At 49.5% G+C, this 60,948-nt stretch overlaps 1 protein-coding gene across 1 annotated transcript; it reads right to left on the bottom strand.

Annotated features, from left to right (window-relative positions):
• Nucleotides 1-633: 633 nt before the first annotated feature.
• On the bottom strand, nucleotides 634-42,218 carry FGF16 (fibroblast growth factor 16). The gene is made up of 3 exons (XM_038748357.1): nucleotides 41,939-42,218; nucleotides 27,627-27,730; nucleotides 634-1,092 (listed from the first exon to the last, which is right to left on the bottom strand). Exons 1-3 carry the CDS (start codon nucleotides 42,216-42,218, stop codon nucleotides 847-849), a joined length of 630 nt encoding a protein of 209 aa, XP_038604285.1. The 3' UTR covers nucleotides 634-846.
• Between the last annotated feature and the right edge of the window lie 18,730 nt (nucleotides 42,219-60,948).

Here is a 60,948-nt window from a genome sequence, read left to right as displayed (position 1 = left end):
GGTAAGTAAGGCCCAGAGAAGTAAAGTGACTTGCCCGAGGCCACACAGCAGACAAGTGGCGGAGCCCGGCTTGGAACTCAGGTCCTTCCGATTCCCGGGTCGGCGCTCTATCCGCAAAAGATACATAAAGGCTCTGAGAGAAAAAGATGGGAGAGAAAGCGGATCAAGGAACCGGGTCGGAGGAAGGATGGGGAAGAGGGGAAACACCGTGATGTGACCAAGTTAGAGCCGCGGGTGAGACATCTTTGTACCCACCAGGCCGCCGGGGCCAACTGGAGTCCCTGGTTTCCTGGGGGGGGGGATGGAAGGGGCGTCTCCCCCAGCCCCCCAAAACACACACAAACACACACACACTCTCTGTGTCACCCACCCAGCAGGTCCACCCCTTGTTCCCAGCCCCTGCCCTCCCCCGGGGACGGCAACCAGCCCACACGCTCACCGTCTAAAGGACAATTTTATTGCCGCCAACGCCCTTAAAACTCATTTTCCCGCTTCTCCCGGGCCTCCCCTCCTCCCCGACGACGACCCGGGCAGAGCATCTCGCGTTAAAAATAAAGTTACTTCTCGAAATAAATAAATATATAGAAAATAAATAGCCTATGCACTCCATAAATAGTTCCTCGGTCCTCGGCCCGACGGCCTGGGTCCGTCAGGGGCTCGCCGGCCTCGTCGTTTTTCCCCTCCGTCGCGTGGTTGGGGAGGGGGATGTCGCCCGTCAGGTGGCCGAGCGTGCCCAGGTGGGCCCAGCCGCGGGGAGAGGTTATAGGGGGGTCTCCCCGTCCTCGCTGGGCCGTGCGGAGGGGACGGCCTCGAACCAAGAGTCAAGTCAGGCGGGAAGGGTGGGCGTCACCTATAGTGGAACAGATCCCTGAACACGGAGGGCATCTTGGCCGGGTCCACGGGGCGAGGCAGGAAATGGGTGAACTTCTGGTGCCGCTTGGTCCGGTAGCCTTCGCGGGGCGAGCCGTCCTTGTTCAGGGCCACGTAGTACTGCCGCTCCGAATCCGAGTGCTTGTACAGGGTGGAGGCGTACGTGTTGTACCAGTTTTCCTCAAACTGCTCCCGGAAAACGCACTCGCGGGTCAGCTTCTTCTGCGTGGGCACACAGAGGAGGGAGAGGGGGGGATGGACTCCTCGGAGAGACCCCCCCCGCCGCCACGCGTCCGCCCTTGGGCTTCAATGAACCGGAACCACGTTACGCGCCTACGCGGTTCTAAGCACTGGGTAGATCCAAGTTAATCAGGCCGGACACGGTCATCATCATCATCAATCGTATTTATTGAGCGCTTACTGTGTGCAGAGCACTGTACTGAGCGCTCGGGAAGCACAAACTGGCAACATATAGAGACAGTCCCTGTCCCACCTGGGGCTCGCCCTCTTACCCCCATTTGACGGACGAAGTCAGAGAAGCAGCGTGGCCCAGTGGAAATCAATCAATCAATCGTATTTATTGAGCGCTTACTATGTGCAGAGCACTGTACTAAGCGCTTGGGAAGTACAAATTGGCAACACACAGAGGCAGTCCCTACCCAACAGTGGGCTCACAGTCTAAAAGGGGGAGACAGAGAACAAAAGCAAACATACCAACAAAATAAAATAAATAGGATAGAAATGTACAAGTAAAATAAATAGAGTAATAAATATGTACAACCATATAATAATAACAATAATAATAATGGCATTTGTTAAGCGCTTATTATGTGCAAAGCACTGTTCTAAGCGCTGGAGGGATACATGGTAATCAGGTTGTCCCAAGTGGGGCTCACAGTCTTAATCCTCATTTTACAGATGAGGTAACTGAGGCTCAGAGAAGTTAATAATAATAATGGTATTTATTAAGCGCAAAGCACTGTTCTAAGCTCTGGGTAGGTTACAAGGTGACCAGGTTGTCCCATGGGGGGCTCACAGTCTTCATCCCCATTTTACAGATGAGGTAACTGAGGCACAGAGAAGTTAAGTGATTGCCCAAAGTCACACAGCTGACAATTGGTGGAGCCCGGGATTTGAACCCACGACCTCTGACTCCAAAGCCCGGGCTCTTTCCACTGAGCCACGCTGCTTCTCTCTATATATACATATATATATATAACCATATATACATATATACAGGTGCTGTGGGGAAGGGAAGGAGGTAAGATGGGGGAAAGCCCACTGTTGGGTAGGGACTGTCTCTATGTGATGCCAATTTGTACTTCCCAAGCGCTTAGTACAGTGCTCTGCACATAGTAAGCGCTCAATAAATACGATTGATTGATTGATAGTAAGCGCTTAATAAATGCCATCATTATTATTATTATTATTATTGTGAAGTAACTGAGGCTAAGAGAGGGGAAGTGACTCACCCTAGGCCACACAGCAGATGCCAGGATTAGAACCCACTCCTCCTGACGGCCGGGCCCGCGCCCTAGACACTAAGTCGCGCTGCTTTTCTTAAGAGTAAGCAGGGCATGGGGATTGGGCCTAAGGTGAAAATGTTAGTTAGGGGAAATAGGCACGGGGAAAGCCAGCGTCCATTTCTGGCTGTCACCTAATGAGGACTGCCACTTTTCAGTTCAAAGTCAGGTAGGATTGCCGGACCAGGGGCTGGGGCTAAGTGGGGTTGGGATGAAGACTGTAAGCCCCCGTGGCATGAATGAATGAATGAATGAATGAATGAACTAATCAAGCGCTTAGTACAGTGCTCTGCACACAGTAAGAACTCAATAAATACGATTGATGATGATGAATGAACCTGATCAGTTTGTAACCTCCGCAGCGCTTTGAACAGTGCCTGGCACACAGTAAGTGCTGAATAAATGCTATCATTATTATTATTACTATTATTATTATAGTAAGCACTTAAATACCAACATCATATTATTATCCATGCAATGAGTTGCCCTACTGAGAGCTCACCTCCTCCAGGAGGCCTTCCCAGACTGAGCCCCTTCCTTCCTCTCCCCCTCGTCCCCCTCTCCATCCCCCCGCCTTACCTCCTTCCCCTCCCCACAGCACCTGTATATATGTATATACGTTTGTACATATTTAATACTCTATTTTACTTATACATATTTATTCTGTTTATTTTATTTTGTTACTATGTTTGGTTTTGTTCTCTGTCTCCCCCTTCTAAACTGTGAGCCCGCTGTTGGGTAGGGACCGTCTCTAGATGTTACCAACTTGTACTTCCCGAGCGCTTAGTACAGTGCTCTGCACACAGTAAGCACTCAATAAATATGAATGAATGAATGAGGAGCGGGGAAGGGGGATATGTGCATGGGGTGGGGGGGGTGTCCTGCTGACAGGTCTGCCCATTATCAGAAAAGCTCATTGTGGGCAGGGAATGTGTCTGTTTATTGTCCTATTGTACTCTCCCAAGTGCTTAGTACAGGGCGCTGCACCCGGTAAGCGCTCAGTAAATACGACTGGATGAATGAATGAACAGCAGGATGGGCGGGGCCGGGAGAAGGGCCGGTTCCAGGCAGAGCCAAGGGGGCCTCCAATAATAATAATAATAATGTTGGCATTTATTAAGCGCTTACTATGTGCCAAGCACTGTTCTAAGCACTGGGGAGGTTACAAGGTGATCAGGTTGTCCCACGGGGGGCTCACAGTCTTAATCCCCATTTTACAGGTGAGGTCACTGAGGCCCAGAGAAGTGAAGTGACTTGCCCAAGGTCACCCAGCTGACAAGTGGCGGAGCCGGGATTTGAACCCATGACCCCCGACTCCAAAGCCCGGGCTCTTTCCACTGAGCCACGCTGCTTCTCTACAGTCAATCCCGAGTACCTACTGAGCGTCTACTGTGTGCCCAGCACTGCCCTAAGAGCTGGGGAGAGTAAAGCAGTATTAGTTGACGTGATCCCTGACCTCAAAGTGGGGGAGAGGGACACACAAGAAAGTTGACACACAGAAGAAAGAAGGGCTTAAAAGCAGTGTGGCTCAGTGGAAAGAGCCCGGGCTTTGGAGTCAGAGATCACAGGTTTGAATCCCGGCTCCGCCACAGGTCTGCTGTGGGACCTTGGGTAAGTCACTTAACTTCTCTGCGCTTAGAACAGTGCTTTGCACATAGTAAGCGCTTAATAAATGCCATCACTATTATTATTATTATTCTCTGAGCCTAAGTTACCTCATCTGTAAAATGGGGATTAAGACTGTGAGCCCCCCATGGGACAACCTGATCACCTTGTTTCCCCTCTCCAGTGCTCAGAACAGTGCTTTGCACATAGTAAGCACTTAACAAATGCCATCATTATTATTATTATTATTATAAGGTGTATTAATCCAGCTGTATAATGAGCAAAGATGTGGGGGGCAAAGTGCTGCGGGGGGCCAAGGGAGTCACAGTCTTCTAGGCTCTATATGTTGCCAACTTGTGCTTCCCAAGCGCTTAGTACAGTGCTCCGCACACAGTAAGCGCTCAATAAATACGATTGAATGAATGAATAAATGAATAAATGAATGAATGAATGAATGACGAGGCCTTGGGAGAAGGAAAACTCATCTGGGAAGGGAAGGAGTTCCACGCAGAAGAAAGAGAGCAAGATGGAGTGTAAAGGGAGAAGGGAGGGGAAGCAGTGTGGCCTAGTGGAAAGAGCCCAGGCGTGGGAGTTAGAGGACCTGGGTTCTAATCCCAGCTCTGCCACCTACCTGCTGTGTGATCTTGGGCAAGTCACTTAACTTCTCTGGGCTACCGTTCCCTCATCTGCAAAAGGGGAACTCAGTACCAGTTCTCATCATCATCAATCGTATTTATTGAGCACTTACTGTGTGCAGGGCACTGTACTAAGCGCTTGGGAAGTACAAGTGGGCAACATCTCCTTCCTACTTAGGACACGAGCCCCACCTGAGACCTGATTAGAGAAGTGGCTTGGCATAGTGGGAAGAGCCCAGGCCACGGGTTCCAATCCCAGCTCTGCCACTTGTCAGCTGGGTGACCTTGGGCAAGTCACTTCATTTCTCTGTGCCTCAGTTACCTCATCTGGAAAATGGGGATGAAGATTGTGAGCCCCACATGGGACAACCTGATCACCTTGTAGCCTCCCCAGCGCTTAGAACACTGCTTTGCACATAGTAAGTGCTTAACAAATGCCAAAATTATTATTATTATTATTACCTCATCTATCAAATGGGGATTGAGACTGTGAACCCCATGCGGGACAGGGACTGTGTCCAACCCGATTTGCTTGTATCCACCCCAGTGCTTACTATAGTGTCTGGCACATAGTAAGCACTTAAATACCTCCATTATTATTATCTTAATAATAATAAAAATAATAGTAATGATGGTATTTACTAAGCACTTCCTATGTGCCAAGCACTGTTCAAAGTGCTGGAGCAGATACAAGGTGATCAGGTTGTCCCACGGGGGGCTCCCAATCTTAATCCCCATTTTACAGATGAGGTAACAGGCACAGAGAAGTTAAGCCACTTGCCCAAGGTCACACAGCTGACAAGTGGCAGAGCCAGGATTAGAACCCACATCCCCCACTAGTCTCTACGCTCCTTGGAGGGCGGGGATCGGGTCCACCAACGGTTCGCTTAGACTCTCCCGAGCGTTCAGTACGGTGCTCTGCCCCCAGTAAGTGTCCGCGTGGCTCAATGGAACGAGCCCGGGCTTTGGAGTCAGAGGTCATGGGTTCAAATCCTGGCTCCGCCAATTAGCTGTGTGACTTTGGGCGGGTCACTTCGCTTCTCTGGGCCTCAGTGATCTCATCTGTAAAATGGGGATGAAGACTGGGAGCCCCCCGTGGGACAACCGGATCACCTTGCAACCTCCCCAGCGCTTAGAACAGTGCTTTGCACAGAGTAAGCGCTTAACAAAAGCCATTATTATTATTATTATCATCATCCACTGACTCCCAAGCTCGTGCTCTTTCCACTAAGCCACACTGCTTCCTATCGACCTCAGCCCTTAATACAGTGCTTGGCATATAGTAAGCGCTTAAATACCACAATTATTACTATTATTATTATTCTTAGTAGTAAGAGAGTCAATAAGATATGAAAAAGAGAGCTAATGGAGCACTTTAGAGCCAATAGTTAGGAGTTTCTATTTGAAATAGAGACAGTCTTGGAGGACTTTGAGGATGGGGGAGACGCGGGCATCTGTGATCCAAGCAATGGAGTGTGATATGGACCAGGGGAGGGGAGAGATTGGAGACGGAGGCCAGGGAGGAGCCTGCTACAGTAGCCAAACTAAGAATGGCACAGCCCTAGGAGCAGCAGCATCATCATCATCAATCGTATTTATTGAGCGCTTACTGTGTGCAGAGCACTGTACGAAGCACTTGGGAAGTCCAAGTTGGCAACATCTAGAGACAGTCCCTACCCAACAGTGGGCTCACAGTCTAAAAGGGGGAGACAGAGAACAAAACCAAACATACTAACAAAATAAAATAAATAGAATAGATATGTACAAGTAAAATAAATAAATAAATAAATAACTAGAATAAATAAATAAATCATCATCATCATCAATCATATTTATTGAGTGCTTACTGCGTGCAGAGCACTGTACTAAGCGCTTGGGAAGTCCAAGTTGGCAACATAGAGAGACGGTCCCTACCCAACAGTGGGCTCACAGTCTAAAAGGGGGAGACAGAGAACGAAACCAAGCATACTAACAAAATAAAATAAATAGAATAGATATGTACAAGTAAAATAAATAAATAAATAAATAAATAGAATAAATAAATAAATCATCATCATCATCAATCGTATTTATTGAGCGCTTACTGCGTGCAGAGCACTGTACTAAGCGCTTGGGAAGTCCAAGTTGGCAACATAGAGAGACGGTCCCTACCCAACAGTGGGCTCACAGTCTAAAACGGGGAGACAGAGAACGAAACCAAACATACTAACAAAATAAAATAAATAGAATAGATATGTACTAGTAAAATAAATAAATAGAATAAATAAATAAATAAATAAATCATAATCATCATCAATCGTATTTATTGAGCGCTTACTGTGTGCAGAGCACTGTACTAAGCGCTTGGGAAGTCCAAGTTGGCAACATAGAGAGACAGTCCCTACCCAACAGTGGGCTCACAGTCTAAAAGGGGGAGACAGAGAACAAAACCAAACATACTAACGAAATAAAATAAATAGAATAGATATGTACAAGTAAAATAAATAAATAAATAGAATAAATAAATAAATAAGTAGAATAAATAAATAAATAAATAGAATAAATAAATAGAATAAATAGAATAAATAAATAAAGAATAGGAGCAGAGTGATGGCCATTAGACTGAAGCGCCCATCTTCCCAAGTCATTGTGCCCCATTAATCAATCATATTTACTGAGCGTTTACTGTGTGCAGAGCACTGTACTAAGCCTTTGGGAGAGTCCAACAGAACAATATAGCCGACACATTCCCAGTCCACAGTGAGCTTCAGTCTTGATACCAAATATCCGTTCTCTTGATGCACAAATCCACAACTTCAACTCCACCCTCTCCGCTGAACGCCACTCCCTCGCTCCCCTGTCCCTCTGACCACTGACCCGCTGCCCTGGATCGCCTCGACTACCCGCTTCCTCCGCCCTTGTGCATGAGCGATTTCTGATGCAGAAATCCAATCAATCAATCAATCAATCGTATTTATTGAGCGCTTACTATGTGCAGAGCACTGTACTAAGCGCTTGGGAAGTACAAATTGGCAACACATAGAGACAGTCCCTACCCAACAGTGGGCTCACAGTCTAAAAGGGGGAGACAGAGAACAGAACCAAACATACCAACAAAATAAAATAAATAGGATAGAAATGTACAAGTAAAATAGAGTAATAAATATGTACAACCATATATACATAAATCCAGCCATCAGACCTCCCTCTCCCACCTCAAACATCCTCCCCTGCTCTATAACATCCCCCTCCTCCAGCTGACGATACTTCATCTCATTGCCCACAGTGGACTTTTCACTCCCTGTCCCCATCTTCTGCCCCTGATGACCAGGCCACATACTTTTTCTATAAAATAGAAACTATCAATTGTGCTCTGCACACAGTACACACTCAATAAATACGACAATGAATGACTATATCTCCCTAAAATCTCCCCTGCTCCTTTCCAATCCCTCCCTCATCCTACTCCTCCTTCAAACCTCCCATCTTTCCTAGCAGCATCTCTAGAGATCTCCCAAATCCTCTCCAATTCCACCCCCTCTTACCTATGCTTCCGACCCCATCCCGGCACACCTTATTGAAACACTCAGCCCACCGACCTTTTCATTCATTCATTCAATCGTATTTATTGAGCGCTTACTGTGTGCGCAGAGCACTGTACAAAGCGCTTGGGAAGTCCAAGATGGCAACATATAGAGATGGTCCTACCCAACAGTGGGCTCACAGTCGAGAACTTCAAAAGACTCACTCTCCAGTGGATCCTTCCCCGTTGCTTTCAAATGTGCCCTTGCAAACCCTATCTTAAAAAAAACCCTCCCCGGCTCCCTCCAACTATCTCCCCACCCCGGTAATTTATTTCCAAACTCCCTGGGCGAATTTACATGTGATGCCTCCATTTCTTCTCTTCCATCCCCTGCAATCTGGCTTCCACCCCCTGCACTCTGCAGAAATAGCCCTCTCCAAGGACATCTTTTTTGCCAATTCCAGTGACCTCCACTTCTCCCTTATCCTCCTCGACCTCTAAATTGCTTTCAACACTGCGGACCATCCCCTTCTCCTGGAAACTATCCAACCTTGGCATCGCTGACCCCGTCCTCTCCTGGTTCTCCTCCTATCTCTCTGGTGGGCTCCCTCCTCCTCTGCCTCGCAACTACTATCTGTGAGAATCCCTCAAGATTCAGTTCTGGGTCCCCCTTTCTTTTTTCCATCTTCACCCACTTCCTCAGAGAACTCCTCTGCTCCCACAGTTAAAAACTCCCCTCCCCTGTTCCCAAATCTACTTCGCTGACCCTGACCTCTCTCCTTCTCTGCAAGTCTTGCATTTCCTCCTGCCTTTAGGACATCCCTACTTAGATGGCCTGCTGACACCTCAAACTTAACATGTCCAAAACAAAGCTGGATGAGGATCTTCCAAAAAAAAAAAAAAAAAAACCCTTTCCTCCCCATGCCTTTCCCATCACTGTAGACAGCACTACCATCCTCCGTCTCACAATCTAGTAAAGTTGACATTATCCTCAACTCATCTCTCTCATTCATCTCCTCCTGCCTTCAGGACATCTCCATCTGGATTTCTGCCCGCCACCTAAAACTCAGTATGTCCATGACTGAACTCCTTATCTTCTCTCCCAAACCCTGTCCTCTCCCTGACTTTCCCATCACTGTAGACATCACTACCATCCTTCCCGTCTCACAAGCCCACAACCTTGGTGTCATCCTCTACTCCGCTCTCTCATTCACCCCTCACATCCAAGCCGTCACCAAAACCTGCCGGTCTCAGCTCTGCAACATCGCCAAGATCCGCCCTTTCCTCTCCATCCATACATACCGTTACCCTGCTCATTCAAGCTCTCATCCTATCCCGTCTGGACTGCTGCATCAGCCTTCTCTCTGATCTCCCAACCTCGTGTCTCTCCCCACTTCAATCCATACTTCATGCCGCTGCCCGGATTATCTTAGTCCAGAAACGCTCTGGGCATATTACTCCCCTCCTCAGAAATCTCCAGTGGCTACCAATCAATCTGCGCATCAGGCAGAAACTCCTCACCCTGGGCTTCCAGGCTGTCCATCTCCTCGCCCCCTCCTACCTCACCTCCCTTCTGTCCTTCTCCAGCCCAGCCCGCACCCTCCGCTCCTCCGCCGCTAATCTCCTCACCGTACCTCGTTCTCGCCTGTCCCGCCATCGACCCCCGGCCCACGTCCTCCCCCGGGCCTGGAATTCCTTCCCTCTGCCCATCCACCAAGCTAGCTCTCTTCCTCCCTTCAAAGCCCTACTGAGAGCTCACCTCCTCCAGGAGGCCTTCCCAGACTGAGCCCCCTTTTTCCTCTCCTCCTCCCCATCCCCGCCACCCTACCTCCTTCCCCTCCCCACAGCACTTGTATATATCTGTACAGATTTATTAGTCTATTTATTTCACTTGTACATGTTTACTATTCTACTTATTTTGTTAAATATTATAGCTATAATTCTATTTGTTCGGAGGATTTTGACACCGATCCACATGTTTTGTTGTCTGTCTCCCCGTTCTAGACTGCGAGCCCTTTGTTGCATAGGGACTGTCTCTATATGTTGCCGACTTGTACTTCCCAAGCTCTTAGTACAATGCTCTGCACACAGTAAGTGCTCAATAAATACGACTGAATGAAATGAATGAATTCGACCTGCCTATTCAGTCTGTCACCAAATCCTGTCGATTTTCCCTTCACTACATTTTTTTAATGGCATGTGCCAGGCACTGTACTACACACTGGGGTAGATACAAGCTAGTCAGGTTGGATACAGTCCCCATCCCACATGGGGCTCACCGTCTTAATTCCCATTATATAAATGAGGGAACTGAGGCCTAGAGACGTTAAGCGAGTTGCCCAAGGTCACACAGCAGACAAGTGGTGGAGTCAGGATTAGAACCCAGGTCCTCCTAACTCCGAGCCCGTGCTCTATCCACTAGTCCAGGCTGCTTCTCTAGAATCCACCCTTTCCTCTCCAAACTGCCACCACACTGATCCAAGTGCTTACCATATTCCCAACTTGATTACACCATAATAATAATAATAATACTTATGGTATTTAAGTGACTACTATGTGCCAGAGGTCATGGGTTCAAATTCCGCCTCTGCCAATTAGCTGTGTGACTTTGGGCAAGTCACTTAACTTCTCTGGGCCTCAGTTCCCTCATCTGTAAAATGGGGATGAAGACTGTGAGCCCCCCCGTGGGACAACCTGATCATGTTGTAACCTCTCCAGCGCTTAGAACAGTGCTTTGCACATAGTAAGCGCTTAATAAATGCCATCATTATTATTATTATTATTACTAAGCACTGGGGTGGATCAAAGCAAATCAGGTTGGACAAAGTCCCTGTCCCACATGGGGCTCCCAGTCTCAATCCCCATGTTACAGATTGAGGGAACTGAGGCACAGAGAAGCGAAGTGACTCACCCAAGGTCACACAGCGGACCAGTGGCGGGGCTGGGATTAGAACCCGTGACCTTCCAACTCCCAGGCCTGTTCTCTATCCACTAAGCCAGCCTCTTTGGTGACCTCCCTGCCTCAGGTCACTCCCCACTCCAGCCCATACTTCGCTTTGCTGCCCAAATCATCCACATTTTCCGAATCCTCCAAAACCTCCGCAACAGAAACTCTTTACCCCGGGCTTTAAAGTGTTCAATCAGCTCTCCCCGTCCTTCCTCACCTCATCATCAATCGTATTTATTGAGCGCTTACTGTGTGCAGAGCACTGTACTAAGCGCTTGGGAAGTACAAATTGGCAACATATAGAGACAGTCCCTACCCAACAGTGGGCTTACAGTCTAAAAGGGGAAGACAGAGAACAAAACCTTACCTCACCTCCTCCTACAACCCAGGCTGCACACTTGGCATTCTCGGGCTCACCTACCTCACTGCCAAACCCCTTGGCCCGCATCCTCCCGCAGGCCTCAACTCCCTCCCCCTTAATATCCGACAGACCACTGCTCTCCTTGCTTCAAAGGCCTCCTAAAATCACATCCTAGACCGTGAGCCCACTGTTGGGTAGGGACTGTCTCTCTATGTTGCCAACTTGTACTTCCCAAGCGCTTAGTCCAGTGCTCTGCACACAGTAAGCGCTCAATAAATACAATTGATTGATCCTACTGAGAGCTCACCTCCTCCAAGAGGCCTTCCCAGACTTTTTTCCTCTCCTTCCCCTCCCCACAGCACCTGTATAGATGTTTGTAGAGATTTATTACTCTATTTTACTTGTACATATTTACTATTTATTTTGTTAATGATGTGCATCTAGCTTTATTTCTATTTGTTCTGACGACTGTCCACATGGTTTGTTTTGTTGTCTGTCTCCCCCTTCTAGACTGTGAGCCCGCTGTTGGGTAGGGACCGTCCCTATATCTTGCCAACTTTTGCTTCCCAGTCGCTTAGTACACTGCTCTGCACACAGTAAGCGCTCAATACGATTGATTGATCGATTAGTACAGTGCTCTGCACACAGTAAGCGCTCAATTGAATGAGTGAATGAATGAATCTCCTAGAAGCCCTCCGTGACTTAACCCTCGTTCTGCATCGCTTATGCACTAGCAGCTCAGCGCTTACGTCCAGATCCTTATACTATGCTTTTTCCCTTATCCGTAAATCAATTCAGCGCTTAGAACAGTGCTTGGCACAGAGTGAGCGCTTAACAGATACCATCATTATCATGATTTTAATGCCCGTCTTCCCCACTAGATTGTAAGTTCCTTGTGGGCAGGGGCCATATCCTCCAACTTTACCACACTGTACTCCCCAATTGCTTAGTACAGTGCTCCACATACGATAAGCACTCAATAAATATCATTTGTTGAAGAAGAGCGGGTGCCCACAGCAGAGCCTTATTCGGGAGAAGAGTGTGAGAAAGAACAGAAGAGGTAAGAGGAAAACCAGAAGACGGAATTATCCCCAGTGTCAAAGGCAGATAAGAGGAGGGAGAGGAGGAGCAGGTGGATTAGAGCGTCCATTAGATTTGGTGAGAAATAGGGCACCGACGGAAAGCAGGGCGGCCTAATGGACAGACCACGGGCCTTGGACTCAGAAGGACCTGAGTTCTAATTCCGGCTCCGCCACCTGTCTGCCTTATAACCTTGGCCAAGTCACTTCACTTCTTTGTGCCTCAGTCACCTCGTCTGTAAATTAGGGATTAAGACCGGTGAGCTCCAGGTGGGACCCGGACTTGCGTCCAACCTGATGAGCTTGGATCTACCCCGCGGCTCTTAGAACAGTGCCTGGCACCCAGTGAGCGCCTAACTAGTACCATAAAAAAGGGAAACAAAACTAAAACCCCCCAAAAAGGTGGCCCTGGAAGGAGAGTGGAGTCCGTGGGGTTGAAAGGGGCGGAGACTGTGCCCAACCTGATTAGTTTGTATCGACCCCGTACTTGACACATAGTAAGCACTTCACAAATTACCATTAAGTAAATAAATGTCTCTCCTCCATCTTACCTCCTTCCCTTCTCCACAGCACCTGTATATATGTATATATGGTTGTGCATATTTATTACTCTATTTATTTATTTATTTATTTATTTTACTTGTACATTTCTATCCTATTTATTTTATTTTGTTGATATGTTTGGTTCTGTTCTCTGTCTCCCCCTTTTCGACTGTGAGCCCACTGTTGGGTAGGGACTGTCTCTATGTGTTGCCAATTTGTACTTCCCAAGCGCTTAGTACAGTGCTCTGCACATAGTATGCGCTCAATAAATACGATTGATTGATTGATCCCTTCCCCCACCATCCCAGTACTGCTGTTCAGCTGTATTATCAATGACCTTCCTGTAGATCATTTATTTTAGTGCCTCCCTCTCCTGCTAGATTAGAAACTCCTAAAGGGCAGAGACTACATCTATTTACTCTCACTCTCCCCAGAGCTTAGTACAGTATAAAGCAGGTGCTCAGTACATGCTACTGAGAGCAGGGGACAGCACTGAAGCAGTGTGATTTAGTGGGAAAAGGACAGGTTTGGAAGTCAGGGGACCTGTGTTCTACCCCCTGCTCTGCCTCTTACCTAATGTGAGATCGCAGTCAAGTCACTTAATTTTTCTATACCACGGTTCCTTCATCTGTAAAATGGGATGAAATCCCTGAAATCCAAGCGAGCTCTCTTCCTCCCTTCAAGGCCCTACTGAGAGCTCACCTCCTCCAGGAGGCCTTCCCACACTGAGCCCCCTCCCTCCTCTCCCCCCTCCATCCCCCCCATCTTATCTCCTTCCCTTCCCCACAGCACCTGTATATATGTATAGATGTTTGTACATATTTATTACCCTATTTATTTTACTTGTACATATCTATTCTATTTATTTTATTTTGTTAATATGTTTGGTTTTGTTCTCCGTCTCCCCCTTCTAGACTGTGGGCCCACCGTTGGGTAGGGACCGTCTCTATATGTTGCCAACTTGTACTTCCCAAGCACTTAGTACAGTGCTCTGCACACAGTAAGCGCTCAATACGATTGATTGATTGATCGCTCACTTCCTTAGACTGTGAGCCCCATGTGGGGCAGGGACTGTGTCCAACCTAATTATCTTGAATCTACTTCAGTGCTTGGCATGTAAGTGCTTTAACCTTCCCTCTCTAATCGGTATTTCACTCCACTGTCTCACTGTTTTTCCGAAAAAACCTTCAGGCCGTATTTCCCCACTCCTCAAGAACCTCCAGGGGTTGCCTGTCCACCTCTGCATCAAACAGAAACTCCTCACCATGGGCTATTAGGGCAGTCTATCTGCTCTCCCTCTCCTCCCTGACCTTGCTGATCTCCTATAATAATAATAATAATAATGGCATTTATTAAGTGCTTACTATGTGCAAAGCACTGTTCTAAGCACCGGGGAGGTTACAAAATGATCAGGTTGTCCCCCGGGGTGCTCACAGTCTTCACCCCCATTTTACAGATGAGGTAACTGAGGCATACAGAAGTGATTTGCCCAAGGTCACACAGCTGACAAGCGGCCGAGTCGGGATTTGAACCCATGACCTGGGGCTCTTTCCACTGAGCCACGCTGCTATAACCCAGAGCGGCAGTGTGGCCTACTGGAAAGACTATGTGCCTGGGAGTCGGAGGATCTGGGTTCTAGAGCCCGGTCATGGGTTCTAATCCCAACTCCGCCGCTTGTCTGCTGTGTGACCTTGGGCAAGTCACTTCACTTCTCGGGGCCTCAGTTACTTCACCGGGAAAATGGGGATTTAGACGGCGAGCCCCACTTGGGACAACCTACTCTGTCAAGAACAGTGGTTGGCACACAGTAAGCGCTTAACAAATACCATAATAATAATAATAATAATCCTGGCTTCGCCACTTGTACACTTCTATATTTGTACTTTCCCAAGTGCTTAGTACAGTAGTCTGCATACAGTAAGTGCTCAATAAATGTGACTGTCTGCCGTGTGACCCTGGGCGAGTCGCTTCTCTGTGCCTCAGTTACCTCATCTGTAAAACGGGGATTAAAATTTTGAGCCGCATGTGGGACCTGGACTGAGTTCAACCTGATTATCTTGTATCTACCTCAGTGGTTAGTACAGTGTTATGGTATTCGTTAAACGTTTACCAAGTCACACGTTCCATTCCCCCAACACCAACCTAGTCTCTGCAACCTGATCTCGTCTCCCCCACCATCGACCCCTTGCCCACAAAACTCGTTGAGGGCAGGGAATGTGTCTATCATTATATTGTATTCTCCCAAGTGCTCACTGCAGTGCTTTGCACATAGTAAGCGCTCAATAACTACAACTGAGTGAATGAATGGAACTTTCCCCCAGCCCAGACCCTGTTATCTCTGGAGGAGCCAATGGATCTGTAATTTATCCATATCCATAATTTATTTATTTATATTAATGTCCGTCTCCCCCCCTCTAGATTGTAAGCTCGTTGTGGGCAGGGAATGGGTCTGTTTACTGTTGTACTGTCCACTCCCAAGCGCTTAATACAGTGTTCCGCACACAGTAAGCGCTCAATAAATACAACAATGAATGAACGACCCTCAGGACATTTGATGTTCACCCCACTTCCACCGCACCAGTGTACACCTCTTTCAATTATACATGATCAATTACTGCCTCACTCTCTAGACTGTAAGCTCGTTCTGGGCAGGGAACGTGTCTGCTAATTCTGTTGGACTGTACTCTCCCAAGCGCTCAGTTCAGTAAGTATTGAGTACTTAGTAAGTACATCAATCAATCAATCGTATTTATTGAGCGCTTACTGTGTGCAGAGCACTGTACTAAGTGCTTGGGAAGTACATAGTACAGCACATAGTAAGCGCGCAATAAATACCTTTGATTAATCGATCGTTTGACGCTCCTGGCGGACCCTTGAGGCTGTGGTACAGATTCACAACGAGAGGGATCTTCTCACCCAAACCTGCCCTTCCCCTGACTTTCCCATCACTGTAGACAACACCACGATCCTCCCTGCCTCACAAGCCCAGAACCTTGGCGTTATCCTTCACTCATCTCTCGTTCAGCCCACACATTCTTCGGTGTCACGATTATATCCTGTCAGTGCTGCCTTCACGACATCGCTAAAATCTGCCCTTTCCTCTCCATCCCAACCGCTACCCTGCTCATTCAAGCTCTCATCCTATCCCGTCTGGACTACTGCATCAGCCTTCTCTCTGACCTCCCATCCTCGTGTCTCTCCCCACTTCAATCCAGACTTCATGCTGCTGCCCGGATTGTCTTTGTCCAGAAACGCTCTGGGCACGTTACTCCCCTCCTCAAAAATCTCCAGTGGCTACCGATCAATCTGCGCATCAGGCAGAAACTCCTCACCCTGGGCTTCCAGGCTGTCCATCCCCTCGCCCCCTCCTCCCTCACCTCCCTTCTCTCCTTCTCCAGCCCACCCTGCACCCTCCGCTCCTCCGCCGCTAATCTCCTCACCGTACCTCGTTCTCGCCTGTCCCGCCGTCGACCCCCGGCCCACGTCCTCCCCCGGGCCTGGAATGCCCTCCCTCTGCCCATCCGCCAAGCTAGCTCTCTTCCTCCCTTCAAGGCCCTGCTGAGAGCTCACCTCCTCCAGGAGGCCTTCCCAGACTGAGCTCCTTCCCTCCTCTCCCCCTCGTCCCCCTCTCCATCCCCCCATCTTACCTCCTTCCCTTCCCCACAGCACCTGTATATACGTTTGTACATATTTATTACTCATTTATTTATTTTACTTGTACATATTTATTCTATTTATTTTATTTTGTTAGTATGTTTGGTTTTGTTCTCTGTCTCCCCCTTTTAGACTGTGAGCCCCCTGTTGGGTAGGGACTGTCTCTATATGTTGCCAACTTGTACTTCCCAAGCGCTTAGTACAGTGCTCTGCACACAGTAAGTGCTCAATAAATACTATTGATTGATTGATTGATTGCTTCTCCCCTTAGCCTTTTAGCTCTTCACTGGCAAGGATCGTGCCTGCAAACCCTATTGCGTGGCTTAGTGGAAAGAGCCCGGGCTCGGGAGTCAGAGGTCTTGGGTTCTAATCCTGGCTCAGCCACTTGTCAGCTGTGTGACTTTGGGCAAGTCACTTAGCTTCTCTGGGCCTCAATTCCCTCATCTGTAAAATGGGGATTAAGACTGTGAGCCCCACGTGGGACAACCTGATTATCTTGTATCTACTCCAGCGTTTAGAAAAGTGCTTGGCACATAGTAAGCGCTTAACAAATACCATCATCATCATTATTATTATTGTATTGTACTTTCCTAAGCGCTTAGTACAGTGCTCTGCACACAGTAAGCGCTCAATAAATACGATTGAATGAATGAATCGACTGAATCAAGCCTGTTTGACAGTAACCAGGGGGCAGAGGGCGGACACTGGCGACTGTCTGGGGGCTGTTCTTGTCTGCCTGCAATGGAATTGGTGGAGAACTGCCTGGAGGCAGGGGTACGACCAAGATGCATTCTCCTGTAATGATCGTTTGGTGTTGTTTGGCCCCATGGCTTCAACAACCCCCTTTATGTGGGTGACTCGTAACAACAACAAAAACTGCGGTATTTGGTAAGCTCATACTCTGTGTAAGTGCTGGGGGAGATACAACCAGAACAGTCGGTGTCCCACACAAGGTCCACAGTCTAAGGGAGAGGGAGAATGGGCATTTCATCCCCATTTTTCAAATGAGGAAACTGAGGCCCAGGGAAGTTAAGTCTCTTGCCCAAGGTGACACCACAGGCAAATGGCAAGGCTGGGATTAGAGCTTCCCAGTCCCGGGCACATTCCATTAGGCCTCGCCACTTCCCAAATCTACCAGTCTAGCCCCGGCCCCTCATCTTCTTTCAATCCCACCCTCTCTCTTCATCTGTGACAATTACTCTCCCCACTTTCAAAGCCTTACGCCTCCTCCAAGAGGCCTTCCCCGACTAAGCCCTCCTTTCCTCTTCTCCGACTCCCTTCTGCATCACCTTGGCTTGCTCCCTTTCTTCATCCCCCGCCCCCAAACCCACAGCATTTTACGTCCATATCTGTCATTTTATTTATTCATATTAATGCCTTTCTCCCACTCTAATAATAATAGTAATAATCTTGGCATTTGTTAAGCGCTTACTATGTGCAAAGCACTGTTCTAAGCGCTGGGGGGGGTTCAAAGTGATCAGGTTGTCCCATGTGGGGCTCACAGTCTTAATCCCCATTTTACAGATGAGGTCACTGAGGCTCAGAGAAGTTAAGTAACTTGCCCAAGGTCACACAGCAGACGTGGCGGAGCCAGGATTCAAACCCATGACCTCTGACTCCAAAGCCCGTGCTCCTTCCACTGAGCCACGCTGCTTCTCACTACTCTAGGCCGTAAGCAATATGTTGCCGACTTGTATTTCCCAAGCGCTTAGTACAGTGCTCTGCACACAGTAAGCACTCGATAAATACGATTGAATGAATGATGTGGGCAGGGAATGTGACCTATTGTACTCTCCCTACTATTCAGGACACACGGTAAGCGCTTGATAAATACGATTGACCAACAACTGGGAAGCCCCCTCCCTCACCAGCCCCGGCCCCTCAAGCTCTGAAACAGAACTTCTCACCTTCCTCTGTCGGCCCCCTGTTCCTCCTAACTTTTCCGTCTCCTCTCTTGGCCCGGAAGCCGGCAACCCCGGTGTCACTCTGTACCGCTCGCTCTCCTCCAATTCCCACATTCCACCTTGGGCCGAATCCCGCCAGCCCTCCCTCCCGCAACATTTCTCAGACTCTCCCCTTCCCCTCCACCCACACGGCCGCCGCCCGGGGCCGAGCTCTGCTCAGGTCACAGTTCCTCCGCTGGTCAAGTTCCCGGCTGGACTCTCCCCCTCTAATCCGAGCTACCCGGGGTCGCCCCCATCATCTTCTCCATCGGCCCGCATCTCTCCACTCCACGGCTTTTTCACTCCCCCTTTCTTTTAAAAAAAAATGGTATTTGCTCAGTGCTTTTTATGTGCCAGGCACTGTACTAAGTGTGTGGGAGAGTAGATCCGAGCTAATCAGGTTAGACACAGTCCACGTCCCCACATGGGGCTCACAGTCTTAATCCCCGTTTTACAGGTGAGGGAACTGAGGCCCAGCAACGTGAAGTAAGTTGCCCGAGGTCACCCAGTAGACAGCGGTGGAATCAGGATTAGAACTCAGGTCCTTCTGATCCCCAGAACCGTGCTCTTTCCACTAGACCACACTGCTTCTCTCCCCGTCAAGCAAAAACTTACCGCTATAGCTCTCCTTCAACTCTCCCCATTCTACAGATCTCTCTTCCCCGGCAGCAGGCCAGATCACTCCACTGGCTCCTAACAAGCAAACCTATGTCTTGCTGTCCATTTCCCCATCTCCATCCCCTCATTCACTCCATTTCCCCAAACTCCCTCCCTCCCCCAACGCGAAAGACCCCCATAGCATCATCATCATCATCATCAATCGTATTTATTGAGCGCTTACTATGTGCAGAGCACTGTACTAAGCGCTTGGGAAGTACAAATTGGCAACATATAGAGACAGTCCCTACCCAACAGTGGGCTCACAGTCTAAAAGATGGGAAGAAGGAAGAAGAGGAGATGGGAAGAAGGGGGAAACGGAGGAGGAGGAGGAAGATTGTGGCCAGACAAGAGACCACCCCATTCTCTCTCCTCAAAGGAAGCCCTCCTATTCTCCCTGCCTTTCCCACCCAGCTGAGTGGATTACGGGTTAGAACAGGAGAGAGGGGAAAGAAACAAGTCAGGGCTTGAGAGAGTGGAAGGAAACAAAAGTCAGGACTCTCGAGAGCAACCGTTGAGGAGCAGAATGTAGAAATGAGAAATGCCAGGGAAAGGAATCCTGAAGGAGTGACCAAATGCAAACCGAAGTAGGCCAAGAGGATGAGGAAGAAGGAAGAGGATGAGGAGACACGGTTCCCTCATCTGTAAAATGGGGATTAAGATTGCGAGGCCCGCATGGGATGTGGACTGCATCCTACCTGATTAGCTTGTATCTTCCCCAGAGCTTAGTACGGTGCCTGAAGGCCCTTCGAAAGTCCCACCACCCGTGTGAGACTGATCTCGCTTAGCCACAGAATGAGCGCTTAAAACCCCAATTAACAGAGGATTTGGGAAGGACAGCAGCCTCAGGATGCCGTTTTGTCCCGCTTCAAACAGGCGAGGAGGCTTCAGGTCTCGGGGTCTCAAAGCACAGCCCCAACCCAACCCCTGCCACCCGAGTGAGGGGGAAAGTAACCGTCACCCCACGCACCTGATGCTGAAGGGGTTTGGTTTGGAAAAATCACAGTTCAGGAGCTCTCCCCTCACTCCAGCTCACTGCCACCTAAAAGTGTCTTGTCCTACCCAAGATGGTTTTTTTAATGGCATTTGTTAAGCGCTTACTATGTTGGGGGCAGGGAATGTGTGTTTACTGTTACGCTGCATTCTCCAAAGCACTTAGTACAATGCTTTGCACACAGTAAGCACTTAATAAATATGATTAAATGAATGAATGTGTCAAAAACTGTTCTAAGCTCTGGGGTCGGTACAGGTTAATTAGGACGGACATGGGCCCTGTCCCTCACGGGGCTCACAGTCTAAATGTGAGGGAGAACAGATATTTAATCCCCATTTTTCAGTTGAGGGAATGAGGCACAGAGAAGCAGCATGGCCTAGGGGATAGAGCACGGGCCAGAAGCCAGAAGGACCTCCTCCCGGACTGAGCCCCCTCCTTCCTCTCCCCATCTCCCCTGCCTTACCTCCTTCCCCTCCCCACAGCACCTTTATATATGTATATATGTTTGTACATATTTATTCTATTTATTTTATTTTGTTAATATGTTTTGTTCTCTGTCTCCACCTTCTAGACTGTGAGCCCACTGTTGGGTAGGGACCGTCTATGTTGCCAACTTGTACTTCCCAAGCGCTTAGTCCAGTGCTCTGCACACAGTAAGCGCTCAATAAATACGATTGAATGAATGAATGAAGGACCTGGGTTCTAATTCCAGCCCCACCACCTGTCTGCTGTGTGACCCTGGGCAAGTCACTTCACTTCTCTGTGCCTTGGTTCCCTCATCTGTACAATGGGGATTAAGACTGTGAGCCCCATGGGGGACAGGGACTGTGCCCAACCTAATAAGCTTGCATCTATCCCAGTGCTTAATACAGTGCCCGGCACATAGTAAGCGCTTAACAAATACCATAAAAAAAGTCACTTGTCTAAAGTCACACAGCACGCACTTCGCAGACCTGCGATTAGAACCCAGGTCTTCTGACTCCTAGGCGAGGCTGCTTCTCTTGGATGCGGTACATACACCAACATTTTCCCTCGTGTTTTCATGTGAACTCCACCACTGCCACAGAAATAGTGCTATCAATCCCCAGCGAGGTATAAAGCATTGCCCTAAGTGCTGGGAAGTCAGATGAGGTCAGAATCTGGTCCCCTCCGCACCAAAGGCCTCTTTCACTCTACGGGCCACTCTGAGCTCCTTCTGGGCAGAGATCGTGCCTACTAGAGAAGCCGTGTGGCTCAGTGGAAAGAGCACGGGCTTTGGAGCCAGAGGTCAAGTCACTTAACTTCTCCGGGCCTCAGTTCCTCATCTGTAAAATGGGGATAAAGACTGTGAGCCCCCACCGTGGGACAACCTGATCACCTTGCAACCTCCCCAGCACTTAGAACCGTCCTTTGCACATAGTAAGCGCTTAATAAATGCCATCATTATTATTATTATTATTACTAACTGGACTCTCCCAAGCACTTATTACAGTCCTTGGCACCCTGCAAGCTTTTAATAATAAATATCCCGGAGTAATTCTTTTTGTCCAGTCCCTCCCTTCCCAAATGCTGTTTACACGGTTGCAAAGTAGTCATAAATTTTCCCTTTTCCTCCTGAAGCCCTGTCTTGTTTCCCTACTACCAGGAGGGAATGTTTCCATTCCACAGGTGTTACACCTTGTTCTGTCATGCCTTGCATTTCTCATTTATTAAGCTCCTCTTTTAATTTTTTTCCTTTCCAATGAAGGCTCCATTCCTTCCCGTACGAATTCCCAGAATGTAATCTTTCTACAGCTCAATTCGTAACTGCCCCGCGCCTTCAAATACCTCTGCATATCTGTCTCCGGGGTTCAGACTACCTTCTCCTGGCATCCTCCCCGCTTCTAACTGGCCCAAGAGCGAGAGATGTTTGTAATTCCAAAACGACCACACCATTAGCCGCAATAAATCGTACAATTTCCTCCTCGCGTTTAAATGGAATGAACTAAGATTTCCAGGATGTGATCCGAGCTTTACTTCTGAACATTTGAATTGATTGGGTTTAATTTTTAACCTGCAGTAAATCTTAAGCCGTAAAACATTTTACTTGCGCACCTATGACTCGCAAAAGCCCGCTGTATAATTGTGCGCAAAACATTTTTCTATAAAGATCCTTCAGTCCACGGCTCCCCACTCCTCTAGAACCTGCCACGGCTGCCTACCGAAGAGTAACTCCGGACTGATGGTTTTCGGGCACTCGAATCGGTTTTCCCCGTCCTACGTTCCCTTGTTGACCTCCTGCTGTATAATCCGGCCTCACACTTGGCTCCCCTAACTTCAATAATAATAATAATGGTATTTGTTAAGCGCTTACTATGTGCCAAGCACTCAGTCTCGCCTGACTCATTACCAACCCTTGCTCGTGTCCTCCCTATAGCCCGGAACTCCCTACCTCTTCTTATCCGACGGGCCACCGCTCTCTCCACTTTCAAAGCCATCCTAAAATCACACCTCCTCCAAGAGGTCCTCCCTGATATCCCTCCCTTCTGGGTTGTCTATGTACGTAGGTCTGTCCCTCTTTGATACCATGCCCTTTTACCTTGACATTTCCCCATCCATAATTTGTTTTTTGTCCGTTCCCCAACTAGGCCGTGAGCTCCTCGAGGGAGGAAATCGTATTTATCAACTCTGTTGCGTCGTACTCTCCCAAATGCTTAGTACAACGCTCGGCACATGGTAAGCACTTAATACCACTGTTTGATGGACTGATTTATAACTCTGGTACTTATTAAAAAATTTCTATGTGCCAAGCACCGCACTAAGAACTGGACAACACAACCCGATAGGACACAGTCCCTATCCCAGCGGGGGCTCATAGTCTAAGTAGGAGAGAGATGACAGATTGGTAGATTTGGTAGATAGACTGAATATCTACTTCTGGAGCATAGTAAGCGCTTAAATACCATCATTATTATTACTTTTCAGGTGAGGAAACGGAGGCCTAGAGAAGCAAAGTGACTTGCCCGAAGTTAATAATAAATAATAATAACAGCGGTACTTGTTAAATGCTTACTATTGTCCCAAGCGCTATTCCGAGCCCTGGGGTGGTAGATACAATCATAATAACTTGTTAAGAGCTTACTATGTGCCAGGTACTGTACTAAGCACTGGGATGGATACAAGCAAATCGGGTTGGACCCAGTCCCCGTCCCACGTGGGGCTCATAGCCTTAATCCGCATTTTACAGACGAGGTAAATGAGGCCCAGAGAAACCCGAGGTGACACGGCAGACGGGTGGTGGAGCCGGGATTAGAACTCATGACCTTCTGCCTCAGGTCCGTGCTCTAGCCACTACGCCACGCTGCTTCTCCTCATCGCCCCATTCCGTTCCCCCCAACTCCCTTCCCAGGCCCATTCCCCGCAGGAGAGCCCTTTCTGCCATGAGGAGCCCGTAAGTGCCCCTGAGCAAACAGGGAGGGAGGCAGATGCAGTCGGACGGTGCCTGGGGAGAACCGCCATGGAGAAATTCAGGGCATCTCAGGGGTAAGCGGGAAAATCGGGGCCGGTTTTTGGCACCTCTGAGAACCAAGGAGGGGAGTGGGAGGGAGAGATGGGCTCGGTGGAAACTGGGGTTCCCTTAGCGCAGTGAGGCGGGGAGATGGCGGGAGAGGAGGAGCGCTTAGTACAGTGCTCTGCACACAGTAAGCGCTCAATAAATACGATTGATTGATTGAGGAGGGAGAGGCTGGGGAACGCAGACAGTTGGCGAGGGGCTGGGGCCGGGGCAAACAGTTGGCAAGACCGGGCATCTGAGAGCGGGGTGGGTTTGGGGGCACGTGGTTGATTGATTAGTACAGCGCACGGTGAGCGCACAAAGTCTTCCAGACTGTGAGCCCACTGTTGGGTAGGGACCTAGGTTATCTTGAGAATTACCATCTGCCATTCAGATTTGTTGGGTTGATTAGGGAATTTTCCCAGTGAAGGGTTCGCTGTCACATTCAGGTCCCCCCTCGTCCCCCTCTCCATCCCCCCCATCTTACCTCCTTCCCTTCCCCACAGCACCTGTATATATGTATATATGTTTGTACATATTTTTTACTCTATTTATTTATTTATTTATTTTGCTTGTACATATCTATTCTATTTATTTTATTTTGTTAGTATGTTTGGTTTTGTTCTCTGTCTCCCCCTTTTAGACTGTGAGCCCACTGTTGGGTAGGGACTGTCTCTATATGTTGCCAATTTGTACTTCCCAAGCGCTTAGTACAGTGCTCTGCACATAGTAAGCGCTCAATAAATGCGATTGATGATGATGATGATGATGACCGTCTCTATATGTTGCCAACTTGTACTTCCCAAGCGCTTACTACAGTGCTCTGCACACAGTAAGTGCTCAATAAATACGATTGAATGAATGAATGAATGCCTTCTTGCTTCGTTTCGTTATCTGTCTTCCCCTTCTAGCCTGTGAGCCCGTTGTTGGATAAGGATGGTCTCTGTTGCCAAACTGTACTTCCCAGGCGCTTAGTACATCTTACCTCCTTCCCTTCCCCACAGCACCTGTATATATGTATATATGTTTGTACATATTCATTACTGTATTTATTTATTTATTTTACTTGTACCTATCTATTCTATTTATTTTATTTTGTTAGTACGTTTGGTTTCGTTGTCTGTCTCCCCCTTCTAGACTGTGAGCCCGCTGTTGGGTAGGGACTGTCTCTATATGTTGCCAGCTTGTACTTCCCAAGCGCTTAGTACAGTGCTCTGCACACAGTAAGCGCTCAATAAATAGGATTGATTGAAAATATGATTGATTGATTGAGAGCCCACTGGGCTATATGTTGCCAATTTGTACTTCCCAAGCGCTTAGTACAGTGCTCTGCACATAGTAAGCACTCAATAAATACGATTGATGATGATGATGATGGGCTATGTGAACTTGTGTCACGTCACCTCTCTGGGCCTCCCTTCCCTCTTCTGTAAAATGAGGATTAAGATGGTGTGCCCCACGTGGGACAGGGACTGCAACCCAATTTGCTCGTATCCACCCCAGTGCTTACTACAGTGCCTGGTGCAAAAGAAGCACTTAACAAATGCCACTATTATTATTATTATTATTCTGGAGGGTCTCAGTTACCTCATCTGTAAAATGGGGATTAAGATGGTGTGCCCCACATGGGACAGGGACTGTGTCCGACCTGTTTAGCTTGTGTCTACCCCAGCCTTCCCAAGCGCTTAGTACAGTGCTCTGCACACAGTAAGCGCTCAATAAAGACGATTGAATGACTTTATCAATTGTGATTTGATTTGATTTGATTTTCTGTTCAAGGCTACAAATCGGTTGGGGTGGATGAAAGAAAATGTTAGGTGGGGTGCTCTGGACTGGCCTGTTTATTCTGGTTAGATAATAATGGTGATATTTGTTAAGTGCTTATTATATGTTGAGCACTGATAGAAGCAGGTGAGCTAGGATGAACGCAAGTATTTTGATGAATGCACTATTTATTACTCTATTTATTTTACTTGCACATATTTATTCTATTTATTTTATTCTCTTAATATGTTTTATTTTGTTCTCCGTCTCCCCCCTCTAGACTGTGAGCCCACTGTTGGGTAGGGACTGTCTCTATATGTTGTCAATTTGTACTTCCCAAGCGCTTAGTACAGTGCTCTGCACATAGTAAGCGCTCAATAAATACGATTGATGATGATGATGATGGTGCATAGGAAGCGCTTAACACATACCCCTACTATTATTATTATTATTATTATTATTATTCTTTGGGGGGGGTGGTCTCAGTTACCTCATCTGTAAAATGGGGATTAAGACTGTGTGCCCCACGTGGGACAGGGACTGTGTCTGACCTGTTTAGCTTGTGTCTAACCCAGCCTTTAGTTCAGTGCCCGGTGCATAGGAAGCGCTTAACAAATACCACTATTATATTATTATTCTGGGGGGTCTCAGTTACCTCATCTGGATCATTATTATCTGCAAAATGATGATTATTACCATCATTATTATCTGCAAAATTAAGATTGTGTGCCCCATGTGGGGCAGGGACTGTGTCCGACCTCTTTAGCTCGTGTCTACCCCAGCGCTTAGTTCACGGCACAGTGGAAAGAGCACGGGCCCAGGAGTCAGAAGGTCGTGGGTTCTAATTCTGGCTCTGCCACCTGTCGGCTGCGTAACCCTGGGGAAGTCATTTCACTTCTCTGGGCCTCAGTGACCTCATCTGTCAAATGGGGATTGAGACCGTGAGCCCCGCGTGGGACAGGGACTGTGTCCAACCCAATTGGCTGGAATCCACCCCAGCTCTTAATACAGTTCCCGGCACACAGTAAGAGCTTAACAAATACCACAATTATTTTTATTATTATTGTTCTGCGGGCCTCAGTTACCTCAACTATCAAATAATAATAATCATAATTTTGGTATTTGCTAAGCGCTTACTATGTGCCAAGCACTGTTCTAAGCACTGGGGAGGTTACAGAGTAATCAGGCTGCCCCACGTGGGGCTCACAGTCTTAATCATCATCATCATCAATCGTATTTATTGAGCGCTTACTATGTGCAGAGCACTGTACTAAGCGCTATCCCCAGGATATAAGGGCAGTGAGGCTCAGAGAGGTGAAGTGACTTACCCAAGGTCACAGAGCAGGCAAGTGGGGGAGCCGGGATTAGAACCCATGACCTCAGACTCCCAAGCCCAGGATTTTTCCACTGAGTCACGCTGCGATGAAGACTGTGTGCCCCATTTAGGACAGGGGCTGTGTCCAAGCCGATTAGCTTGGGTCTACCCCAGCGCTTAGCACAGTGCCTGGCACGTAGTAGGCACTTAACGAATGCCATTAAAAGAAAAAATTGCGTGGCCATGCCCGCGGCCTGCTGTAAGAACGTCCATAGACACAGGGCATGTGGGGTGCGTACATTTGATGTGGATGCGTTTGGGGGGTCCCTACCCCAGACCCTTCTAGACTGTGAGCCCGCTGTTGGGTAGGGACTGCCTCTATATGTTGCCAGCTTGGACTTCCCAAGCGCTTAGTACAGTGCTCTGCACATAGTAAGCGCTCAATAAATACGATTGATGATGATGATGATTTGATGTGGATGTGTTTGTGGGGTCCCTACCCCAGACCTTTCTAGACTGTGAGCCCGCTGTTGGGTAGGGACTGCCTCTATATGTTGCCAGCTTGGACTTCCCAAGCGCTTAGTCCAGTGCTCTGCACACCGTAAGCGCTCAATAAATACGATTGATTGATTGATTGATTGATTGATTGATTGACCCTCACGTGGGCGAAGGCGGGGGTTTGTGGCCAGCCCAGGGGAAGGCGCTGGGGCCTCTTTCACTCACCGACCCGTACAGCTCGCCTCGCTCGTTCATCCCGAGGTAGAGGCTGGAATCCACGCCACGGATGCTGATCAGGCCTACCGCCAAGCTGATGAACTCCAGGATTCCTGCAAGCCCAAAGCAGAGCGTCAGCGGCGAGGAAAGGAACTTGAGGAGGAGGGGCTCCCAGCCTGGCCTCCTCTCCCAAGCGCTCAGTACAGTGCCCTCTACACAGGAAGCGCTCAATAGGTACGATGGGGCCAGCGCCATCCGCCGTGGGGAGCCCCACGCGGGCAAACCGGGTGCCGAGAGCCCCCAGGAGTCAGCCGTCCTGAGCCCGGAGTCCAGCGTGTGTGACTGTGGGAAAGTCATTTCCCCTCTCTGGCCCTTTGGATGCAAGGGCCAGAGCCTCGTGCGTTATTGGAGAAGCAGCGTGGCTCGGTGGAAAACAGCCCGGGCATTAGGAGTCATGGGTTCAAATCCCGGCTCTGCCAACTGTCAGCTGTGTGATTCGGGGCGAGTCACTTCACTTCCCTGGGCCTCAGTTCCCTCATCTGTAAAATGGGGATTGACGGTGAGCCCCCCCGTGGGACAACCTGATCACCTTGTATCCCTCCATCATCATCATCAATCGTATTTATTGAGCGCTTACTATGTGCAGAGCACTGGACTAAGCGCTTGGGAAGTACAAATTGGCAACATATAGAGACGGTCCCTGCCCAACAGTGGGCTCACAGTCTAAAAGGGGGAGACGGAGAACAAAACCAAACATACTAACAAAATAAAATAAATAGAATAGATATGTACAAGTAAAATAATAGAGTAATAAATACGTACAAACATATATACAGCGCTTAGAACAGTGCTTTGCACATAGTAAGCGCTTAATAAATGCCATTATCATTATTATTGTGCCCTTCAGGCCCGTCTCTCCCACTGTGCCCACGCCGGAGGGGTGGAGGGGAGCAGTGCCAGCATGGGGAGGGGGCACAACTGATTGACCACTTGTCGGTCCAGAGGCTTGGGGCAGCTGCCTGGCCGAGGATGTTGGCTGTTGCCAACTTGTCCTTCCCAAGCGCTTAGTACAGTGCGCTGCACACAGTAAGCGCTCAATAAATACGATTGATTGATTGATTGATTGAGGATGACCACCGAGCGGAAAAGGGGTGGCCGCCCAAGGGACGGGGGTGATCTGGGCCATCAACTGGGGACGCTGGGACACGCCAGGCAGCTCTCCCGGGCACCGGTGCCCGACCGCCAGCCCCCGCTCTGACCACCGGCTCTCCCGTTGCATCTGCTCTGATCACCAGCCAACCGGACTAGGATTTAGGGGGGAGAGTAATGCCAGCTGCGGGGGTTGGAGGGGCACGGATGTTTGGGAAATGCCCCCCAGCAAGGCTTGAGTAGCCGTGGGAATGAATGACCAGGGCCGGAGTCTCTCCACAGCTCACATCCTTCCCTCGGGACTCTGCCCCTCGGCTCTCTCCCAGAGGCGTTGCCCCCATCCCACCTTCAAAGCCCTCCTAAAAACCACCTCCAAGAGGCCTTCCCCGACTCATCTCCACTTTCATTCATTCAATCGTATTTATTGAGCGCTTACTGTGTGCAGAGCACTGGACTAAGCGCTTGGGAAGTACAAGTTGGCAACAGATAGAGACGGTCCCTACCCAACAGCGGGCTCACAGTCTAGAAGGGGGAGACAGACAACAGAACAAAACATATTAACAAAATGAGATAAACAGAATAAATATGTACAAGTAAAATACAGCTCATTCATTCATTCAATCGTATTTATTGAGCGCTTACTGGGTGCAGAGCACTGGACTAAGCGCTTGGGAAGGACAAACTGGCAACATATAAAGACGGCCCCTACCCGACAGCGGGCTCACAGTCTAGAAGGGGGAGACAGACAACAGAACAAAACATATTAACAAAATGAGATAAACAGAATAAATATGTACAAGTAAAATACAGCTCATTCATTCATTCAATCGTATTTATTGAGCGCTTACTGGGTGCAGAGCACTGGACTAAGCGCTTGGGAAGTACAAACTGGCAACATATAGAGACGGTCCCTACCCAACAGCGGGCTCACAGTCTAGATGGGGGAGACAGACAACAGAACAAAACATATTAACAACCTGTACCCCCCCCCCCCCCTTTTTTTAAATGGTATTTGTACAACGCTCACTATGTTCCAGGCACCGCGCTAAACTCCGGGGTGCCTACGAGCTTAGAACAGTGCTTTGCACATAGTAAGGGCTTAATAAATGCCATCGTTATTATTACGAGCTTGGACGCAGTTCGTGTCCCACATGGGGGGGGCTCAGTCAATCTCCATTTTACAGATGAGGTCACTGAGGCCCAGAGACGTGAAGCGACTTGCCCAAGGTCACCCAGCAGGCAAGTGGCAGAGCCGGGATAAGAACTCAGGGCCTCCTGACTGTCAGGCCCGTGTACTATCCACTAGGCCACACTGCTTCTCTTTTATCCGCTCTCCTCAGGCTGGCACCCGGCTCTTTGCTCCTCCACAACTCACATCTTTTTCTTGGGACTCGGGCCCCTCGGCTCTCTGCCAGAGACGTTGCCCCAACTCACCTTCAAAGCCCTCCTAAAAACCGCCTCCAGGAAGTCTTCCCCGACTCATCTCCGCTTTCCCGGCCCCATCCTCCCGTCGGCCGCCCAACTCATTCCACCTCCTGCTCGTTCTCTCTGTCTTGAACCCCGCAAGTCCCTCCTTTTATCGTAATTACGGTACTCGCGGAGCGCTTACTACGTGCCAAGCACTGTGCTAAGGGCTGGGGTAGATACAGTCAGTCGGGTCGGACGCAGCCCCTGCCCGCCGTGCGGCTCACGGTCTTAATCCCCATTTTACAGACGAGGTAACTGAGGCCCGGAGAAGTGAAGCGTCTTGCCCAGGGTCCCACAGTAGACAAGTGGCAGAGGCAGAATCAGAACCCAGGTCCTTCTGACTCCCAGGACTGTGGTCTATCCACTAGTGGCTGGTGGTGGAGGGCTCGTGGTATTTGTTAAGTGCTTATTCATTCATTCAGTCGTATTTATTGAGCACTTACTGTGTGCAGAGCACTGTGCTAAGCGTTTGGAAAGCACAAGTCGGCAACGTATAGAGACGGTCCCTACCCAACAGCGGGCTTACAGTCTAGTGTGTGTCAGGCACTGTTCTAAGCGCTTGGGTAGGTTCAAGCAGTATGGCGTAATGGATAGAGCACGGGCCCGGGCGTCAGAAGGTCGTGGGTTCTAATCCTGACTTTGCCACTTGTCTGCTGTGTCACCTTGGACAAGTCACTCTGCTTCTCCGGGCCTCAGTTCCCTCATCTGTAAAATGGGGGTCGAGACCGCGAGCCCCACGTGGGACAGGGATTGCGTCCGACCCGATTTGCTTGTATCTACCCCAGCGCTTAATGCAGTGCCCGGCACATGGTAGGCGCCGAATGAAAACCATAATTATCGTTATTACTAGATAATTGGGTCGGGCTCAGTCCCTGTCCCAAACAGGGCTCACGGTCTTAATCCCCATTTTACCGACGAGGGAACTGAGGCAGAAGGAAGCAAAAAGTGACTTGCCCAGGGTCCCACAGCAGGCAACTTAATATGTTTTGTTTGTTAATATGTTTTGTTGTCTGTCTCCCCCTTCTAGACTGTGAGCCCACTGTTGGGTAGCGACCGTCTCTATATGTTGCCAACTTGTACATCCCAAGCGCTTAGTACAGTGCTCTGCACACAGTAAGCGCTCAATATGATTGAATGAATGAATGAATGAACGAGTGGCAGAGCAGGGATTAGAACCCAGATCCCTGTGACTCCCAGGTGTGGCTCTGGGGCCGCGGTGTGAGATAGGTAGCCGGGCACAGGGGGAAGCTGTCGGTGGTAGTTACGGGAGAGGGGGACCGGTGGAAGCTGGTGATGTTTTGACTCAAGGCTATCACTTATTTTGGGGGTGCTGGACTCAGAGACGGGGTGTCACCATGGCAGGGGTGAACCCCACAACCCAGGCGCCATATGGGATGATTGACTCCCGCGGCTTCATAATAATTAATAATCATTGTGGTATCCGTTCGGCGTTTCCTATGTGTGAGGCACTGTACTAAGCTCTGGGGTGGACACAAGGTAATTTTTTTTTGACGGTATTTGTTAAGCGCTTACTATGTGCAAAGCACTGTTCTAAGCGCTGGGGGGATACAAGGTGATCAGGTTGTCCCACGTGGGGCTCACAGTCTTCATCCCCATTTTACAGATGAGGTCACTGAGGCCAGGAGAAGCGAAGTGACTTACCCAAAGTCACACGCTGACAGTTGGTGGGGCCGGGATTAGAACCCATAATAATAATAATAATAATAATAATAATAATAATAATAATAATAATAATAATAATGATAATAATAGCATTTGTTAAGTGCTTACTATGTGCAAAAGCACTGTTCTAAGCGCTGGGGGGATACAAGGTGATCAGGTTGTCCCACGTGGGGCTCACAGTCTTAATCCCCATTTTACAGATGAGGGAACTGAGGCCCAGAGAAGCGAAGTGACTTGCCCAAAGTCACACGCTGACAGTTGGCGGGGCCGGGATTAGAACCCAAAATAATAATAATAATAATAATAATGGCATTTGTTAAGCGCTATGTGCAAAAGCACTGTTCTAAGCGCTGGGGGGATACAAGGTGATCAGGTTGTCCCACGTGGGGCTCACAGTCTTCTTCCCCATTTTACAGATGAGGGAACTGAGGCTCAGAGAAGTTAAGTGACTTGCCCAAGGTCACACAGCAGACATGTGGCGGAGCCGGGGTTCGAACCCATGACTTCTGACTCCAAAGCCCGGGCTCTTTCCACTGAGCCACGCTGCTTCTCTAGGTTGGGTTGGATACGGTCCCTGGCCCACACAGGGCTCACCGTCTTAATCCCCGTTTTACCGATGAGGAAAGTGAGGCCCAGGGCGGTGAAGTGACTTGCCCAAGGTCACACAGCAGCCACGTGGATTGGAACTCGGGTCCTTCCGACTCTTAGGCCTGTGCGCTACCCACTAAGCCACACTGCTTCACCTCGAGCCAATCCCAGAGATTGCCTAGCCCTCGGGGGGGAAGGGGAGGACAGAGAGGAGGGCCTAGGACGGTAAAAATCCACGTGTCTGCTGTGTGACCTCGGGCGAGCCGCTTCACTTCTCTGGGCCTCAATTCCCACATCCGTAAAAGGGGGATTAAGACTGTGAGCCCCGTGCTGAGTCCAACCCGATGAACTTGTATCTACCCCAGCGCTCAGAACAGCGCCGGGCACGTAGTAAGCGCTTAACAAGGACCAGTGGAAAGAGCCCGGGCTTTGGAGTCAGAGGTCATGGGTTCAAATCCCAGCTCTGCCAATTGTCAGCTGTGTGACTTCGGGCAAGTCACTTCTCTGGGCCTCCGTTACCTCACCTGTAAAATGGGGATTAAGACTGTGAGCCCCACGTGGGACAACCTGATCACCTTGTATCCTCCCCAGCGCTTAGAACAGGGCTTTGCACATAGTAAGCGCTTAACAAATGCCATCATTATTATTATTATTATTATTAGGAGCCCGTCCTCAAGCGGCCCAGATTGCGGGAAGGAAGCCGAGAGGTCGGCGACGAGCAGCCTGCCGGCCCCCCTGCCCCTCGGAGGCCCCCAGGATCAGTTTGCCGGTCAGCGGTAGCCCCCTCCCCTTTAGAGAAGCAGCGTGGCTCAGTGGAAAAAGCCCGGGCTTTGGAGTCAGACGTCATGGGTTCAAATCCCGGCTCCGCCAACTGTCAGCTGATAGTTTGGGCAAGTCACTTCTCTGTGCCTCAGTTCCCTCATCTGGAAAATGGGGATGTAGACTGTGAGCCCCCCGTGGGACAACCTGATCACCTTGAATCCCCCCCCACTGCTTTAGAACAGTGCTTTGCACAGAGTAAGCGCTTAACCAATACCATTATTATGATTTTACCGTGCTCGGGTGCACTTTTCCAGCATGACGTAGGCCCTCCTTTGGGTCCGTCTGACCGTCCTGGGTGCACAGGTCTGATCCCACACCCGATTTTCCAGGTTTTCCCTAAAGGGGCTTCCCTGGGAGAGGAGGAGCCCCCTCGCCCCCCAACTCTCTCCCTTTTACGGCCGCTTGGAGAAGGCCTCGCCAACCCGGGCCCGTCTGTCGCCGGGTGCCGGGATTTCGAGGGGGACCGGGAATTTGGGGGGACGCGCCCGGGGCTGCACCTGCATGATGACTTCGCAGCGGGAGAGTAGGAAATTGAAAAATCAAGTGTCCACATTGCTGGGGAGTGAGCGCATTTGTTTGGGAAGCGTAACCCGTTCCACCGCGCGAGGCCATGGTTCCCATTAGCCGATAATTAGTTCTGCATGTGGGGGTGGGCGGCTCGGGGGGCTTTGAACCGCCTGCAGAGCCCGCCGCGCAGGGTCAGAGCCCCGGCCCAGGACAGACACCTGTTCCCGGGCCCGGCGGCCGGGAGCTCACAAGCGGCGTGGCCTAGTGGGTAGCGCGCGCGGGCCTGGAAACACCTGGGCTCCTTTCCCGCCTCCGCCTTTTGTCTGCCGTGTGACCTTGGGCGAGTCGCTTCATTTTCCCTGAGCCTCGGTGACCTCGTCTGGACAATGGGGAGGGTGGTTGGGAGCCTGATGAGTTTGTAGTTACCCCAGTGCGCTCAATATTTGTGGTATTTATTATTAGGAACCAAAGAGGAGGCAAAGTTTCATTTTCCCCAGGGCAGAGCGAGAGGCTTGAGAAATAAGGGAGGACTCAAAGATTATCCATTCCTTTCTTCCTCCATAGATCTCCCCCATCTCCTGGGCAATCAATCAATCGTATTTATTAAATGTAATAATGGCATTTGTTAAGCGCTTACTCTGTGCAAAGCACTGTTCTAAGCGCTGGGGGGGGATACAAGGTGATCAGGTGGGGCTCACAGTCTTAATCCCCATTTTACAGATGAGGGAACGGAGGGTCAGAGAAGTCAAGTGACTTGCCCAAGGTCACAGAGCAGACATGTGGCAGAGCCGGAATTCGAACCCATGACCTCTGACTCCCAAGCCCGGGCTCTTTCCACTGAGCCACGCTGCTTCTCTAATTTATTTATTGAGCGCTTACTGTGTGCAGAGCACTGTACTAAGCGCTTGGGAAGTACAAGTTGGCAACATATACAGACGGTCCCTACCCAACAGTGGGCTCACAGTCTAAAAGGGGGAGACAGAGAACAAAACCAAATGTATTAACAAAATAAAATAGAATAAATATGTACAAGTAAAATAAACAGAGTAATAAATATGTATAAATATATATATACAGGTGCTGTGGGGAAGGGAAGGAGCAGTCAAGGATACTGACCATAGGTTTAAAGCATTCGACTCTTAACTGCTCAATATTTGTGGTATTTATTATTAGGAACCAAAGAGGAGGCAAAGTTTCATTTCCTCAGGGGAGAGAGAGAGGCTTGAGAAATAAGGGAGGACTCAAAGATTAGCCATTCCTTTCTTCCTCCATAGATCTCCCCCATCTCCTGGGCAATCAATCAATCAATCAATCGTATTTATTGAGTGCTTACTGTGTGCAGAGCACTGTACTAAGCGCTTGGGCAGTACAAGTTGGCAACATATAGAGACGATCCCTACCCAACAGGGGGCTCACGGTCTAAAAGGGGGAGACAGAGAACAAAACCAAACGTATTAACAAAATAAAATAAATAGAATAGATATGTACAAGTAAAATAGAGTAATAAATAAGTACAAACATATATACAGGTGCTGTGGGGAAGGGAAGGAGCAGTCAAGGATACTGACCATAGGTTTAAAGCATTCGACTCTGCTCGATATTTGTGGTATTTATTATTAGGAACCAAAGAGGAGGTAAAGTTTCATTTCCTCAGGGGAGAGCGAGAGGCTTGAGAAATAAGGGAGGACTCAAAGATTATCCATTTTCCTTTCTTCCTCCACAGATCTCCCCCGTCTCCTGAGCGGTCAAGGATACCGACCACAGGTTTAAAGCATTCGACTCTAACCTCCAGAGGCAGCGGGTCTTTGTCCCTGCTCTCGTGTCGGTAACAACCTGTAGGGCAGGGTTGCTGGATAACGACAATAATATTAATATTAATAATTAATAGTTAAACAGATAGCAGCATCGGAGCCGGGCTGAGGGAGGAGGTCGGAGGAGGGTCAAGTCCGGAATTGGGGCTGGGATGGGAAGGAGGGACCTAGCCGGACTTTGGATTTGCAGCGCAAATCCCGAAATCCCGGGTCTGGGGGGGCCGGGCACCCTGGTTCTCCAAACCCGAACCCCAAAACACAAATACACACACACAGCGCCCACGAATCTTCTAGTTTTCGGGTACACAATTCAGTGCCCCTCAGTCACACGTGCACAACTCAGTGACCTACACCAGGGCCCGATATGCAGCTCTCGGTGACCCACAGCCACACTAGCGTCAGATGCACAACTTGCAGTGACCCCCCCAGTTACACAACTCACAGTGTCCCGCGGCCACACTATGGTCAGATAGATAATAATAATAATAATAATAATGGCATTTATTAAGCACTTACTATGTGCAAAGCACTGTTCTAAGCACTGGGGAGGTTACAAGGTGATCAGGTTGTCCCACGGGGGGCTCACAATCTTAACCCCCATTGTACAGATGAGGTAACTGAGGCCCAGAGAAGTGAAGTGACTTGCCCAAAGTCACACAGCTGACAAGTGGCAGAGCCGGGATTCGAACCCATGACCTCGGACTCCAAAGCCCGTACTCTTTCCACTGAGCCACGCAACGACCCTGAGACCCACGGCCGCATTAGGGTCAGATATGCAACTTGCAGTGACCCGTGTCCACACAATTCCGATACGCAACTCACAGGGGCCCATGTCCACACTAGAGTCAGATACACAACTCGCAGTGACCCATGTCCACACTAGAGTCAGATACACAACTCACGATGTCCCATGTCCACACTAGTGCCAGATACCAGACTTGCCCTGATCCTGCATACGCAAGTGTCAGACACCGGATTTGTAGTGACCCCGGACAAACAAGCGCCCCAAATCCGACTCACGGTGTCCCATGGACACACAAATACACGTCACAGTGACCCAAGGTTACAGTAGCGTCAGATACACAACTCACAGATACCCGAATGCCAGATGCACGACTCGCAGATACAAAAGTGTCAGCTATACAACTCCCAGTAATACACAAGTCACACCTATCGTATTTATTGAGCGCTTACTGTGTGCAGAGCACTGTACTAAGCACTTGGGAAGTACAAGTTGGCAACACATAGAGACAGTCCCTACCCAACAGTGGGCTCACAGTAGCCGCGGGCCACCCAGACACACGACTCAGTGACCCATAGACACAAAAGTATCAGCTACACAATTCCCACTAATAATCACTTGGGGAGCCCTGGGTCACCAGGCCAGATACACAAATCACAGAGACACACTATTCATTCATTCAACCGTCTTTACTGAGCGCTTACTGTGTGCAGAGCACTGTACTAAGCGCTTGGAAGGCACAAACTGGAGACAATCCCTACCCAACAACAGTCTTGCAGTCTAGAAGGGGGGAGATAGGCAACAAAACAAGTAGACAGGCATCAATATAAATAAATAGAATTATATATATATATATATATGCACACACATCATTACTAGATAAGTGTGCAGAGCACTGTGCTAGGCGCTTGGGAAGTACAAGTTGGCAACACATAGAGACAGTCCCTCTTTCCTCCTCCCCATCACCCCCCTGCCCTACCTCCTTTCCCTCCCCACAGCACTTGTATATATTTGTACAGATTTATTACTCTCTTTTACTTGCATATATTTACTACTCTGTTTTATTAATGATGTGCATACAGCCACAATTCCATTTATTCCGACGGTTTTGACACCTGTCTACATGTTTTGTTGTCTATCTTCCCCCTCTAGACTGTGAGCCCGTTGTCGGGTAGGGACCGTCACTTTATGTTGTCGACTTGGACTTCCCAAGCGCTTCGTACAGTGCTCTGCACACAGTAAGCGCTCACTGTGATTGAAGGAAAGTAACGAGGATCGATGGATCTCCAAATGCACGCAATTGGGAGATCTATGGGTACACAAGGGTCAACCCAATCGTATTTATTGAGCCCTTACTGTGTGCAGAGCACTGTACTAAGCACTTGGAAGGTACAAGACAGCAGTCAGAGACCCAAATCCCCCCACTTTGGGACACACAGCTACACAAAGGTCTCCCCCACGAGTGTCTGGCCTGGAATGCCTTCCTTCCATCTGCCAAAATAGTTCACTTCCCCCCTTCAAAGCCCTACTGAGAGCTCACCTCCTCCAGGAGGCCTTCCCAGACTGAGCCCCTTTTTTCCTCTTCTGCTCCTCCCCATCCCCTCAATCCCTCCCTCTGCTCTACCCCCCTCCCCGCCCCACAACACTTGGGTGTACTTATTTATTATTCTATTTATTTTATGAACGAAGTGCGTATATCGATAATTCCCTCGATGTCCGTCCACTTGTCTGGGTGTCTGCCTCCCCGCTTCTAGACTGTGAGCCCGTTGTGGGAAGGGATTGTCTAGAGAAGTAGCGTGGTTCAGTGGAAAACAGTAAGCGCTCAATAAATACGATTGATTGATTGATTGATTGGAAAGAGCCCAGGCTTGGGAGTCAGAGGTCGTGGGTTCTAATCCCAGCTCCGCCGCTTGTCAGCTGTGTGACTTTGAGCAAGTCACTTCTCTGGGCCTCAGTTACCTCATCTGGAAAATGGGGATTAAGATTGTGAGCCCCACCTGGGGCGATCTTGTAACCTTGTATCTCCCCCCGCGTTTAGTACAGTGCTTGGCACATAGTAAGCGCTTAATAAACGCCATCATTATATGAGAAGCAGCACAGCCTAGTAGAAAGAGCACGGGGTTGGGAGTCAGAGGTCGTGGGTTCTAATCCTGGCTCCGCCACTTGTCTGCTGGGTGACCTTGGGCCAGTCACTTAACTTCTCTGGGCCTCAGTTCCCTCATCTGGAAAATGGGGATTAGGACTGTGGGCCCCACGTGGGACAACCTGATGACCTAGTATCTCCCCCAGCGCTTGGCACATAGTAAGTGCTTAACAAATCCCATCGTTATTATTTATTGCTGAAGTGTCCTCTCCCGAGCGCTTAGCCCAGTGCTCTGCACCCAGTAAACGCGCTCAAATCCCATCGTTATTATTTATTGGTCAAGTGTCTTCTCCCGAGCGCTTAGCCCAGTGCTCTGCACCCAGTAAGTGCTCAACAAATCCCATCGGTATTATTGAAGTGCCCTCTCCGGTGTCCTGCACCCAGGAAGCGCCCAACAAATCCCATCGTTTTTTCTTATTGCTGAAGTGCCCTCTCCCGAGCGCTTAGCACACTGCTCTGCACCCAATAACCACTCAGCAAAACCCATCGTTATTATTTATTGAAGTGCCCTCTCCCAAGCGCTTAGCCCAGTGTCGTGCCCGCGTAAACGCTCAAATCCCATCATTATTATTTATTGCTAAAGTGCCCTCTCCCGAGTGCTTAGCCCAGTGCTCTGCACCCAGTAAGCGCCCAACAAATCCCATCATTATTATTTATTGCTGAAGTGCCCTCTCCCGAGCGCTTAGCACAGTGTCCTGCACCCAATAAGCGCCCAACAAATCCCATCATTATTAAAGTGCCCTCTCCCAAGCGCTTAGCCCAGTGCTGTGCACCCAAAAAGGCTCAACAAATCCCATCGTTATTATAGAAGTGCCCTCTCCCGAGCGCTTACCCCAGTGCTCTGCACCCAGTAGGCGCCCAACAAAGGATGATGATGGCATTTATTAAGCGCTTACTACGTGCAAAGCACTGTTCTAAGCACTGGGGAGGGTACAAGGTGATCAGGTTGTCCCACAGGAGGCTCACAGCCTTAATCCCCATTTTCCAGATGAGGTCACTGAGGCCCAGAGAAGTGAAGGGACTTGCCCAAAGTCACCCAGCTGACAACTGGCGGGGCCAGGATTGGAACCCATGACTTCCGACTCCAAAGGCCGGGCGCTTTCCACTGAGCCAACAAATCCCATCATTATTGAAGTGTCCTCTGTTCCGGGCGCTTAGCCCAGTGCTGTGTACCCAATGAGCGCTCAATAAATAATAATAATAATAATGGCATTTAATGAAGCACTTACTATCAATCAATCGTATTTATTGAGCGCTTACTGTGTGCAGAGCATTGTACTAAGCGCTTGGGAAGTACAAGTTGGCAACATATAGAGACAGTCCCTACCCAACAGTGGGCTCACAGGCTAAAAAGCACTGTTCTAAGCACTGGTGGGGGTGTACAAAGTGATCAGGTAGTCCCACAGGGGTGCTCACGGTCTTCATCCCCATTTTACAGATGAGGCAACTGAGGCCCAGAGAAGTGAAGCGACTTGCCCAAAGTCACACAGCTGACAAGTGGCAGGGCCGGGATTCAAACCCATGACCTCTGGCTCCAAAGTCCGTGCTCTTTCCACTGAGCCACGCTGCTTCTCTAAATACGACTAAAGCGTCCCAGGGAGCCCCCCGCCCCCCCAATTCGCCTAACCATTCATTCATTCATTCAATCGTATTTATTGAGCGCTTACTGGGTGCATAGCACTGTACTAGGCGCTTGGGAAGTACAAGCTGGCAACATATACAGACGGCCCTGACTCAACAGCGGGCTCACAGTCTAGAAGGGGGAGACAGACAACAAAACAAAACATATTAACAAAATCAAATAGAATAAATATGTACAAATAAAATAGAGTAACAAATATGCACAAACATCTATACATATATACAGGTGGTGTGGGGAGGGGAAGGAGGTAAGGCGGGGGGGATGGAGAGGGAGAGGAGGGGGAGAGGAAGGAGGGGGCTTTGCTTTGCACATAGTAAACCACTTACCAAATGCCCTCATTATTACTATTATTATTATTATTATTATGTGCCAGGTACTGCACTTAAGCGCCGAGGTCGATACAAGATCCTCAGTTTGGCCACAATTCATTTCTCCAAGCCTCAATCCTCCTATTACGGATGAGAGAACTGAGGCTTCCCTTCCTTCCTTTCCCCCTCGTCCCCCTCTCCATCCCCCCATCTTACCCCCTTCCCTTCCCCACAGCACCTGTATATATGTCTGTACATATTTATTACTCTATTCATTTATTTTACTTGTAAGTTTGGTTTTGTTCTCTGTCTCCCCCTTCTAGACTGTGAGCCCACTGTTGGGTAGGGACTGTCTCTATATGCTGCCAACTTGTACTTCCCAGGCGCTTAGTACAGTGCTCTGCACACAGTAAGCGCTCAATAAATACGATTGATGATGATGATGTACATATTTATTATTCTATTTATTTTACTTGTACATATCTATTCTATTTATTTTATTTTGTTAGTATGTTTGGTTTTGTTCTCTGTCTCCCCCTTTTAGACTGTGAGCCCACTGTTGGGTAGGGACTGTCTCTCTATGTTGCCAACTTGGACTTCCCAAGCGCTTAGTCCAGTGCTCTGCACACAGAAAGCGCTCAATACGACTGATTGATTGATGATTGATTGATTGAGGCCCAGAGAAGCGAGGTGACCCAGCCAAGGTCACCCAAACCAGGCACAAAGGGGGTTGGCACGGTAAGCGCTCAACAAATACAATTGATGGATTGACTCCCAGAGAAGTGAGGTGACCTAGCCAAGGTCACACAAACCGGGCACAAAGGGGGGGGGTTGGCACGGTGACCACCCGGCTGGCACAGTGCTCTGCACACAGTAAGTGCTCAATAAATATGATTGATTGATTGATTTTGGACTGTGGGCCCACTGTTGGGTAGGGACTGTCTCTCTATGTTGCCAACTTGGACCTCCCAAGCGCTTTGTGCAGTGCTCTGCACACAGTAAGTGCTCAATAAATACGATTGATTGACTGATTTTAGACTGTGAGCCCACTGTTGGGTAGGGACTGTCTCTCGATGTTGCCAACTTGGCCTTCCCAAGCGCTTAGTGCAGTGCTCTGCACACAGTAAGCGCTCAATAAATACGATTGATTGATTGATTGAGGGCCAGAGAAGCGAGGTGACCCAGCCAAGGTCACACAAACCGGGCACAAAGGGGGGTTGGCACGGTGACCACCCGGCTGGTACAGTGCTCTGCACACAGTAAGTGCTCAATAAATACGATTGATTGATTGATTTTGGACTGTGGGCCCACTGTTGGGTAGGGACTGTTGCCAACCTGGACTTCCCAAGCGCTTAGTACAGTGCTCTGCACCCAGTAAGCACTCAGTAAATACGATTGATTGATGGATTGCTGGATTGCTTGACTGCCACCCGTGGCTGTGGTCCAGGGGGTCGCTCACCGAAGCGGCTGTGGTCGTGGCGGGTGCCGTGGACGGTGCCGTTGGGGAAGATCTCCAGGTGGAAACCGGTCCGACAGTAGAGCTGGCGCCTGCGGAGGATGCCCTTCAGGTGGGCGAAGTCGGTGGGCGAGCCCCGCTGCAGTTTGCCCTCGATCTGGCCCAGCCTCTCGGTGAGGAAGCCCGGGGGGTCGGCGAAGGGCCCGCTGCCCAGGCCCAGAGGCGCCGACCACCCGCCCCAGTCCGCCTCCGGCCCGCCCCACCAGCCCCCCACTTCGCCCATGCTCCCCGGGGCGCCGGGCCCGGGGGGCTCGGCTGGGGCCGGGCAGAGGACGGACGGCTGCACGGTTCCCCCCACCCCACCCCCGAGGCCGCCCCCCACGAAAAAAAGCCAAAAAAAAGAGAGAAACCTGCGTGGGTCTGGAAAAAGGACAGCCAGCTGCGGGTTGACTCCCCCAAAACACCCCACCACACCACCAAATCCAGCAAAAAAGAACCCCAACTTGGGTAGATCTGGGGTGAAGGGCAGGCAGCTGCGGGTTGACTCCCCCAAAACACCCCACCACACCACCAAATCCAGCAAAAAAAAAGCCCCAACTTGGGTAGATCTGGGGTGAAGGGCAGGCAGCTGCGGGTTGACTCCCCCAAAACACCCCACCACACCACCAAATCCAGCCAAAAAAAAGCCCCAACTTGGGTAGATCTGGGGGTGAAGGGCAGGCAGCTGCGGGTTGACTCCCCCAAAACACCCCCACACCACCAAATCCAGCGAAAAAAAAGCCCCAACTTGGGTAGATCTGGGGTGAAGGACAGGCAGCTGTGGGTTGACTCCAAAAAAAATACCCCCCCACACCACCAAATCCAGCAAAACAACACCCAACTTGGGTAGATCTGGGGTGAAGGACAGGCAACTGCGGGTTGACTCCCCCCCCAAACCCCCCACACCACCAAATCCAGCAAAAAAGAACCCCAACTTGGGTAGATCTGGGGTGAAGGGCAGGCAGCTGTGGGTTGACTCCAAAAAAAATACCCCCCCACACCACCAAATCCAGCAAAACAACACCCAACTTGGGTAGATCTGGGGTGAAGGACAGCCAGCTGAGGGTTGACTCCCCAAAAATGCCCCCCACCACCAATTCCAGCAAACAGAAAAAACTTGGGTAGATGTGGGGTAAAGGACAGCCAGCTGCGGGTTGACTCCCCCCCACCAAATCCAGCAAAAAAGTCCCCCAAAACTTGGGTAGATGTGGGGTAAAGGAGAGGCAGCTGCAGGTTGACTCCAAAAAAAATCCCCCCCCAAATCCAGCAAAAAAACCCCAAAACTTGGGGAGATGTGGGGTAAAGGGCAGGCAGCTGCAGGTTGACTCCAAAAAAATGCCCCCCTTCCCCCAAATCCAGGAAAAAACACACAAAAAAAACTTGGGTAGATCTGGGGTAAAGGACAGCCAGCTGCAGGTGGACTCCAAGAAAATCCCCCCACACCCCCGAATCCAGCAGAAAACCAAACCAAAATAAATCTGGGTGAATCTGGGAAAAGGACAGCCAGATGCAGGTTGACTCCAAATAAACCCCCTCCACCAAATCCAGCAAAAAAAAAAAAAAAAAAAAACAATCCTGTGTGGATCTGGGAAAAGGACTGCCAGCTGCAGGTTTCCTCCAACCCCTCCCCACCCCCGCAAAACCCAGCAAAAAAAAAAAAAAAACAAAACTCAAGCCAAATTGGGTGAACCTGGGGCAAGGCCAGACAGTTGCAAGTTTCCTCCCCCAAAAATCTCCCCCCCACCACCAAATCCAGCAAAAAATCAAACCCAAAAAAACTTGGATGGATCTGGGAAAAAGACAACCAGCTGCAGGTTTCTTCCACCCCCAACCCAACGAAAAATCCAAACCGAAAAAACTTGACTGGATCTGGGAAAAGGGCAGCCAGCTGCAGGTTGACTCCAACCCCCTCCCCCGAAACCCACACCAAATCCAGCGAAAAAGCAAACCAAATAAACGTGGGTAGATCTGGGAAAAGGACAGCCGGCTGCAGGTTGACTCCAAAAAAAAAAAAAAGCAACCAAAAAACCCTACCAAACCCAGCAAAAAACCAAACCAGAAAAACTTGCGTGGATCTGGGAGGAGGACAGGCAGGTTGAGTCCGAAAGCCCCCCCTCAAGAAACAAATCCAGCAAAAAAAACCCCAAAACTTGAGTGGATCAGGGAAAAGGGCAGCCAGCTGCAGGTTGACTCCAAAAACACAAAACTCTACGAAAAACAAAACCCAAAAACTTGAGTGGATCAGGGAAAAGGACAGGCAGCTGCAGGTTGACTGCCCCCTGAAAAACTGTACCAAACCCACCAAAAAATCAATCCAAAAAAAAAAATCTGGGTGGATCTGGGAAAAGGACAGCCAGCTGCAGGTTTCCTCCCCCCAAACCAAATCAAACCAAGCCCCCCAAACCCCCCAACCCACCAGGACGGCAGCCCCCACTGCAATCTAGAGGTGATTTCTCCCAACTCTCTCTCTTGGGGAGCAGAATTGGATGTTCTCCTGGCTTTTCAGTCCCTTCCCAGCGCCGGGAAGTGTTGTGGCTTCCAACGCCTGACCTTATTCTGATGAAAAGTGGAGTTTTCCCCCTGCCTTGATCTCCTCTTGCCTTTCATGGCTGGATCTGTCCAGCTATCAGCTGAAAACCGCACTTTATATACGTGCACGCTTCCCCTTACATTGACATATCGGATATTTAAATCCAAGCCACACCTTTCTGGCATCCCCTCTGAGACTGGTGTTCTTTTCCCTCTCTCTTTTTTTTTTTTCCCTTTTTTCTTTGCCTCCCCCCTCTTCTCGGATCCATTTGGCTTTTGAGTGGAAGAAAAGGGGGTGGGGGGGGAGTGAGAGACATGTTTCACTCCCTCTTTTATGATGGAAAAGAAAAAATGGCAGGAAAAAAAGCTACCCATGGCGGTGGGGCAGAACCGCTTTGGGCAGGCCCTGGTTGGAGCTGCTGATGAAATAACGTTGTCCCCGGGTTACAGCGCTTAGAACAGTGCTTTGCACATAGTAAGCGTTTAATAAATGCCCTTATTATTATTACAGAGCCCCAACCCAAGTGGGGCTGTCTGTCTGCCCCCACCCCCAAACTGAGGACCCCACCCCAGTTGGAAAAGTGGGATGGAGCTGGTAGGCCTCAGAAGGCAAATGACTTTTTTGGGAGTGGGAGAAGGGGGCAGCCTTTTTTGGGGGGGGGTCAAAACTCCACCCCCATCAACTCCCCCCTCTTTCCAGGATGGGGGGTGGGCCAAAGGCCGACCCCAAGCCCCCCATCCCCATCCCCCAGAGGCCTGGGTTTTCTTCTCCCCTCCCCCTTTCCCCCCCCAAAAGTGGGGGTTGGGGGCTTTAGGGTGGCAGATGGGAGGACTGAAAGCGATCTTTTTGCAAACGGATCCGGGGCGTTTTTCCGGGCGGGGGGCCTGGCTTTCTAAGGGTCTGGGGGAGGGGTTTGGGGTGTTTTCTTTCCAGGCAGGCCGGTCGGGGCAGCCCTGGCCCCCACCTTGGCGGGGGCGGGTGGGGGGTGGTTTCCTCGCCAACAGGTGTTTCCTCGCTCCGGCTCCCAGACACCCAATCTGCAGCAGCAGCTGCTGGTGCCGCCGGGGCACGGGGGGCACGGGGGGCACGGGGGGGGGCACGGGGAGGGGCACGGGGGGCACGGGGAGGGGGAGGAGGAGGGCGGCCGGCGGGGCGCACGACACCTTGACCCCGGGCCCGGCCCCCCGCGATTCCCCCTCCCGCCGGCAGGGGGCGGGGCGGGGCCGGTGGGCGCCGCCGGCAGCGTCCGCTAGGGGGAGCTGCTGCTCGCCGCTTGGTGCGCGAAGCCGGGCCCGGGCCCCGGCCCCTGCCCTCCCTTCCCTCTCATTCCCTTTTTCCTTCCCTCTCCCTCCCTTTTTCCTTCCCTCTCCCTCCCTTTTTCCTTCCCTCTCCCTCCCTTTTTCCTTCCCTCTCCCACCTTCCTCTTTCCCTCCTCCCTCCCCTTTCTTCCTCCCTCTTTCTCCCATCCCTCCCTCTTTCTCCCCTCCTTCCCCTTTCTTCCTCCCTCTTTCTCCCCCTCTCCCTTTTTCCCCCCTCCCTCCCTTTCATCTCCCCTTCCCCCCTCCCTTTTCCCCTTCCCCCCTCCCTTTTCCCCTTCCTCCCTCCCTTTTCCCCTTCCCCCTCCCCTTTTCCCCCTCCCCTTTTCCCCCTCCCCTTTTCCCCCTCCCCTTTTCCCCCTCCTTCCCTCCCTCCCTCCCTTTTCCCCCTCCTTCCCTCCCTCCCTCCCTTTTCCCCCTCTCCCTCTTCCCTTTTCCCCCTCCTCTCCCTCCCTCCCTCCCTTTCCCCCCTCCCTCCCTCCCTCCCTTTCCCCCCTCCCTCCCTCCCTCCCTTTCCCCCCTCCACCCCTCTTTCCCCTTCTCCCTCCCTTTCCCTTTCCCTCTCTCTCCCTCTTCCCCCTTTCCTTCCTTCTTTCCTCCCTCCCACTTCCTCTTCCCCCTCTCTCCCTCCCTCCCTTCCCCCCTCTCCCTTTCCTCTCTCTCTCTCCCTCCCTTTCCTCCTGTCTCCCTCCCCCATTCCCCTCCCCTCTTCCCCTTTTCCCCATTCCTCTTTCCCCCTCTTCCTCCCTTCCTCTTCCCTCCTCCCCCCCTCTTCTCCCCTTCCCCCCTCCCTCTTCTCCCCTTCCCCTCCCTTTCCCCCCTGTCTCCCCCCCCTTCCTCTTCCCCCGTCTCCCCCCTTCCTCTTCCCCCCACCTCTCCTCCCTTTCCCCCCTTCCCTCCCTCTTCCCCGTCTCTTTCTCCCCCCCCCCCCCGCCTTCTGTGTGTCTGAAGGCGCCTGGGGTCTGCCCTGAGCCCGGAGGGCACCCAGTACAGTGCCCTGTCCACGGCAGTGTACACATCAGTGAGGGGCCCTCAGCAGGACCGGCCGCGCCGACATGCCTAGCAATAAATGCCTTCCAGGTAATTATTATGCTATTTGCTAAGCGCTTACTATGTGCCAAGCGCTGTACTGAGGTGATGGGGTCAAATCCCGGCCCCGCCAAGCGTCAGCTGGGTGACTTCGGGCAAGTCACTTCACTTCTCTGGGCCCCAGTTCCCACATCTGGAAAATGGGGATGAAGACTGTGAGCCCCCCGGGGCACAACTTGATCATCTTGTATCCTCCCCAGCGCTTAGAACAGTGCTTGGCACATAGTAAGCGCTTAATAAATGCCATCATTATTATTGTTATTATTCTCTGGGCCTCAGTTCCCCCATTTGTAAAATGAGGATGAAGACTGTGAGCCCCCCTGGGGACAACCTGATCACCTTGTAACCTCCCTAGCGCTTAGAACAGTGCTTGGCACATAGTAAGCGCTTAATAAATGCCATCATTATTATCATTAGAAGGCGTTCTGGATAAAGCTGGGGCCTGGGATTCAGAAGGTCATGGGTTCTAATCCCAGCTCTGCCGCTTGCCTGCCTTGTGACCTTGGGCGAGTCGCTTCACAGGGCCTCGGTTACCTCACCTGGAAAATGGGGGTAGAGACTGTAAGCCCCATGTGGGGCAAGGACTCGGGGACTCTGTCCAACCCAAATGGCTTGTATCCACCGGGGCACTTAGTACAGTGCCTGGCACATAGAAAAGGCTTAAAAAATCAATCAATCAAATAATAATAATAATAATAATGGCATTTATTAAGCGCTTACTATGTGCAAAGCACTGTTCTAAGCGCTGGGTAGGTTACAAGGAAATCAGGTGTTGGTGCCCAGTACAGAGCCCTGCACTCAGTAGAACCCTAGTAAAGTACCCTGTACCCTGCAGGTATCCAATACAGCGCCTTGCCTACAGTATTTACTGAATAAGGCCTCTGTCAAAAGCAGGGGCTCAGCACAGGGTATTGGGCACGGCACTCAGCACACAGTGAGCACTTAATAAGTACGATTGAATGAATGAATACAGGGCCCTATTCACAGCAGGAGGCCAGTACAGAGCCCTTCACTCAGTAAAGTTCCCCACATAATTGAATTAATCACCATCATCGTCATCGTCAATCGTATTTATTGAGCGCTTACTATGTGCAGAGCACTGTACTAAGCGCTTGGGAAGTACAAATTGGCAACATAGAGAGACAGTCCCTACCCAACAGTGGGCTCACAGTCTAAAAGACTAAAAGATTAAAGACTAAAAGACTAAAAGTCTAAATTAATGTAATTGCGGTATTTGTTGTGCACTTACTATGCATCAGGGATGGTACTAAGCGCTAGGGTAGGTATGAGATAATTGGGTTGAGCACAGTTCCTGTTCCACGCGGGGCTCACGGTCTCCATCCCCATTTTCCAGATGAGGCGACTGAGGCACAGAGAAGCCCAAGGTCACAAGGCAGGCAAGTGGCGGAGGCAGAATTAGAACACAGGTCCCCTGACTCCAAAGCCCAGGCTCTTTCCACTAGGCATCGCTGTTTCTGCAGAGTCGGAGCTCAGCAAGTAGGTGTCCAGTACAGGGCCCGGGACTCGGTAAGCACTCAGTATGACTGGAGAAGCAGCGAGGCTCAGTGGAAAGAGCCCGGACTTTGGAGTCAGAGGTCAGGGGTTCAAATCCCGGCTCCACCAGTTGTCAGCTGTGTGACTTTGAGCAAGTCACTTCACTTCTCTGGGCCTCAGTGACCTCATCTGGAAAATGGGGATGAAGACTGTGAGCCCCCCGTGGGACAACCTGATCACCTTGTAACCTCCCCAGCGCTTAGAACAGTGCTTTGCACATAGTAAGTGCTTAATATATGCCATCATCATTATTATTATTATGATTCCCTGCATCCCAGGAAGCGTTCAGCACAGAGGTGAACCCTAGTAGGTGCCCAGAACAGCCCTGCAAGTGCAGAGCAGTGCCTGGCACAGAGTAAGTGCTTAACAAATAGCATTATTATGTATTATTTATAATTATAAATATCATTATTTATTATTTATTTATTAATATTAATATAATATATAATTGATATAATATATTAATATAATTAATATTTATTATTATTATTATTAGTCTCAGGAGATGTCAGTGGTGATAAGTTGGTATTCAGAAAGACCATCCCCTGGTCTGAGGTCAGCGTCACCTGAGTCCCACACGTGGCTCAGTGCAAAGAGCCCGGGTTCGCGAGCCAGAGTTGTGGGTTCTAATTCCGCCTCCGCCACTCATCTGCTATGATTTGGGTCAAGTCACTTAACTTCTCTGTGCCTCAGTTACCTCATCTGGAAAATGGAGATGAAGACTGTGAGCCCCACGTGGGACAACCTGATCATCATCATCAATCGTATTTATTGAGCGCTTACTGTGTGCAGAGCTCTGGACTAAGCGCTTGGGAAGTCCAAGTTGGCAACATAGAGAGACAGTTCCTACCCAACAGTGGGCTCACAGTCTAAAAGGGGGAGACAGAGAACAAAACCAAACATACTAACAAAATAAAATAAATAGAATAGATATGTACAAGTAAAACCTGATCAGCTTTGTATCCACCCCAGTACTTAGAACAGTGCTTGGCACATAGGAAGCGCCTAACAAATACGATAATTATTATTATTAATTATTATTTGAAGCCCTCGGCCCCTCCGGACCACAACCTTGCGGTGCTATTTATTATTCAGCATCAGAGGTGACAACTGCTTCCACTCTGCCAGTTCTTCCATCTGCAGGTTGGTCTCCACACCTCTTCCTCCCCGCTCGCCGTTCACCGTCTCGTGAAATGTCTCATTTTGGGGAGGATGGCAGCTACGGTTTGTTTTCTGGAGTTTCTCGATGATCGGGGATCTGTTCCCGATCAATTTGGAGCAGCTGGTTTGCATCATATGCTCGGGGTTCCTGTTTTTCTCACAGTGCTAATCCATTCACTAATTTGCAAGGAAAGTCTCGCTTTTTTAGTGCAAATTTAGCAAGGTTTTGGGGCCTGGTGGTTTAGAGTACAGCCGCCACGGCCCTACGATCCCCATTCCTGCTTTCGGTTTCTTAGCTATTTATTTATTACTCTATTTATTTATTTTACTTGTCCATATCTATTCTATTTATTTTATTTTGTTAGTATGTTTGGTTTTGTTCTCTGTCTCCCCCTTTTAGACTGTGAGCCCGCTGTTGGGTAGGGACCGTCTCTATATGTTGACAACTTGGACTCCCCAAGCGCTTAGTACAGTGCTCTGCACACGGTAAGCGCTCAATAAATACGACTGATTGATTGATTAGCTAGCCCACAAATATCCTATTTGTTCGTTCAGTCGTATTTATTGAGCGCTTACTAGGTGCAGAGCACTGTACTAAGCTCTTGGGAAGTACAAGTCGGCGACATATAGTCCCTACCCAACAACGGGCTCACAGTCTAAGAGGGGGAGACGGACAACAAAACATATAGACAGGTGTCAAAATCCTCAGAACAAATAGAATTGTAGCTATAGCTATTTATCATTTATATCGTCTAATGAGAGCCATAACTGTGGTACTTGTTAAGTGCTTACCAGGGGTCGAGCACTGTACTAAGCGCTGGGGTGGTTACAAGATATTCAGCGGTAGCGGCAGCGGTAGGAGATGATGAGGTCGAGGGTACGACCAAGTTGGTGAGTGGGCGAGGTGGGGTGGAGGAAGAGGTTGGCAGCGTCAAGGAGAGATAGAAGGCGGGCGGCGGAGGAGGCGTTAGGGATATCCATGTGGATATTGAAGTCTCCGAGGATCAGAGTGGGCATGGAGAAGGAGAGAAGGAAGGTGCGTCCCAATGAAATCAGGAGGCACCGGCCCTTTATGGCCCGAGAGGCTGCTGGGTTACTCCCTGCCCTATATAAGGTTTCTGAGCGTGGCCCTCCTCAGTTTGGAAGAGGATAGGAGACAGAGCATGGCCCGCCGTGGGTCCAGGTAAGGAGGGGGGTTCTGGCTACACCCCCCCCCCTTTTTTTAAGGGTGGGTGTGGGACTGAAATTGTTGCAATTGCTGATGACAAGTGTATTGATGATGATGATGACAATGATAATGAAGGTTGGGGAGGGCCATTAGGGTGGGGGGTGGGGGGTGGTGGTGGTAGGGGAGGGGTTGATTCCAGTGTTTTTGAAATGACTTAAGTGCACATGTTGAGGGGTAGGAGGAGGGTGTTGGGGGCCTAATGGGTTGTGACATTACCAATGAGGTGCCTATGTTGTGCATTACCTGGGATGGAGGAGGATGTGGGAAACTGGGGAGGGAGTGTGAGGGGCTGATTGTTAATTTGGGGCTGGGGGGAGGGTTGGAGGTGGGAGGGGCTGGAGGCTGAGGGCTGCCCTGGCTGGTTGGGGGAAAGTTTGGGGGAAACTTGGTCTGGGGGAAAATCTGGACTGGTTTTGGGGTGACTGCTGGACCTTGGGTTGAGGGTCCCCCAGGGCCAGGACAGAGGACGCCTTACTGACAGACGCATGGGGCGTGTGGGCTGAGTGTCGGGTGAGGCATGCTCACTGTCTGTCTGGATGTCTGTCTACACCTTTGTGTATCTGAATGTTGGTCTGTCTGTCCCACTCCCTCTAATAATCATTGTAATAATGTATTTGTTAAGTGCTTACCGTGTGCCAAGCACTGTTATAAACGCTAGGGTAGCTACAAGGTAATCAAGTCCCACATGGGACTCACAGTCTTCACCTCCATTTTACAGATGAGGTCACTGAGGCACAGAGAAGTCAAGTGACTCGTCCAAAGTCACACAGCTGATAAGTGGCAGAGCTGGGATTAGAGCCCACAACCCCTGACTCCTAAGCCTGGGCTCTTTCCACTAAACCACGCTGCTTCTCTAGTATCTGGGACACTGTCCTCTCCAACCATGAGAAGCAGCACGGCCTAGTGGGTAGAGTCCCCCTTTTAGACTCCCCCCCCCCCCCCCTTTTAGACTGTCCCCCTTTTAGACTGTGAGCCCACTGTTGGGTAGGGACTGTCTCTATATGTTGCCATCTTGTACTTCCCAAGCGCTTAGTACAGTGCTTTGCACACAGTAAGCGCTCAATAAATACGATTGATTGATTGATATTCTCCAAGATATTCTAAGATATTCTTATTGAAGGCACATCTCCTCCAAGAGGCCTTCCCCGACGAAGCCCCACTTTTCCTTGACAAGCAGCGTGGCTCAGCGGAAAGAGCCCGGGCTTGGGAGTCAGAGGTCATGGGTTCTAATCCCAGCTCCGCCACATGTCCGCCGTGTGACCTTGGGCAAGTCACTTAACTTCTCTGAGCCTCAGTGACCTCAAATGTAAAATGGAGATTAAGACTGTGAGCCCCATGTGGGACAACCTGGTCACCTTTTATCCTCCCCAGCACTTAGAACAGTGCTTCCCACATACTAAGCGCTTAACAAATGCCATTATTATTATTATTTTCCTCATCTCCCACTCCCTTCTGCATCCCCCTGACTTTCTCCCCTTGCTCTTCCCCCCCTCCCAGCCCCACAGCACTTAGGTACTTATCTGTCATTTCATTTATCTGTATTGATTTCTCCCCACCCGACTGTAAGCTTGTTGTGAACAAGTGCTTTGCACATAGTAAGCGCTTAATAAATGCCATTATTATTATTATTATTGTGAGCGGAGAATGTCACTGTTTATTGTTGCATTTTCCCAAGCGCTTAGTTACAGTGATCTGCACACAGTACGTGCTCAATAAATACTGTTGAAGGACTGAATGAAATAGTTGTGAGCAGGGAATGTGTTTACTGTTGTTTTGTACTCTTCCAAGTGTTTAGTACAGTGCTCGGAACATGGTAAGCGCTCAATAAATATGATTGAATGAATGAAGGACAGCTTCATTTGCACCTCTGGCCAATTTCTCTTCAAGACCTAGTAGCCCCTGGATTTTGAAGCCACGCTCTGATGGAGAGAACTTCCCTCCTGCATAGCTTAACCTTCCCTGTCCATCAGGGGTGAGCAGTGCCTTTTTTTTTTTTAATTGTATTTGTTAAGCGCTTACTATGTGACAAACACTGTTCTAAGCGCTGGGGTCGGTACAAATTAATTCAGTCAGACACTGTCCCAGAGGGGGCTTACAGCCTAAGGAGGAAGGAGAACAGGTATTGAATCCCGTTTAACAGATGAGGTAACTGAAGCGCAGAGAAGTCAAGTGACTCGCCCATGGTCACACAGCAAGCAGTTGGCAGAGCAGGGATTAGAACCCAGACCCTCTGATTCCCGGGCCCACGCTCTTTCCACTAGAAAATGCCGCCTCTCAATAGCACGTTCCTCAGTAGGGATGCTCAGGCCTGATATAATAATAATAATGATAATGATGGCATATATTAAGCGCTTACTAGCACTGTTCTAAGCGCTGGGGAGGTTACAAGGTGATCAGGTTGTCCCACGGGGGGCTCACAGTCTTCATCCCCATTTTACAGATGAGGGAACTGAGGCTCAGAGAAGTGAAGTGACTTGCCCAAAGTCACGCAGTCACACGGAGCGGGGATTTCAGCCATACTGTGGGCGACTGACTAACCAAGTTCCTGAGACGCCCGCTTGCAGGGAGGATTACTAGAGAAGCGGCGTGGCTTGGTGGTTAGAGCCTGGGCCTGGGACTCAGAAGGACCTGGGTTCTAATCCCGCCACTTGTCTGCTGTGTGACCTTGGAAGTCACTTCTCTGGGCCCTAGTCACTTCATCTGTTCAAATGGGGATTAAAATGAGCCCAGTGTGGGACAGGGACTGTGTCCAATCTGATTAACCTGGTTAATCTGATTAACCCCCAGTGCTTAGAACAGTGCTTGGCCCATAGTAAAGGCTTAACAATACCACCCAGCCCCACAGCACTTACGTACATATCTGTAATTTATTTATGTATTTACTTATTTATATCAATGCCAGTCTCCCCCTCTAGACAGTAAGTTCGTTGTGGACGGGGAATGTGTCTTTTTATTGTTACAGTGTGCTCTCCCAAGTGCTTAGTACGGTGCTTTGCAAACAGTAAGCACCCAATAAATATGAATGAAGTGTATTATTATTAGCAATATTATTAGCAATAATAATATTAGTAATTAGTAATATAAGTAATAATAATTCCATTCCAGCAGGCCCTGGGCTTGACTTGTTTTTTCAATTCCCCTTCAATATAACCTCCCCATCTAACCCACTTTGTGTCAGCCGGAATTTCCGCTCAGATGACCGCCCCTGGGGTATGCTCCGTTTCTAAAGCTTATCAATCAATGGTATTTATTGAGCGCTTACTGGGCAGAGCACTGTGCTAAGTGCTTGGGAGCACTTTAAGTGCTTAGTACAGTGCTCTGCACACAGTAAGTGCTCAATAAATACAATTGATTGATTGGGAGAGGACAATACAACATAGTTGGTAGACAGGATCCCTATATTCCCTGTTTACAATCTGGGGGGGGGAGACAGATGTTAATATAAATAAATAATTTACAGCCACGTAATAATAACAATAATAATGATAATTATGGCAATTGTTAAGTGCTTACTAAGTGCCAGTCACTTGGGGTAGATACAAGATAAACAGGTTGGACACGGCCTCTGTCCCACATAGGGCTCACAGTCTTAGTCCCCATTTCACAGATGAGGGAACTGAGGCTCAGAGAAGTGAAGTGACTTGTCAAAGGTCACAGGGCAGACAAAAAGCAGAGCCGGGATTAGAACCCACATCCTTCTGACTCCTAGGCTCAGGCTGTATCCACTAGGCCATGGTCGTGACTTAGTGACCTAAAATCGTCCTGGCCTGCTGACCCAAGTGGCTTATTGATTTACTCCCAAAGTAGTCTCCGCTGTGCAACTGGAAATCAATCACATTTCTTCCTGTGTGCTTGGAATGCATCCTTCACTGGCCCGCTCCCTGGCAGTGGGGGAATTCTGAACACTAAAGCACGACGCTAGGAAGGGACATAGGATTTCTCAAAACCGAGGAGGAATTAGTCACTTTCACATTTCCCGGGGCGTTATTCACTTCGGATGGAAATATAAAACTTGGTTTTGAGTCCTGAAACTAATTACGCACGTGAGGATACATACAATCATCAGCGGTATTTGAACGCTTACTGTGGACTGAGGCTATTTAAAACAGTCAGGCCGATGGCAGCTAGAGTCCCGGGCAAGATGTCAATAGAAAGAGATCAAGGAGAAGGCTCCTCTGCCCCAGATCAGGGCCATCTGGTAGAGAGGGGCACAGAAATCTCTACAGTACAAAGCCTATCTCACCCATCTCTAAGTGGATAAAAAGGTGGAGTTCTCCACCTTGGATCAGTCAATCAATCAATCGTATTTATTGAGCGCTTACTGTGTGCAGAGCACCGTACTAAGCACTTGGGAAGTCCAAGTTGGCAACACATAGAGACAGTCCCTACCCAACAGCGGGCTCACAGTCTAGAAGGGGGAACTTTCAAAGTTTTCTGACCTAGAATTGGACGTCCCAACCCCACTCAATCCAGTAAAGGCTGTTAAGTCAACTCTCAGACGGGCGTTGGAAATACCCGAAATGAGAATGATTGCAGGCAAATCTAACCCGAGAATGGTTTGGAGGATGGGAAAAACGGTCACTCCTGGTGCATATGGAGGTGAACAGGGACCAAAAGGATTTTCTCTCTTGCCACCAAGCTGCCCCAAGGGTCAGCGGCTACTGCTCCCAACCCCATTTCGCCCGAGAGATCCTAGATCTCTGTGGGCCACAGCTGACGCACGCAAAGGAGATGAAGTCCCACGTCATGCCCGCTTCTGCCAGAGAGAGGTTTTCAGTGGAGCGGGGAATGTAAGAACAAGGAGAGAGCTGCCATCTCTTCTCATGGCCGGTGCCTAGACAGAAAACAAATGCAGTAAGTACCTCGAAGGAATGGACTACACCAGTTTCCTGCAGCTGTGCAGTGGGTTGGCCTGTCAGGAGGTCAAGATGAAGGCGTGAGGCCTCGGTGGGGTTAGCCAAGGGACCCAAAGCCCGGCTGGACCGGTCAAAGCAGAGACTTTGAAGGGGCCGGGTAGAGAGATGATTCTCTGGAAACCGGCCACGTGTGACGGTGCCAGGGTAGAGATCGAGCGATTATAAAGGGCCGGCTCGGATTCCCCAGTCTGAACAGGAGCCGCCGTTGGTAAAGACGCGAGCCCGCTTGGGAATACCAATCTGGGGAGGAGCAATGGCCAGACTGAGGCCTTCCCAGACTGACCCCCTTCCTTCCTCTCCCCCTCGTCCCCCTCTCCATCCCCTCCATCTTACCTCCTTCCCTTCCCTACAGCACCTGTATATATGTATATATGTTTGTACATATTTATTACTCTATTTATTTATTTATTTTACTTGTACATATCTATTCTATTTTATTTTGTTAGTATGTTTGGTTTTGTTCTCTGTCTCCCCCTTTTAGACTGTGAGCCCACTGTTGGGTAGGGACTGTCTCTATATGTTGCCAATTTGTACTTCCCAAGTGCTTAGTACAGTGCTCTGCACATAGTAAGCGCTCAATAAATACGATTGATGATGATGATGATCCATGATCTCGGCCAGACAGACAGGGCGGTTCAGTCCTGAAAACAATCTCTGAGATGATCCTTAAATGGAGCTGAGGGCACAACCAGACGTCACAGTGAAAGGGAGGTGTGGGAAATGGAAACGAAGTGTTCTAGACTAAGCTCATCTCTAATCAATCAATCAGTCGTATTTATTGAGCGCTTACTGTGTGCAGAGCACTGTACTAAGCACTGGTGAAGTACAAGTTGGCGACATATAGAGACGGTCCCTACCCAACAGTGGGCTCACAGTCTAGAAGTGTGAGCTCATTGTGGACAGAGAATGTGTGTGTTTTTTGTTATATTGTTCTCTCCCAAGAACTTAGTTCAGCTTTCTGCACGCAATGTGCTGAATAAATACAACTGAATGAATCAATCAAGCACATTTTATTGAGCACTTACTATATTCAGAGCACTGTACTAAACTCTTGGGAGAGTACAACAGGATTATCAGACATGTTCCTTGCGTGTAACAAGCATCAGCGGAAGCCTCATGGCCTAGTGGATAGAACACAGGCCTGTGAGTGAGAAGGTTGTGAGTTCTAATCCTGGCTCCGCCACATGTCTGCTGTGTGACCCTGGGCAAGTCACTTCACTTCTCTGTGCCTCAGTTACCTCATCAGTAAAATGGAGATTGAGACTGTGAGCCCCATGTGGGACAGGGACTGTGTCCTACCCGGCTATCTCATATCTACCCCAGCGCTTAGAAGAGTGCCTGGCACAAATGCCACATTTATTATTAAAGCATGGTCCGGATAAATGCCGGACAGTGGAAGGATGTCGTGGCGAGCATTACAGACCATATTATTAAAGACACTTAGGGCAAGGTGCAGGGCTTCGTGCTCTCTGGCTTCCTACAAGGGAAAAGGATTAAATACATCACGGATAAAGGAAGCATCCAGTTTATATTTGGGATTATAAAAAGGGCCAGTTCAGCTCTAGAGGGCTCATGCTGGGTGGCAGAGGGTTAACCAATCAGTGGTATTTATTGAGCATTCATTCATTCAATCGTATTTATTGAGCACTTACTGTGTGCAGAGCACTGTACTAAGCTCTTGGGAAGAACAAGTTGGCAACATAAGCACTTACTGTGGGCAGATCACTGTACTAAGCGCTTGGGGGAGTACAATAACAGAATTGGTAGGCGTGTTCCCTGCCCACGACGAGCTTACACTCTGACAGAACATGGATTTGCACACCAGAAAACTGTGATCTGACAGATGATTCGTCCACTTGAAGGGTAGACCAGAACTAATAACCAATGACCCTCTGAATCTAGACTGTACATTTGTTCATTCATTCATTCAATCAATCAATCAGTCATCATCAATCGTATTTATTGAGCGCTTACTGTGTGCAGAGCACTGTACTAAGTGCTTGGGAAGTACAAATTGGCAACATACAGAGACAGTCCCTACCCAACAGTGGGCTCACAGTCTAAAATCAATCGTATTTATTGAGCACTTACTGTGTGCAAAGCACTGTACTAAGTGCTTAATAATAACTGTGGTATTTGTTAAGCACTTACTGCATGCCAAGCACTGTACTGAGCACTGAGGTGGATACAGGTAATTAAGGCTAAGACACCTAGGCTTCTGATCTATCCCCTCCGCCATGCTACTTCCCCAGTGCTTACTATGTTAAGCGCTTACTATGTGCCAAGTACTATTCTAAGCGCTGACACTGTTCTGGAGAGGTGGAAGGGTTGAAAAGGAGGGAAAGAGGGCAGCCCCTCATGGGCAGCCTGGACTGCCCCTTGGGCAAGCAGGGTCAGCCCGGGCAGGACTAAATGTTCCAAGTCTTCCCTGTTCCCTTCCCCAGTCTCCCTCTCTAGAGAAGCAGCGTGGCTCGGTGGAAAGAGCCCGGGCTTTGAAGTTGGAGGTCGTGGGTTCAAATCCCGGCTCCACCACTTGGCAGCTGTGTGACTTTGGGCAAGTCACTTCACTTCTCTGGCCCTCAGTTCCCTCATCTGGAAAATGGGGATTAAGACTGTGAGCCCCCCGTGGGGCAACCTGATCACCTTGTATCCCCCAGTGCTTAGAACAGTGCTTTGCACATAGTAAGCGCTTAACAAATGCCATCATTATTATTATTATTACTTAGAACAGGGCCTTGCATATAGTAAGCGCTTAACAAATGCCATCATCATTATTACTATTATTATTATTATTATTAGACAGTGGCTACCCAACACTTTCAAGCATGCCCACGCCTCCCATACCCTAAAAATACCCTCCCTTGACCCCACGGCTCCCTCCAGCTATCTCCGCATCTCCCTGCTACCAATCCTCCCCAAACTCCTTGAGTGAGTTGTCTACATCTGCTGTCTCAAATTCCTCTCCTCCAATCCTCTCCACGACCCCCTCCAATCTGGTTTTTCATCCCCTTCGCTCCACAGAAACCGCCCTCTCAGAGGTCACCAATGATCTCCTATTTGCCAGATCCAACGGCCTCTACTCCATCCTAATCCTCCTAGACCTCTCAGCTGCCTTTGACACTATGGACCACCCCTTTCTTCTGGGAACACTATCCAACCTCGGCTTCACTGACACTATCCTCTCCTGGTTCTCCTCTTATGGCTCTGGCCGTTCATTCTCAGTCTCCTTGGTGGTCTCCTCCTCTGCCTTCCACCCCCTAACTGTGGGGGGTCCCTCGAGGTTCAGTTCTGGCCTTCTATTCTCCCTCTATAGCACTCCCTTGGAGAACTCATTCGCTCCCACGGCTTCAACTACCACCACTATGTGGATGATTCCCAAATCTCCATCTCCAGCCCTGATCTCTCTCCTTCTCTGAAGTTTCGCATCTTCTCCTGCCTTCAAGACATCTCCACTTCATCATCATCATCAATCGTATTTATTGAGCACTTACTGTGTGCGGAGCACTGTACTAAGCGCTTAGTACATCCACTTGGGTGTCCTGCCATCACCTCAAACATAACATGTCAGAAACAGAGCGCCTTATCTTGCCGCTCAAACCCTGTCCTTCCCCTGATTTTTCCATCACTATAGACAGTACCACCGTCCTTCCTGTCTCACAAACCCATAACCTTGGCATTATCCTTGATTCCTCTCTCTTAGTCAATCCATGCATTCAATCTATCACTAAACCCTTTCGGTTCCACCTTCAGGACATCGCTAATGTCCACCCTTCCCTCTCCATCCGAACTGCTACATTTTAATCCAAGTGTTTATCCTATCCCGACTTGATTATTGTACCGGTCTCCTCGCTGACCTCCCAGCCTCCTGTCTCTCCCTATTCCAGTCCCTACTTCACTCTGCTGCTCAGAACATATTTCTACAAAAATATTCAGTCCATGTTTCCCCACTCCTCAGGAACCTCCAGGGGTTGTCCACCTACCTCCACAACCAACAGAAACTCCTTACCATTGGCTTTAAAGCAGTCCGTCCCCTTGCCCACTCCTACCTCACCTCTCTACTTTCTTAATCCAACTCAGCCGGCACACTTTGCTCCTCTAATTTTACACTTTTTACTGTATCTTGATCTAATCCATCTTGTCGCCGGCCCCTCGCCCACATCCCGCCTCTGGCCTGGAATGCCCTCCCTCCTCATATCCGACAGACAATTACTCTCCCCGACTTCAAAGCCTTTTTGAAAGCACATCTCCTCCAAGAGGCCTTCTCTGACTAAGCCCCCCTTTTCCTTTTCTTCCACACCCTTCTGCGTCACCCTGACTTGCTCCCTTTACTCATCTCCCGTCCCAACCCCGCAGCACTTATGCACATATCTGTAATTAATTTATGGTAATGTCTGTCTCCCCCTCTAGACTGTAAGCTTGTTGTAGGCATGGAATGTGTCTGTTATGTTGTACTCTCCCAAGCGCTTAGTACAATGCTCTGCACATGGTAACTACTCAATAAATACCATTGATTTATTGATTGACTGTTCTGCACTTAGCAAACACTCAATAAATACCACTGATTGATTGATTACTTGGGTAATAATAATGGCATTTATGAAGTGCTTGCTAGGTGCAAAGCACCGTTCTAAGCGCTGGGCAGGTTACAAGGTGATCAGGTTGTCCCAAGGGGGGGGGGCTCACAGTCTTAATCCCCATTTTACAGATGAGGTAACTGAGGCACAGAGAAGTGAAGTGACTTGCCCAAAGTCACACAGCTGGCAATTGGCGGAGCCGGCATTTGACTCCAAAGCCCATGCTCTTTCCACTGAGCCACGCCGCTTCTCGTAAGCCCGGCAGCCTTACCATCATGACTCCTCTAGACTGGGAACGTGACTCCCAACTGTTGTACTCTCCTAAGCGCTTGGTACAGTGCTCGGTACACCGTAAGCACTCAATAAATTCCACTGATTGCTTACCCCGTCCCCCCAGCCGGATACCAAGCCCCGGCTCAGTCTTTCCGGTCAGGATCGGTCCTACAGATCCAGATCCCACGGGAGCTGAGAGGCGATGGGGAATGAGCGGTGGAGTGCAGGGAGAAATTTCTGGAAAATTTCACACGGACTAAAGAACACTCTAGGTCCTTCAACTCTCAGTTTCTCGGACTCCAGGGAAATGGGGAGAGTGAAACAAATGACATC

The sequence above is a fragment of the Tachyglossus aculeatus genome, chromosome 6, assembly GCF_015852505.1.
Source record: "Tachyglossus aculeatus isolate mTacAcu1 chromosome 6, mTacAcu1.pri, whole genome shotgun sequence".
Taxonomy (NCBI): Eukaryota; Metazoa; Chordata; class Mammalia; order Monotremata; family Tachyglossidae; genus Tachyglossus; species Tachyglossus aculeatus.
Note: the sequence above shows the minus strand (reverse complement) of the source record. Positions and strands in the feature narration are given on the sequence as shown.

Excerpts from the sequence above, each read along its gene's own strand:
- FGF16 (XM_038748357.1), bottom strand. The coding sequence starts at position 42,218 with ATGGGCGAAGTGGGGGGCTGGTGGGGCGGGCCGGAGGCGGACTGGGGC. Across the intron at positions 27,731-41,938 it reads CCACGACCACAGCCGCTTCG|GAATCCTGGAGTTCATCAGC; the intron begins GTGAGCGACCCC and ends TTGGGCTTGCAG. Across the intron at positions 1,093-27,626 it reads GAGGCGAGCTGTACGGGTCG|AAGAAGCTGACCCGCGAGTG; the intron begins GTGAGTGAAAGA and ends GTGCCCACGCAG.